Source organism: Balaenoptera physalus (genome assembly GCF_965194825.1).
Source record: "Balaenoptera physalus genome assembly, chromosome: 15".
NCBI lineage: Eukaryota > Metazoa > Chordata > Mammalia > Artiodactyla > Balaenopteridae > Balaenoptera > Balaenoptera physalus.
Window position 1 is genome coordinate 95,997,255 of NC_138894.1, and position 70,939 is coordinate 96,068,193.

General features: G+C 49.1%; 2 protein-coding genes and 1 long non-coding RNA gene across 8 annotated transcripts; 1 reads left to right on the top strand and 2 right to left on the bottom strand.

Moving 5' to 3' along the window:
• Positions 1–1,401: 1,401 nt before the first annotated feature.
• On the bottom strand, positions 1,402–34,631 carry COLEC11 (collectin subfamily member 11). Of its 6 annotated transcripts, none has more exons than XM_082427071.1 (7): positions 32,381–34,631; positions 28,068–28,210; positions 21,127–21,198; positions 7,054–7,125; positions 4,534–4,587; positions 2,435–2,530; positions 1,402–2,277 (listed from the first exon to the last, which is right to left on the bottom strand). In XM_082427071.1, the coding sequence occupies exons 2-7, from the start codon at positions 28,183–28,185 to the stop codon at positions 1,886–1,888; spliced, it is 804 nt and encodes a 267-aa protein (XP_082283197.1). In that variant the 5' UTR covers positions 28,186–28,210; positions 32,381–34,631; the 3' UTR covers positions 1,402–1,885. The 6 variants fall into 6 exon arrangements, with proteins under 6 accessions (XP_082283197.1, XP_082283195.1, XP_082283198.1 ...); XM_082427069.1 differs by lacking the exon at positions 32,381–34,631 and adding an exon at positions 30,301–30,926; XM_082427072.1 differs by lacking the exon at positions 32,381–34,631 and adding an exon at positions 28,713–29,154.
• Positions 34,632–41,104: 6,473 nt separating this feature from the next.
• RPS7 (ribosomal protein S7) lies at positions 41,105–47,076 on the bottom strand. Its single transcript, XM_082427076.1, has 7 exons — positions 46,922–47,076; positions 46,643–46,726; positions 46,480–46,551; positions 46,146–46,289; positions 45,304–45,368; positions 42,055–42,205; positions 41,105–41,216 (listed from the first exon to the last, which is right to left on the bottom strand). The coding sequence occupies exons 2-7, from the start codon at positions 46,715–46,717 to the stop codon at positions 41,139–41,141; spliced, it is 585 nt and encodes a 194-aa protein (XP_082283202.1). The 5' UTR covers positions 46,718–46,726; positions 46,922–47,076; the 3' UTR covers positions 41,105–41,138.
• Positions 47,077–61,323: 14,247 nt separating this feature from the next.
• On the top strand, positions 61,324–65,504 carry LOC309644400. The gene is made up of 3 exons (XR_014254405.1): positions 61,324–61,876; positions 62,821–63,027; positions 63,099–65,504. It is a non-coding gene; the product is annotated as an uncharacterized lncRNA (long non-coding RNA).
• The last annotated feature ends 5,435 nt before the right edge of the window (positions 65,505–70,939 follow it).

The window sequence follows — 70,939 nt, forward strand, 5'->3', positions numbered from 1 at the left end:
CCTGGGGAGGAAGCCGGCACCTTTACGGCGCTGGGCTCTCACCGCGCCTGCCTGCCGGTCACCCCAGCAGCTCTAGGCAGACCCTCCCCTTCCTCCAAAGTAGTCGATACACAAACATCCTGCAGGCACGGTCAGCCAGGGCCCCGCTCCCAAGACACGCAGACACACGAGAAGCCCTGGAGAGCTGTTTCCCCAGAGCCCCCCTTCTGGCTCCCAGCCCCAGCTGTTTGCCTTTGTGTGTGCGTGTCTGCCTGTTTTCTTTGAAAAATGAAGATGTTTATTATTTTTTACTGGGGATTCTGATGTACAAAAGGAACAACCATGGGACTGGCAGGCAGCTTCTGGAATGGCCCCCAGCGGTCCCGTCTCCAGGAGTCCCCTCCCCAAGTGCAGGCTGGACCTGGGGACAGGCTTCTGAGACCAGAACGCACAGTGATGACGGGGGTCACTTTCCAGGATGGGCGCACGCTCCCGCCACAGAACTAATCCTATTCTACATTATATTTGAAGCCACACTAATCCCCACTCTTATCATTACTCGCTGAGGTAACCAAACAGAACGACTTAATGCAGGACTCTACTTCCTATTCTATACACTAATCGGATCCCTCCCATTACTAGTAGCACTAACATATTTGCAGAGCACAACAGGATCCTTAAACTTCCTACTATTACAATACTGAGCTCAACCACTGCCCGCTTCCTGATCCAACACCCTCATATGACTAGCCTGTAAAATGGCCTTTTCAGTAAAAATACCCCTCTATGGACTACACCTTTGACTACCCAAGGCACACGTAGAAGCCCCTGTCGCAGGCTCCGTAGTCCTTGCAGCCGTACTACTAACACTCGGGGGCTACGGCATGCTACGGATCACATCCATGCTCAAACCCTTGACGGAACACATAGCATACCCCTTCCTCATACTCTCCCTATGAGGAATAATCATAACTAGCTCTGTCTGTCTACGTCAAACAGACCTAAAATCACTTACTACGTACTCCTCAGTCAGCCACATACACTGCTCTGAGGCGGCCAGCGGTCCTTGGGGAGGTGCCCAGGGCAGAGGTGCCCGGCAAGGAACCCAGGCCTCGATCCAGCCACCCGTGTGGCGCTGAATCCCACCAGCAACCTCACGGTCGAGCATGGTTGGTGAGACAGAGCCCCGCCGAGCTCTGGGTGAAGTCCCGCCCCACAGGACCTGCGGGGACACTGATGCTTTGTGGCGAGTCACTGTTTGGGGGTGACCGTGACACAGGAATAGATAACGAATACCGCTATTTGGCCGTGGGTGCAGCCGAACGCCAGGGAGCAGGGGTGGGGTTGGAGCGGGGAGCAGGCTGTGCCGCATGGAGAAAGGAGACATTGAGAGACATTGAGAGAACAGGAAGACACCACACATTCAGTTGTCAAATTCGGAGCGTTTACTTTTCTTTTTCCTGAAATCTGGGTTTGCAGCAAAGCAAAATTGTTTCTACTTTTACAGAAGCATTAATCTAAGCTAAGAGGATTCTTTTCCATGTAGAAATTAAAAGGAAGGTAGTCATCTAAGACCTCACTACCACTGTTTGTACTTAACTGTTGTAACATTTAAAGATCTCGTTTCATACTTTGCACAAAGCCAAGAGCAATTCTGAGTAATAATTACATAACGAACATTTTGTCTACACTACAAATAATAAAACTTTAGTTCTTCAGAAATAATACCCAGAAACACTTTTTTTTTCTCTTTTTCGCCTAAGCATGCACCATTCTCTAAGATCCAGAAAAGGAGCCTTTACCGGGGCCCCCGCACTCCTGCTTGGGGACCACACGGCGGGCAGAGCCTCCCGCCCACGGTGGCAGCCGGCAGCCGCCCGCCGAGCCCGGAGCAGCGGGGCCCCCGCTACACGTGCTCCTTGTCGAACTCACAGAGGAAGGGCATGGTGAGGTGGCAGGCCACGTCGTTCCAGCCCCCGGAGGCCTCCAGTTCCACGCAGTCCTCCTCGTCGTAGGCGTTGTTGGGCTCTCCGCTGCGCCACTTGCTGAAGGTCTGCATGGGCGAGCGGTCCGCGTAGACGAAGGCGCCCTCCCGCTCCAGGTCGTTGATGCCGATGAAGACGCGGGCCAGGCCGGCCTGCGCCACGTAGGCGGCCAGCAGCCCGTTGGCGGCCTCGTCCTTGGGCATGCCCAGCGTGCCGCCCCGGCCCTGGCAGGCCAGCTGTGCGTCCACGTACCGCTTCTCCTCCTTCACCAACAGGTAGATCTTCTGCTCCGTCTCGCGCACGCCGGCGACGGCTGCGGGGACGGGGCTGGAGGGTGAGCGCTCGCGGGTCCCCGGCAAGCCCGGGGCGCCAGCCCAGCACGCGTGCCCGGGGAGCAGACCCAGGGCCGCTCTGCCTCCGGGCGGGGGTCGGGGGGACACGGGAGCAGGGATGCCCCGAGAAGCACGTACCGTGTTTGATGAACTTCAGCTCTGCTGTGATCTGGGCGACCTGGTTGTCCGTCTCCCCGACGGCCTTCCTCAGCTGGCCGCACTCACACGGGATGCCTGCGGAGACCGCGCCCGGCGTGTGATGGGACTGACCCAGAGGCAGGCTCAGAGAAGGAGGGGACACCCCCTCCCCAACATGCTAAGGGATTCAACAGACACGAAGGCCTTGGAGGAGACCGCGCCCGGCACGTGATGGGACTGACCCAGAGGCGGGCTCAGAGAAGGAGGGGGTACCTCCTCCCCAGAATGCTAGGTGATTCAACAGACACGAAGGCCTCTGAGCTGCAATGGAGACTTCAGACTTGATCCTAAAGGGCAAGGAGCAGCGGAAGGGTTTTCACAGAGGCGCCAAGGTCGGATTCACGTTTCACAAGCTCGCTCTGGTCGCCGTAGGAGGAAATCAGTGGCGGGATGGCGGCGAGACGGGGGGGCGAGAGCAGGGGGCTAGGACAGTCGCCTCGGGGAGACTGCGGGCAGTGACGGCTCGGGAGGAGAGACGACAAGACGTTTGAGGCCGGTGGTGGGGCTGGATCCGTGGGGTGATGCTCAGTCACCCGGCGTGGCCACCCTGCCTCAGCTTAGGTGCTTCCTCCTGGGCCCTCGGGGGGCCCTGACCTTCCTGCCGCGAAGAGCCGCGCGTGCGCAGGAACCTTCTCAGAGTGCCACGCGGCCGTCACAGCGTTTGGGGGGCCCGTCGCCCATGGTGGCGCTGCTGGCTTCGGCTTCTGCACCGGACCAGGAGGGGCCGCCGGCTTCCGCGCACGCTCTGCTCTGACTGTGAGCACAGGCGCAGGACCTCTCGCCTCTTCCGGAGAAACTCCATCGTGCGAAGCTCTCCGCCTGCCTTTCCAGTCTGGACACACTCTTTGGTGTTGGCCCGTCTTCCAAACTCTCAGCCCCCTCTGCCACTTAGAACCCAAACACTCCCCAACACGCGGGCACCTGGAACGATGCTGGTGTGATTGGATTTTTTTTTTTTAATGGAACTTTTTCTGAGATACACGTTGTCTTTGAGTTCGCTGAGGTTTGAGGCACTGATGTTTGCTGGAGAGATGGAACCGGCATCAACCTGACAGGTCCCCTCAGCTCGCAGGAAGGGCCTACCCAAGGGGCTCAGACACTGTATCTTCCCCCTCAATCTAGTATCTGTGAAGTGTCTCCTGTGGTCACACGTGGTGGGGACGAGGACCAGAAGGTCCAGACCCACTAGGATGGCGTTTCAGTAACGGGGCTGAGAGGCCACAAGAGCCTGAGTGATGGTGGCGGGAACAGGACACAGACAGACATGGGGGACAGTCCGGCGGGGGATGGGGGACACTGCACACAGACAGCCTGAACCTGGCGGGGACAGGGGTTGGGTGACATTGGGGTGGAGGTGCGTGCTGGGCAGGTGGGCGGGGGGCAGGTGCAGCCAAACCCGGGGGAGCAGGGGTGGGATTGGAGCGGGGAGCAGGCTGTGCCACATGGAGAAAGAAGAAAGGGCAGCAGGCAGAGCTCCTCTGAGAAGAGAGGAAGAAGCGGGGCAACAGGGCGGCAGGCAGGGAGGACGGGGGCTGCCCGCGGCCCGGTCTCCTGGCACCAGGGAGGGACAGCCAGCAGGGAAGTTGGTTAAGTCCACTGAGCTAGGCCGGGGTCCACTGTGACAGGAGGGTCGTGGGGAGTCAGCTGCAAGGACACCCAGAATGAGGAACGTGAACCAGAAAGTACGGGCGCGCTTCTCAGAGAAGCTGGTGGTCAGGAGAAGGGGGTCCTGATGCTCCCAGAGACGCAGTAGGAAAGGAGGAAAGTGCGCTTTAGGACGCGTGTATCTAAGCCGGATCGTGATGAGGTATGATAATACACAGTGGGCGCGCAGACCACAGCCCTGAATGGGAATGAAGACATTCAGGTAGCAGGAAAGCAAATATTGAAATAGTCCACAGGAGGGTGTGATACACGAGGAAGGCGTGTCAGTTACACGCGCTTTTTCCAGCCTCTTAAGTTTTATGTCATGATTTATACTTTTTAAAAGTGCAATTTTAATACATTTCTAAAAAATCCTTCGACCCTTTATGCCATACCTGGTTCTCCATTAGGGCCAGGGGGTCCTATGTCACCAGAATCTCCTTTTTCACCTGGAAAAGAGAAGCAAGACCAAAGTCACAAAGCAGGGGTGGGGGCGTGCCCCCTGAGTTCAAAACGTCCAGGTAACAATGTTCTTTCCTCCATGTGCAGTGCCCTGCGGTTTCTCCCAGACCCTCCTTCTGCGGTGAACTGTAGGCAGGAATGGTCTGAGGACGACTGACTCTTCAGGCTCTGTTTTTGTGACGTGGAACATCCACATGTCACGGGACTTCAGAGATTACCAGATGAGCATCCTTTAAGTCAATTCTGGAAAACCCAGCCTGTTTCCTAGAACACTCTGTCATCTCGGAAATCCTTGACACCCAGCGCCAGGTCTCCCCACGTCCCACATCACAGCAAGAAAATTCAGGTAGAACAGGTAACGTCAGAGACGGATGGACCTTAGAGGTTACCTCATCCAAACAGAGTCAAGATGAGATCGGTCCTCCCTGTGCCTCTCTGAGAGGCAGCAAGGTGTCCCAGGGGCACAGCCACCAGGACACCTGGGCGCCCGCCTTCCGTGGACAGGACAGACGGCTCAGCCACTCTGCCCCTCCGTTTCTTCCAACTTATGAAACAAAGGGATAGGAGAAAATCGTGGCAACAAAGCTTTCTAGCTGCTCTAAAATCAGACAATGGATATTTATTTTAAAATCACAGGAAGATTCCTAAAGCACTAACTTTCTTCCCCCTGAGAGAACTTAAGCTTCTCAGCTGACCTGGGACAGTGAAGGGGCAGCGACTTCTACATCCTTGGAGAGTCATGTTCCGTTTGATGGGGATGGAGAGAGCTCGGCAGTCTCCATCCAAGTGATTCCTTTTTTCTCTTTTATCAACATCAGGGGCTTGAAAATGACTCGAGGATCATCTTGACAAGGGCCCAGGATGGCAGTCTCAGAGATGGAGCAGATCAGGCGAGCTAAGCCCAGTAAGGGCCTTCTTGGCAAGCTGCCCCCTGGTGAGACTCTGACATTCACCCAGAGCACGTGCTGTATGTTAAAAGCACACACATCCCTACTTGTAGCCAGTATCCACTGCATTCTTCACAGCAGCTAAAAGGTGGAAACAACCCCAGTGGCCATCAGCAGATGAAGGGATAAATAAAATGTGGTCCATCCATGCAACAGAATATTATCCCGCCTTATAAAGGAAGGAAATTCTGACACCTGCTACAACATAGATGAACCTTGGAAACATCATACCGAGTGAAATAAGACACAAAAGGACAAATACTGTATGGTTCCATTTATATGAAATATCTAAACAGGCAAGTTCGTAGCGATAGAAAGCAGATTAGAGGCTGCTAGGGGCTGCAGGGGTGTGGGGCGTTATTACCTCATGAGGACAGAGTCTCTCTCTGGGGGAATGAAAACATTTTGGAAATGTATAGCGGTGGTGGTTCTACAACATTGCAATCGTGCTTAGTGTCACTGAATTGTACACTGAAAATAGTTAAAGTGACAAATTTTATGCTACAAATATTTTACCACAATTTTTTTTTAAGCTTTTCAAAGCACCCGCATCCCTCTCTACATCATGCATATCGATCTGTGTGATCTGTAATGAATCCACGGGGCAGGTGTTTCCCATGGATTTGCCGGGAGGAGACACGCAGCTCGCCGAGCTGGCCCCACTCTTCGTCTCGGTCCTGGCTGAGGGACACTTCCCACCAGGGACGGGCTGGGCCAGGGGAGGTCCGTGCCATCGATCAGAACTGACCACCTGGACCCACTCACAGCTCAAAGCCCCAGGCAGGGGGATGGGGCACAGGACTGTGGGCTCCGTGCTGGGCAGAGCAGACCACAGCCAAACTCCCTCCCAGCCCCCAGCCCCCCAGCCTCTGTCTCCTGCTGCCAGCACCCATGACAGGACCCAGGGGAGCCCTTCACGGGGCTGGGGGGCCTTGCCTCCTTCACCCCGAGCCCTCTGGGGTCCAGCACGGGCGCAGGACAAGCCAGGGGCTCAGAAAACGCTTGCTGACTGAGTGCGGAATGGGGGGCGGGGGGCGCGGAAAAGCCGGGCGATGCTGAGCAACCCCTGAACTGCCCTGGGGACAGTCTCCCGAGCTGCCCACCCTCCAGGGTGGTGCAGGTCAAACGGGGTCGCGTGGGCACTGGCGCTGCCTCCACGCCGCTGTCACCCTCCTGCCCGCCGTGCTCGCGGGGAGCCACCCCCCAGCCTCAGAGGGTCTGAGTCACCCGAGCTGCAGGTGGACAGACAGCGTGTCGGGAGCCCGGTCCTTCCGCTGCTTGACTGGGGCTCCTGATTCTCCCCCAGGCAGCACGGGAACCCCGAGGGGCAGGGAGCGCCCCCCACCTGCTGGCACCCAGTCAAGTCCGATCGATCCCAGAACGCAAACGCTGGCACAGAGCTTATCGTGCATAAAGCGCACAAAATAAACACGACCACCAGCTGCTCTCTACGCGCCCGGGCGGTGAGCCTGCGAGGGGACGTGAGCGGAGGTGTGCCGGAAGTACCTTTAGAACCAATGGGACCAATCTTTCCATGGCGCCCCACGCCGCCTTTCTGTCCTTTGTCACCCACGTCTCCTGTGGAAAGCAATGAGATCACAGTTGGTCGAGGCACAGGTAATGAGTACACCTCCTGTGTATCACCCCACGTGAACACGTACGCACACACACACACACACAAGGAGACCGGACACGTTACAACTCTTGTTTAACCTCTCCAAGGTCGGGTATCTGACTGACCCCAGAAGGTTCTACATGTCACCTGCTGATGTATTTCCCAAAGGAAGACACACCTCCCCTAAAGTCACACACACTGCAGAACAGAGGAGGCCATGCGGTACATCCCCATGTCCTCAACTCAACCAAGTGCCTTAGACTGAGCACTTCCGGCCAGCAAGCAAGTCCTAGTTCTGTGATGTTCCCACAACTCAGGCCAGGTCGAGGTCAGAGGACAGAACACAGGCTGAGGGGTGAACCACAGCAGAAATGCAGACGCCCCACCCAAAGCCGGCTTACGTCTGCACAAGGGTGAAGTGTCTGGCACAGAGCACGTGCACATATGTTCTCTTATTTGGTTACAGGAGGGATTCATCGCGCAGATGGGGTTCACAGGGGCTAAGCGCTTGCCCGGGTCAAGTACCTGGTCCCGCCACGAGGCAACTCCTGCCCCGGACACCGTGTACGGTGCGTGACGCTGGGGACACAGGAGGGACAGGGCTCAGAGCCTGCGGGGGGACCGGGGAGACAAGCGGCCGGTGGTAACTCACACCGCTAGTACTGTAACAGGAGGTGCCCAGGGCGCTGAGGAGGCCTCTGGGAGCTGGGGAGAAGAGAGCCACCGGCCAGGACCGTGTCACCATGCCTCTGGTCACACGTGTACAAGGCCTGGACAGGGGCGAGACCGGCACCAGCTGGAGGCGGCCCAGGGAAGCGGTGTCGGGAGGGCAGGGAGAAATTCCCAGACTTGAGAAACGTCTGGAAGGCAGAAACGACCACGTCTGAATGACCAGCGTGAGGGAGGGTCAGGGTGAAGGGGACGGTGGTGCCCAAGCCTCTGGCCTGGTCGTTGGTGAGTAGGGGTGCCTGTCCCCGGAGGGCAGGAGGGAGAAGGGGCAAGAAGACGGCACCCTGAGGTCGAAATGCCCGGGACGAACGAGGAGAGGTGTCCGACAGGCCTGCGGGGACCGCGTCTGGGGTGGGGATGGAGCCCGGGGGCCCCGCATGCACAGACCTGCACCAGGGGGCCCAGCGAGAAGGCCCCCCGTGGGAAGAGCAGGCCGGGGACCCTGGAGCGCCACATTGAGGAAGGCGAGCCGCTGGGCTGAAGGGGGAGGCGAGAGAGGGAGGGAGGTGCCGACAAGTGTCAGAAGGAGCCCGGAGAAGCCGTAGGACGAGGACGGGGACGACCCGGAGGGTCTCAGAGGCTGGGGCGGGAGGTGAGGAAGCAGGACCCCGGGTGCAGACAGCTCCTGCAGGGCTGGGCGGGACGGGGAGCGCCGGGCTCGCTGGGGCAGCCGCGGTCGGGTACCGGCTCCGTCTGGGCTCCATCTGGGCTCCGTCATCCGGGCCAGCCCTGCCCTCCCCTCTAAGCCACCCTGACAGCCCGGCCCTGCTTCAATCTCCTGACTGGTCCTTCCAGGGTCGAGGAATATATAGCCTTTCTGTGTCACGTTATGACAGCATTTCAACCTGATTAATTCTCTAACAGGAAAACGGCAGAGCAGTGAGAGGGAAAAGATAACAGGAAAAAAACAGTTTTCAATCAGTCAGCCAGTCAGTCAATCAACTGCACTCACCCTATTGGTAATCCAGAAAAAGAAGTAGCGCTGAAATCATTGACAAGCACTGCCTTGCAGTGATACATGCCAAAATATTTACTAAATAAGTATTTATTTAGTAAATATTCCACTCTGAGGATATGGTGAGGGGCTTTACTTTATCGCTGGAGGAGGAACAGGATATCCAGCTCCTGGGCCAGACGGGACCACAGACGCCCCTGGGGCTCTAAGTGCACCCCCCCAGCGCAGCCATCCTGAGGCAGCTCCAGCCGTAGAAAAGTGTTCCTTCAGTGACTTGCAGGAACTCGAAAGCTGCCGCCTGCTCCGTGCACCCAGCAGTTCTGGTTTTGCAGCCAGAGAGATGCACCGTCCACAGACAGTCCTTCAAGCGTCTGAACCGTTTTCTCCCTGAAGTCTTCCCCTCAGCTTCCCCGCCCTGTCTTTTCTCCCCCACGGGCGCATCATGCCCCCAGGCAGGCCTGACCGCTGTCCCCGCCTGCTGTGGACCAACGTGCCCCCCAGATTCATAGGCTGAAGCCCTGACCCCCACATGATGCATCTCGAGGGGGTCAGGGTTAGAGGAGGTCATGGGGGCGGGATGCGTCCCCCGATGAGAGGATGAACAGCCTGGAATCCTCCCTCCCACCATCTGTGGACACGGCCAGAAGTCGGCCGTCTGCAGGCCAGGAAGAGGGTCCTCCCCAGACCCCAACCGTGCAGACAGCCTGCTCTGCGACCCCTGCCTCCAGAACCGTGAGAAATCAGTGCCAGGGGTTTAAGCCCCCGTGTCTGTGGTGTTTGGCTATGGCCCCCGAGCCACTTGTCCGGACCCTCGAGCCCATTAGTGTGGTCTGAGCCCAAAGGTGACCGCAGACTCTCTGCTCAGCCTTCTGCAAAGTGTCCCAGAGAAAAGCCCGCGTCCCTGGAACGCACGCTCGGCTACTGCTGTCGTTCCAGGGCCCCTGGCCGCCAGCCTCCTTCCGAACACCTTTCCTTCAAAAGGCCAGCGTTCCCGTCCCTAACTCCCCGTCGTGCCCCTCCTGAGGTCCTGGGGTCAACGTGAGCCCTGGGGAAGCTGGGCTGAGCAGGATAAGTGTCGAGACGACCTCCGTGTTCATGCTTTTCTTACTTTCACATCTCGCCAAATCACGGGGTGGTTTGGCTTGTTTTCACGCTGTCTCAGCAGGGTCTGCTAGGACACTTGCTGTGGCGTCCTTACGGGGACGTGCAGACCTGACAAACTGGATTAAGCTCGGGCTCCATCGGGCCGTCCCACGAAGACAGTGCCCAGAGCGGGAGGAGGTCTCGGAGACCCCCAACCGAACCCTATCTTCAGACAGGAAGGCAGAGACACAGAGTCCGAGGGATTTGCACCTACAGTAATGAGTTGGGTGGATGGTCCCCAGCATGTGGATCCCACTGAACTCCCACTGGAGTGGGGCAGGGTCGCCAGAGTCTGGAGAGCGGCCTCCTGCCCGGGGAACACGCCTCCTCGTTCAGAAGACCCAACACTGCAGAGGAGTCTGGTCCACGTTTTAATTTGGGGCAGATTGGGGCAGATTGGGTGTGAGTGCAAACCAATCACCTGAAGAGTCTGCTGTTTGCTAAGATTCCACCTAGAAAAGGTGAGAACAGAGTGTGGGCCTCCTACCAACCTTGGGGTCACTTCTCCCCGAGACCCCTCCCTGCAGAGGGGAACTCAAAACAACGCCTGCCCACCCCTCTGCTCCCACCCAGGCGGCTCCTGCCGCCCCAGGCGGACAGGCAGCGGGTAAGGAGGCTCAGAAGCACCCTGGGGGGAGACACCTGCGATCAAAAACTGGTAAAGTGCTGCCCCTCACCCCCCGACCCCGCACAAAATCTCTCCGCTTAGCAGACGATTAATTCATGATTCATGGCATCTGCCGAAGGACGCAGTCAGGGTCTAGCACACACCCTGCTGCGGTAAATACGTCATCACCTGAGGACGACTGGAGAGCCTCTGGCTTTCAGCCCATCTCTCAATTGCACAGCCGAACTTTACCACTAATCCAACGTTGCTGCTGACACGTGGCACCTGCCCCCAGCAGGTATTGAGCCCAGCTCCTGCCCTTGGAGGAGTGTGGGACGCGGCCCCTGCCATAGGGGGCTCCGAGAAACCAGGCACACGCATAGAAAATCAATCGGATGCCAGCAGCTCACGGGGCAGGGGGATGGGGGTAGGCAGCGAGCCCAAGCCCAAGGCGGGGAAACAAAGGCGCTGCAGGTCTGCAAACCTCAGGGTGGGAGTCCCCCGGGGGCTCGTCACCACGGACGGACGGCTGGTCCCGCCCCAGGGGGGATTCCACAGGTCCGGGTGGGGCATCCCCGTCGAGCTCCCAAGTGCTGCGGGTGCCGCTGCTTCCAGAACTGGGCTTGGAGACCCCTGCGGTTTGCGATGTGAGAAGGCTGGAGCTGCAGGAGGTCACCCGTGCAGGCCAAGGCTGGGGGTCAGGCAGCCCCAGGTCTGTGGCCCAGCTCTACCTTCGAGGCTGAACCTCTCTGCGCCTCAGTTTTCTCTCTGCAAAGTGGTGTCCTGTAATAACAGCTTGTCTGAGACTCCGGGCCCGCAGCGCCGTGTGCACAAGGCTTAGAGCTCGGGCCCTGGGGCCCAGCCGATCCGCCCCCCGTCATTCGGCTGTGCTATCTCTGTGCATTTCTGACCTACATAATGGGGCTAATAAAAGCCATAACAGAGCCATCTCACTGGGCGTGAGGGAAACGCGAGCACGTCGGGAAGGGCATCTGGCACGTAGCAGGCGGACGTAACTGTTGGCCACTAAAACCGTCATTTGGAGGCAGACCCTCCGAGCTGGGAAGCTGCTTCCTCAGGAGCGATCCATGTCCCCCATGACCCCCTGGATCTGCACAAGCATGCAGAGCCTCAGGCCCCACCAGCTCAAGCACCAAAATCTGCATTTTAACACATCCCTGGGTGATTCCAGGGGCCCCAAAGCTGGAGCAGGACTGGACCAGACCCCGCGGGCAGCCCTCTTTGGAGGTTGGTTGAGATTCCATGGTAACCCACTGCTTGCTGCTGCCAGGAGCAAACTAGTGTTAGCAATAAAGGTGCTTGCAATCTGGGGCAGTTCTCGTTTTTCCAACTTTCAGAGATAAATTAGAATACTTCCAGGTACACTGTGTGCCAGGAAGGTGTGTCCAAATGTACTGACGGATTTCAACCTCACAGTGTTATTGCCATTACCACCTCGTATGGGCTGAATTGTGTGTCCTCCAAAATTCCTATGTTGAAGCCCTAACCCCCAATGTGACCATATTTGGAGATGGCCTTTCAAGAGGTAATTAAGGTTACATGGGGTCAGAAAGGTGAGGGCCTAATCCGATAGGAGTGGTGTCCCTGTAAGAAGAGGAAGACACACCCAGAGAGCCACACACAGAGGAAAGGCCTCGTGAGGACACAGGGAGAAGGCGGCCATCTGCGCCCCATGGGGCGAGGCCTCAGGGAAACCAGCCCTGCAGACACCATGGTCTCTGACTTCCAGCCTCCAGGGCTGAGAGAATAAACATCTGCCATGTTTGTTACAGCAGCCCCAGCTGACTGGTACACTTTCCCTCTGCCCCAGAAGAGAAACTGGAATCAGAGGGGTGGTGCCACCCACCACCAGTCATGCAGCTAGTACGACTGGTGTCCAGTGACCCAGGGCACAGCCTGCAATCGGGCAGCCCAGGCCCGGGTCCCAGCCCTCCGCCCGCGCAGCCCTGGGTGAGTCCCAGTCCTCGGGGCCTCGGGTTCCGCACCTGCAAAGTGGCACTACCCCTCAGGTCGCTGAGCATGGGACATCGGCCCAGGTCTCCTGGCCACATCCAGGGCCCCGAGCCCTCACCTCGGCTGTGGGGCAGCGGCCTGGTCTCCACACACCCAGCCACAAGCCAAGGCTGCACTTCCAGGGCCGGGCCTGAGGGCATGCTGCAGGCTCGTGGGAGACAAACGACCCTCCCCGGGGCCCAGAAGGTGGGAAATAGGAAACCAGAGAGAGCAGAGCCGACACCCAGCCTCCCGTGGTGCCGGCTCACCTGTGAGGAGCCGCTCAGGGGCCAGGCCTGCCCTGTCCCTGCTCAGCCCTGCACCCTCGGGGCCCATGGCCCGGGCCCTCGGACCAGAGGAGACCTGGTTCGCAACGCCCCCTGATGACCTCACAAGAGGGCCTCTGTGCAGAAGGCTAGGCGCTGGGGGCAGCTGCACCTGATGCAGACGGCCACCCCCGCCAGCACGGCCAGCGCCCCGCTGTGCACGGCTCCCAGCCGTCAGTCCTGCCCAAGATGGGGGTCAGAGTAACAACAGCCACCACCTGTGGGTGCCTGCTGGTGCTGGGCAACGCATGCACACACACACGTGTACACACACATATACACACGTACATATATACACACACATATACATGCATGCACGTATACGCACATTCACATACATATACACACATATACATGCATGCACGTATACATGCATTCACATACATATACACATGCACATATACACATTCACATACATATACACACACATATACACACACGCACATATACACACATTCACACACATATACACACATATACACACGTACATATATACACACGCATATACATGCATGCACGTATACATGCATTCACATACATATACACATGCACATATACACGCATTCACATACATATACACACATATACACACATGCACATATACACACATTCACATACATATACATGCACACATACATGCATTCACACATACATGCATTCACATACATATACACATACACACATATACACACGTTCACATACATATATACACATACATACGCATATGCACACATATACATATGTGCGCCCATACATATGCACACATGCATTCCAAATATGCACATACATATGCATACATACATACACATGCATGTGCATATACATACATATATACATGCACACATATCCACATTCACACATACATGCACACATACTCACAAACAGCATGTTCAAACATACAAACACACACCAAGCAAACCTTTCATCCTCACAGCACTCGGGCTGAAAGCTGGAAGCAGGAGCCTACAGCAGGCCCCTGCACCGTGACCCTGTACACAAGGTCAAGGGTGTGGGCTGCCGTTCCTAATAGGAATATTCTACCTCTGGGGTGTGTTGGAGAAGAAGAAAAAGCAAGAACCATTGAGTTCCCCGAGATGCCCACACACTCTCTACTTGAGGGCAGCCCAAGGTCGTCTGCGATGCTGACTTGCTTTAACTCGCAGACACTCCTTGGAAAGCAGCAGGAAAGCAGTGTGGTTGCCAGCCTAGAGGAGACTGGATCTGAACAAGAGCCCTGCTGGCTTCATCCCGCCTCCTCTTGCTTCTCCAAATGACAAGAAGCTTTTTGCAAAAACCAAACAAATCTCCCCACCCTGGTGGTGTGGGATGATTGGAAACACACCAGACACACTCAGATCTGGTCCCTTTAAGTCTCCAGAGCTGGCGGTGGCGGCTCCCCAGGGAGCTGTGGCCGCGGTGCCAGCCCTTCCCATCCCGTCCCGCTTGTGAGAAGTGTGCTAGCGCACATGTGTCCTCGGGACATGCACGAGGGACGGGGGCAGCGCGCAGCGGGCTGCTAATTCTTATTAATTTTAATGAAGATCTCACAGCGTCCTCTGAAGAGGAGACAAGGCAGAAAGAGCACTTGGCATCCAGCTTCCTCAGCGACTTTTAACGGAGATAATGTGCACATTACAGAGCCCAGAAAGCCCGTCGCTGACGTTGGGTCGCCCTCCCCCATCGCAGGCCAGGTGGGTCCCCAGCTTCTGCGCCCAGGGCCCCGGCGGCCTCTTAGCTGCGTGTCTGGGGACTAGGAGCCTTGAAAGCTGGGACGACACGCCGTTAGCAGGTCGTGTCAGCAAAGCCAGCTCCGTGCTGTGTGCACACAGCGTGCACTCTGGCAGTGTGGGGACAGCTCTCATTTCAATAAAGGACAACGGACAGCGACAGACAGCGGGGGCTCTGCCGGCCCTTGGGCTCGTCTTTGTTATTCCAGAAAAGGCAGCCGTCAGCTTTCTGGCGCTTTCTCCTACAGCTGTTTTGGGCTCTCAGCAGGGGCGCTGCTCAGTGTGTGACCAGAGGCCACCCCCCAAAACAAGGCAAATCAGCGGAAGAGGAAGCACCCCTGCAGCAGCCCCATGTCGACGCGGCTTGCATTCCGTGGAAGCTGACGTGAGAAGGGCGCCCGGTGGAGGGCGTCCAGATCTTCGCGATCAACCTGCAATCCCACCCCACGCGGCGCCCGGTGATCGGCAGCCCCGGCGCCGGCCAACGGACTTGCCCCGTCTCAGGCCGCCCCCCCAACCAAAGCTGAAGCTGCATTTTAACTCCAGGCCCCGCTGGTCCCCATGGTTTGAGAAGCATCCTCAGAGCAGAGCTGTCTGCTCAGTAGGCAGCAGGGAATGAACCCAGCTTGGCGTGTGCAGAGGCCTCGGCCCGCAGACTTCTCTAGAACCTGGGGAGGAGCAGGTTAAGCCCACCTGAGGCCTCAGCCGCAGACAGGCCACCCACAGACTTCAGAGACATCCCAACACATTGAATGTCAAGATGTTTTACAAACAATTGATTGAGCGCCTTCCAAGGGCCAGGTCCTTGATGGGATGTGAACACCCCGGTCTGGAGCGAGGTGGTAAGTGAAGGAAAGGGTCCCGCGGGGGAAACAGAAATGTGCAAAAACCCAGGGAGATGGGACACCAGAGAGGAATTCTGGACTATCGCAGGGAATTACTCACGCTTTTTCATAAACTAGCAAGAAAGTTAGTCTTCTAACACTTTCATAAAGAATGTTACTGGTAGAAATAACCAACACCAAATAAAACTGACACTGGCTAAAACTACACAGGGAAAAATTGTCATTAACTAAAAATTGATGGGAGAGTCCTCTCTATACAATTTAGAGCTGAAATTTTCAACCAGGTGCAAATAATGACACTCTCAGAAGAGCTCAGGATGGCAGAGGCGAGAGTTGGGAAGATGTGAGGTAGGTAAAAAATAAAACGTTAAAACTGTTCAAGGAGGACTTCCCTGGGGGCGCAGTGGTTAAGAATCCGCCTGCCAATGCAGGGGACACGGGTTCGAGCCCTGGTCCGGGAAGATGCCACATGCCGTGGAGCAACTAAGCCTGTGCGCCATAACTACTGGGCCTGCGCTCTAGAGCCGGTGAGCCACAACTACTGAGCCCGTGCACCACAACTACTGAGCCTGCGCTCTAGAGCCCATGAGCCACAACTAGTGAGCCCATGTGCTGCAACTATGGAAGCCCACACGCCTAGAACCCGTGCTCCACAAAAAGAGAAGCCACCACAATGAGAAGCCTGTGCACCACAACGAAGAGTAGCCCCTGCTCGGCGCAACTAGAGAGAAGTCCACGCACAGCAGCAAAGACCCAATGCAGCCAATAAATAAATAAATAAATAAAATTGATTCTTAAAAAAAGGAACTGTTCAAGGAGTCCATGAAAATTCACAGGGGAAAAATAATTCTGGTGAAAATAATTTCTAAACAATGAAAATCAAGTGTGAATGATGTAAGTGCACTCCATAAACACAACTGAGGATTTAAGTTGGCTTAACGTAGTGCCTGGGGAAATATCAACACAGCCTCGAGTGGAAATAACCGTTTCTGAAAGGTCCCAGGTGACTCTGAAGGGGCCCTCGTGAAAGGGCCGCTGTCTGGGATGAGCGAGGCCCCCCTCGGGTTCAATGCCGGTGGGCGTGGGGCTGGAACAGCTCGGAAGTGGGAACAAGGCAGCTGCCCGAGGGCCCACCGTGCACCAGGCTTGCTGCTCCCAAGTTCCCAGCTTTCATCCTTTAATAAGCAATAGGGACTGATAGCGACCACGTTATTATTTTGCCTTCACGGGCTGGAAGCGCGGGTGTGAAGCCAGCACAGCTGGTAAGCAGCATGGCTGGGGTCTGCCCCACCCACACCCTGCCCTTCCCACCCCGGAGCCCTCATCCCAGGAACCCCTTTCAGAAGCCTCTGGACAGGTACCCAGGTCCAGCCCACTGCCGTTCTTCGTAGAAGCCAAGCTGAGGCAGAAACCAGGCGAGTCTCCCCAGCCCCCCGCCCTGCAGCGGTCACTGCTCTCCGTGGGGGACCGGGCCCCCGGGCAGTAGCTGCAATCTGCTAAGAGCAGGGCACTGCTGGGAACGCCTCCACGAAAGCAGGATGCAGGAGGATGGGAAGGGGGCCGGGAGAATCCCGCATCCCGGCGGGAGAGCGGTTCCAGTGAGGAGCCTTGGGGCGTCCTGGAGGTGAGGTCATCTCCCAGCACACCTGGGGCCGCGAGCACGGCCCGCCTCGAGCTTCGCCACACTGCACCTGCGCTAGCGCTTCTGAGGTTGGCCACAGCTCTCAGTTTCCGGGCTCCGACGAGCCCAGGTGCAGCCATGCTGACCCCATGAGTGTGTGGGAGATCGCCAGAGCTCACAAACCCTCACCTGGGCCTCCAGGTGAGCCTACATCGCCAACAGGCCAGAGCCACGGCCACAGCAACCTTTCAAAATACCTGTTAACATCAAAAGTATAGTTCATGCACATTGTTGGGAACGCCAAAGATAGAGACAGGAGAAGATGTAAAGAAGAATTTAAAGAAGGAAATTTAAAGGTCCATAATCCTATAACTCAGAAATGGCTAATACTAATATTTTGATTGATTTCTTTTCCATCCTTTTTCTTCGTCTTTTTGTAAATATCTTAGTGAATCACATGTCTGTTCTTGTATCCTATTTTATTCTCTTATATTCTATCATGCCATGGCCAGTCCTCTTTTTAAAGGTCATCCAAAACCGGATATTTCCTAGATTTCTACGGAACTATCCCACTGTTAAATAATCCAAATATATCCCACTTGGGCTGACTTGTTCTCTGTACTCTACAAAGTAGCAAAGACCCCGGACCAAACCTGCTCATTTTGTCAGTGGCGAAGCCAGACCCCTGGCAAGGCCGGTGATCACTGCCCCATCGCCTCCTGGCCTGGCAGGTTCCTTGTCAGGCAGGTCAGTGGGACGGTAAAGGGCCGGCCCAGGCTCCCCTCTCCTGCCCTAATCACACACAGGACTCTGCTCTCGGACATACCGCTCCCAGTGGAGTTTTAAGTTACCCATGGATAGGAGACATTCATCAAAATGATTTCATAGCATGAGAAATACTTACACTAAAATTTGGCATTAAATTTAAGAAATAGGTTCAAACTTATATTCACAAAATAATTACAACAAAGCAAGAAAAGTCACCCGGAAAAAGGAAATATACCAAAATAAGTGGTTATCTCTGGATGATTTTATTATGCCTGATTTTTCTCACCACTTTTATATATATATATATATATATATATATAAATTTTCTATCATGAGCACACCTTACTGTTACATGTTAGAAAAACTTGAAACAAGACAGATTCTCGATCCAGCCCAAATTCCCCTCCACACTGCCCCGCAGCTTTCTGCCTCAATTTACCCTCCAGGGCCCACACATCTGTTCTCCCCCTGTGACTCTGGGGCTCCAGGCGGCCTCCCCGAGACCTCAGCACGTAACAGCACTCAACTCGGTGGTTAACGACAGGAAAACGCAATGAATTAGGCTGTTGCCTTCCCAGCAACGTTCATCCTCGTCAGGAGATTCACATGCTACAATAACAGCGTTTATAGTCTCTGCGTGCTTGTCCTGCCTTTTCAAGAGTGAGAATAAGAGAGAATAATGATGATGACAGAGCGATGAGAGAGCTACATGTTGGTGACACTAGTGACAGATGAGAGAGCAGCCAAGGGTCCACATTGGCATGAAATTAGGCATTTCCTGCTGCATGTGCGTTGAGCTCAAACATCGTTACTTTGAAAAAACATCAATGCAAAAACCCCGCGCTTCCACTGCAGGGGGCGTGGGTTCAATCCCTGGTCAGAGAACTAAGATTCCACATGCTGCACAGCTCAGCCAAAAAAAAAAATCAGTGAAATGGCGTCATGAAAATGAATTTGTGACCATCCAGAATAGGGGGATATTCACTTCCTAACTGTGAGATGTGACATTGTCCTCACAAGACAATAGAGGGGGACTTCCCTGGTGGCGCAGTGGTTAAGAATCCACCTGCCAACGCAGGGGACACGGGTTCGATCCCTGGTCTGGGAAGATCCCATATGCCGTGGAGCAACTAAGCCCGTGCGCCACAACTGCTGAGCCCACACGCCACAACTACTGAAGCCCACGCGCCTAGAGCCCCTGCTCCGTAACAAGAGAAGCCACTGCAATGAGAAGCCCACGCACGGCAACGAAGACCCAACGCAGCCGAAAATTAAATAAAAATTAAAAAAAAAAAGAAGAAGAAGAACCCAAGAAGGGTTTTTAAAAAGACAGGAAAATACAATCCTCAAAAAGGAAAAAGAAGAAAAGAAATACCAATGACTTTTAAACACCTGAAAAATAAGCTGACTTCATTTATGATAAGAGAGGCTAAGTTAAAGCCACACTGATGTGGCCTTCCACGGCTACCAGACTGGCAGCTTTCTGAGGCAGGGAGGGTGAAGGGGTCGGCCGTCTTGAGCTTCAATAAACAGAGGGTAAATGGATTCGATCATTTTGGAAGGCCATATCCACCAACATTTCAAATGCACGTGCATTTTGATCAACAATTACTCTGTCCGGAATTTATCTTCAGGCTGTACTCATGCACATTAAAAATGACATTTACAAGATTACTCACTCACTGCAGCAAGGTCCTAGGGAACTGTAAATCTGCAGTAATAGGAGACCAGTTAGATAAAGAATGGACACAATGTCTCCAGGCGAGAGCAAGCAAAACCTGCATGTCCTCCTGTAGAATGAATGATCTCCAAGTACACGGAGAAGTGAAAAGAACAAAATGCAGAACATTACATACATTTTGCAATTGTTTGTACAGAAGCAGGAAAGAATAGAGTTCACTCGGCCATTACAAAGTATCTCTGTGAAGATAAAGAAACCTAACAGTGGTTGTCAGTGGGGAGGGCTGCTGGTGGGGAGGGGAAGGAGACTAGTCACTGTGAATAATTTCTGTATGTTTTGAACTTTGAACCAGGAGCACAGTTCTTTTATTTTTTAATTAATTTGTTATGAGTAAAGGGAAAGTAAGAAATGAAAATCAGCACCTGGGCTTGATGGAGGGATGGTGGGGACAGAAGTACTCTGGATCTTGACTGTGACCAGAGTTTCACAGGCATTTGCAGCTGCCAGCCTCACTGATGGTACATTCTCAAAGGAGAACGTACGTAAATCACACCTCAGAAAACGGAAAAACTGGGACTTCCCTGGTGGTCCAGTGGTTAAGACTCAGTGCTCCCAATGCAGGGGGCATGGGTTCGATCCCTGGTCTGGGAACTAAGATCCCATATGCCTCACAGAGCGGCCAAAATAAATTAATTAATTAAATCAAAAATAAAAACCAACATTAAAAGAAAATAAAAATTTAAAAATGAAAAAACAGTGCATGGACTTAAAAACATAGCAACCTTTATCTGTGTTGTTACAAGAACCACCTAACTCCGATGCTGTGAGGCTGGGTGGGGATGGGCTGGATAATCTCAGCGCCTGTTCTCATAGAATAATGTGCAGGCGTTGACAAAGCACTTCCAAACACAGCTTTTAAGGATTTCACAAACTTTAAAGCAGCAAAAGTAAGTATATCCTAATGATGACATTTACTGACATCACCATGTACCATGTAGCTACTTTTTTAGGTAGGATCTATTTTCTGTAAGCCTCAGCACAACCCCAGGAGGCAGGCTGAACGACACTATTTTTTTTCCTAATGAGGAAACAGATTCAAGGTGACTAGGGTCGGTTAGCCAAAAATGGGAGGCCACGGTGTAACTCCCCGTGCCCCACCCAAATCTGTGCTCTCTCTCCTTTGCACACCTGCATGACTGTTTCCATCACTGTTCACACACCTCCATCACTGTTTGCACACCCTCATAATTGCACTTATATGTGTAACGATCACAAATGACCCCCATTTTGCACTTGAGGCCAAGCAAGCGCTGAATTTCCATACACACAACCATCCCGTTAGGCACACCTCCCAGGAGGCACTTTGTTTCTCAGTGCCGGGCAGGCCAGAACCAGGGAGCCGTTTAAAGAGCCCTCTCTGTGCCCTGCTGCAGTCCTGAGACCTACACAGGTGTCGGGTTCCTCTCGAACGCCCCCCACCTCCCCACCAAGAGCTCTCGCAGGAGCCGGTGCCCCAGCTGTGCCCTTGGGGCCCAGGGGCAGCAGGTACCTTTCTCTCCCGTAGGGCCGACTCTTCCAGGCCGTCCTGGTGCACCTTTGTCCCCCTTCTCTCCAGCATCCCCTGTGGAAGAAGTCACATGCCTTTAGGACCTTGCTCTGAGCGCCGGGCTCCAGTATCTGTACAGAGGGACGACCAGAGAAAGCTGCTCGTCTGTGCCGCCAGCCAGGCCCCTTTGGCCTCCCTCTTCCCACCCCAACCCCGGGGGGTTTCACCCCTTCCTCCCAACCTGCTCCCACCCTTGGCTCGAGGTCTCCCTCCCCAAGTCTCTTCTCAGGATTCTGCTTCCTTGCCTCCTCGCTCCCTCCGGGAATGCGTCTGTCCCTCTCTCCCTCCATCCCTCTGGGCTGCCTCCCAGTCCGCCCTCTGGTGCACAGGGCTCCCCAGGACCCACCATGGCTGCTCTGCTGCCCCTTACCGCCCGTGCTGGCCTCTCTCGTCCCTCGTCTGGCCAGTACTCTCGGGAAGAATAAACCTGGGCACACGAGTCGGCGTCCCCTTGTCCCTTCAGTGTGAGCGCCCCCCAGAGGGCACACTGCTGCTCAGGGGGACAGGGTCCTCCCGCTCGGGGACACCTGTGACCAGCTGAGCACATCACCCGGTTCAGGCTCGCTGGCAGGTGCGTCCTGCTCTCAGCCGAAGCTCCACACTCCCCCAGCCTTTCGCACAGATCCTGACCATGTTTTGGCACATTTTGCTTTATTTCCTGTTTTGTTCAGAACCGAAACGGGGAAACGGGCTGTTTGTGGAGTCTCCCTGGTACCCCACCCTTAGCACGTCCCAAGTCGACCTGATGGTTTTCCCCAGAAGTGAGTCTCTTCTGTGGACTTTCCTGCTTCTGCTATTGAGACACTGCGTCTCCCAGACTCCAAGCTCCAAGCCCCACGGTCATCTCTGGTTTTCCGTCTCCCTCATCGGATAAGTGCAAGCATCCGCCCAGCTCTGCGAAGTCCAACCGGCCGCCCCCTCCCGATCCCCACGGGGGCTCCACGCTCAGCCACGTCTCGGCAGTTCTGGAGGCGAGTGGACCACCAGCCCGGCCTCACGCGGCTCGGGGCAGGAGACAGGTCGTAAACAACCGCAGAGACACCCTGTCGGAGCAGGACAGGGTACGGTGGGAGCAGAGGACAGAGTTCCGATGGGACATCAAGGCCCCTCCCGGTCCCCCCCTGCTGCCCCCCACTCCAATCCACCCCAGAACCATCCTCCTAAAACACAGAGTCCGTTATGATACTTCCCTTCTCAAAGGAGATTCAAAACCACCAACAGCCTAATGTACTTATAAATAATGTCCCGTTTTTAAGCTCCTCCCCACAGGCCTGCACCTGGAGCCCAGGGGTCTGGTTACACTGCTGCCTCTGCCTAGTCGGCCGTGACCATCAACCCACCTGTGCGGGATTCACCTGCTCACCTGACTGTCCCGGAAGCTGCTCCTCATCCCCTCACTGGATCTCTTTTCTCCCGTGATAAGGACCGTGCTCTGAACCACAGGCATCGTCTCGTGGCCTCATCTAGCTCCCTGAGGTATCTGCCTCCCACGAGTGGGTGTGGGTGCTGACATGCACCTGCCTAGCTGTGCACAAAGCAGGCCAACATCCAAGCGAACTTCCGTTCTCCGTAAATTCTCTACACGTGCCTTCATTCGGTAAGAGGCTTCCCTGAGATTACAGGTTCCCCGGTGAAATCCCCCAAACTGACAATCTGGCCTTAAGGGGAGGGGGCATTCCATTTAAACGTAAGGAAACAAAGAGACAAGCAAAGCAAGTGCCATTACAACCTGGAACGCAGGGCTGGCATGTTACTGCCACCCCCTGTCACAGCTGTGACAGCTCCATGAACCACTGCTGAAGGGCGGCTGACACACTTGGCACACACGGGCCCCTGAATCTCTGGGTAGTTCTCGGGTTTTTTCTTATCTTTTAAAAAGAAAGGAAATCATTACAGTAGTAATATTTGGAGAAGAACTGAGAGTCTAGCAAGAAATACCGACTAACAGACTGATCTCACCATCAAGAATCAGCAGACATTGGAGGGGCACCAACATCGTGAAAAAAGAAATAACAATCCAGGAAACAGGACTCAACGGGGCAGCCAGAATCTGACTGTGAAAGACACTGAATATCCTCATAAAGACAAGAGAGAACAGGCACCTATGAACAAGAGCAAGCGGCAATGAAAGAGGACCAACTAGGGAATCTCGTGCATGAAATACATTTTTGAAAGAAGTTACTCTATAGGCAGGCTGAGTAACAGAATGGCCAATGATAAAAGCTAATTCATGAGACAAATAATTAGGATGAAGAACTTGTCTACAAGGCAACACTGAGAGAGAAGGAGATGGAAAGTTTTCTTTCGGTTTTGAAGTTATCAAGTTGAGCGTTGAAGAAAAAAACCCACAAATCCCAATATCCATCATACAGGAATTCCAGAAAAGGAGAATAGACATTTGAAGCCTTAATAGCCGTGAAGATTTAATAGCTATGATTTCCCGGCACTAAGGAAAATCACCAAAGAGCACAATGCAAGTGCCCACAGAGTGCCAGCAGGGAAAAAACTAGGGAAAATAACTCAGATGTGTCAGAGTGACACGCAGAACATCAAGAATAAAGAGAAAATTCTATAAGCGCCACGAGGAAAAGGAATTTCTAAAGACTGCACGCACGTGAATGAGAATTAGATTGACATAGAATTGTCATTAGCAACACAGGGTACGAGAATAAAATGAAGCAATAACTTCAACAAAAGGGCTGTAATTTAGACTGAGATCAGAAGAGGCCTCTCTGATGAAGTGGCTTTTAACGGAGACCTGCTGAACCAGGAAGATGCAGCCAGGCAGAGATTGAGGAGACAAAGGGACACCTGCACAGGTGAGGTGGGATGAGCCGGGAGGGCCGGGCGCAGACAGCGCTCAGACCTCGCACGGACGGCCCACCGGACGCCCCCGCCAGGCTTTAGGGAGGAAACTACCGTGGCCCCATGCCTGCGTCAGGGGAGGACCGTGAGAATCATGTTTCCAGGGTCCAGGCCAGAGGCGAGAATTATCAGTGCCCACGTCCCATTGCCCCCAGCGGACGGAGGGTCCACATCGTGCCCGCCTGCGTCTCCTGGAGCAGCCGGGAGAGCCCTGCACCGCACAGGGGCTCTGTCAATAATCATGGAAAATTAACACCAAGCAAACCCACCAGCTTCTTCTATAGATTAAGATAAACTCCTAGGGTTCACACACGGCCATTCGCTTAGTTCCATAATTTAACATCCCCCACCCCCGGCCTGCCCCATGAGGCAGGGATCACATCCACTTTACGATGAAGAGCCAGGCCAGAGACAGGCGACAAGCCAGCTCTCCAGCTCCGGGCAGCAAAACCCTAATCAGAGAACAAGCAGGCCACGTCCCCTGCTGGACCCTCCTCTGGAAGAGAAAGCAGTCAGGACAGGAAAGAGGCAGGGAGACCAGAGCTGAGGAGGGAACAGGCCCAGAGCAGCATTTCAGAAGCGTGAAATCCCCAAGTGTGTGTGTTAGTCACACTATTGGCTTTATCAACCTTCTCTCAATTAATTTGATAAAACCTATAACGATGCCCTTTAAAAATCTCTGAGCAGCAGCCTTGCTAGTACACACCAATGTTTTCCTACCCACAACCCATTTTTCCAGCCATAAAGGAAAGACTGCTCTTTCATCAAAATGAGTTGTTACTCTCTCCAAATACAAAGACAATGTGTTACTTTTAGGTCTGTGATAGCAGATGACTTTCTTCTCAAGGAGAAGGCTGCCTGGAGTCATGCTGAGAAGGATTCTGAAGCCCAGTGTGGATTCGGAGGAGGAAGCACCAGGAGGGGCCGGAAGCAGCCCGGGCGCCGTGTCCCCACAGACCGCCTGCCACCTCCAGGCTCCGTCTCTAAGGAAACGGGCACTGACTCCTCCCTCGCAGGCTGAGCCTGGCCTGGTGGGGTCTGTAACCCTGACGTGTCTGATGAACAAATGGAGACCGCTCACCTGCCTCTTTCATCTTAAGGGCGGGGCCTGTATTGTGTTTACCTCCACTGATCAAGGCAGGCCCTGGCATGTGTGCTGTAATCAGACCTTTCACAGGCTGCCCTGGCGCTCGGGCGCACCCGGGCGAGTGTGGCCTGCGAAGCCCGCATCCCCTGCCTGGCTCCCTGTGTGGCCAGCGCGCTTAGTGGTTGGCAAGGCACTCGGAGGAGGCAGGAGGCAGCACGCCCGCCCCTGTGCCCTGAGGCTGGGGTGACGCTGGAGCTCCACCCATCGAGCGCTGGAAAGTCCTAAGTCCCCCGAGGCCCTGACCGAGCGGACACGGAAGAGCCTGGGACGGAGGAGCCCCCCTGTTTCTGCACTGTGCCCGGCTCCCTCTGCCCCCGGGGGCATCCTGCTCTCTGTGCCCTGTGAGCAGCACAGAATGTCCTCAAGGTCGGAGCTTGACCTGAAGAGGAGCTGAGCGGGACCAGGCGCCGGGCAGAGGGCGGCCGGCCCGCCGCTGCCCCACGCTGCACGAGACGCGGATCCAGGGAAGGACTCTGCCGTGATGCCAACCTCCACTTTGCAGGGGACGCACATCTACGTGGACCTGAACTTTCGCTGCTTAGAAGCCCCAAACTTGCTTTGCTGCCGTAGATTTCTCTCCTCCACTCTTGCCCTGCTGCCCAACGTGAAAATCAGAACAGTGAAACCCCTCCTCTGTTTCGGGTCAGCACCCTCTCGTCACAAAGAAGGAACTCTCGCTGACCCACGCTTCTGCGTCAGAACAAGGAACGCACAGAGGGTAACTAGGTGAGGTGGGTGTGGTCATCAACGTGACTGCAACCAGTTCACAAGGTACCTGCCTATTCGAGCATCCCGATGTACACCGTGAATAGACAGAGCTTCTATTTGTCAGTTACACCCCCAACAAAGCTGGAAATTTAAAAAAGAACAAGATATCCAGTTTCTAGGGGCTTTCATAAATATACTGAGTTTCTCCACTAAAATCGCTGCTTTGGTGTTGACAGACTAGCGCGAAACCGGACGTGTGAAACGACGCTGCCACTGAAATGCTGGATCCAGAACACGCACTGTGGGTAGCACGTGGTCTGCGTGTTGCCCACGGCCCCGAACATCCCACACAGCTTCAGCACCACTTGGGAGCCTGTCTGACCACCTGCCAGAAGATGAGCCTTGGAGAGCAGGGCCCCCGCGGACTCCCTGGCAGACCCCTCCGCTGAAGGGCCCACATCGTGTCTGCTCACTGCAGACACTCCGTCTGCGTACGGGGGAGGAGCAGGAGGGTGACAGCAGGTCGGCTCTCTGGGGACCATGCCTCCACCTGGCAATACAGTGGCTCATCACCGACCACAGCATGGTGTCGGGTGGTGAGAAATCACTGCTTAGAGGAAGTGAGGTGTCCCTGGAGCGGGCCGCCCTCGGAGAAGGAAGCACTGCAGGGGACCCGCCGAGCACACGGGTCGGAACGCCCTTAATCTGGATGCAGCAGAAATGGTCACCAACGCAGATTTCAGAAAGCGTCTGTCTCAGAGTACCCTCAAGATGTGCTTGAAAACCCAGAGACATCTGAATCTTGATAGTGTCCCGGTTTTATACTTAAATTGTGAATGTGGCTAAACAGTAGACTATCTGGACCGAGCTTTCCCAGACACCCACAACTCCGTGCTCAGAGAGAAGCACTGCTGCTAGCGTGCCAGTGTATCTCCGTCTAGATTTTTTCCTATTTCTGTGTATTTGTATATTTTTAATGGGATTAGGAAGAGACTGTTTAAAGTTGCTGACTCTGGGACTTCCCTGGCGGTCCAGTGGTTAAGATTCCACACTCCCAATGCAGGGGGCCCGGGTTCAATCCCTGGTCAGGGAACTAAGATCCCACAAGCTGCGGTGAAGCCAAAAAAGTAACAATGATAAATAAATAAATAAATAAATAAAAATTACTGACTGTTTCTATAACAATAAATATATGTTTAAACCATTCTTTAGGGCCTCCTCCTGGTGTATGTTTCCCAGGTTATCGGAGATTCGCTCCAGAGTCAGGAGCTGTGCGCTTCAGAGGCCCCAAGTAATTTTAGGAGCAGAAAACAAACGGCCGTGTACCTTCATTACTAAGAGCACACGCGGCCCTAGAGGGGCAGGAGGGGCAGAGTGGAATCTGGGGATGCGGGACCCTGCCCGCTGCTCTCGGGAGCACGAGGCCCAAGGGGCAAGCTCGCCCCACGTGGTGGAGGCACCCTGTCCCCGTCTTGAAATTCTTTCTTTTAAACAAGAGACCCCACATTTTCATCTGCGTTGGGCCCCTCGAATTACGGAGCTGGTCCTGCTTGGGAGCCGCAAGGTTTGGGATCTCCTGCCCGTGCTTGGTAGAACCCGGTGACTTTCTGAGTGAAGATCCTCCCCCTGTGCTGGTGCCCACCCATCCCTGGTCTGCAGAGGCAGCTCCCCCTGGAGGTGAATTACAGACAAAGCGCAGGAGAAGTATTTTTGATTTTTCAAAGAAGGAATAAAGAGCTCTCAGGAACCGTAACAGGAGCCCAGGCTTCAGAGCTACGCAACCCACTTAGACAAATGGCTAAGTTTCCCTGAGCCTGGACGGGCCTTATCTGCACCATGAGAGCATCTCACCCTGAGGGGCGCCAGAGGTGACGTGTGCAGTGCCTGGGACACACCTCGGACGCCTCACAGGGGCCCTGCAGAGAGGACCGAGCTGCACACAAACGTCTGGTTTCAGAATTACAGAATCCCTTGCCTGAACACAGTGTGGACGCCACGTACAGTCTGACCCTGGGCTTTACAGAAGGGGAGACCAGGGCCATCGACGGGGCAGATTTGCCCGCGGCCGGGCCCCGAGCCGGCCCAGGGACGCGGGATGAGAGGCGCGTCAGCCGCCGCTGCCCGGGAGGCCCTGACCTCCGGGAGGCCCGGCGGCGGAAGTTACCTTTGAGGCCGGGGACGAGAATCTGCACGGAGCAGGTGTCGTCCACCGTCTGCTGAGCGCCCCCAGCCCGGAGCACCGACAGGAAGGCCAGGCCGATCAGAGCCAGAGCCCGCTTCATGGTGAGCCCCGCGGCACGCTGACTCCTGAAGGGAGGGAGAAGCAGTAAACAGTGACGGGGGTTCCGGGAACCGGGACAGCGAGTGACAGTGTGCAGGCCGCGCCGGCCACCACACCCGCCCCGCTCGGGGGCCGCGGTGGCAGCTGTCCTGGAGCGGCTCTCAGTGCTTTGGTACCTCTTTCTCTCCCTGTCGCTCTGTCTGTCTGTCTCCCTCTCTGTCTCTGTCTGTCTCTCTCTCACTCGGGTGCCGACTTAAACCTCCACCGCGACATCCCCTTTGCCCAGCAGTGACAACAGTCGCCACTCCGGATGTGTTACTCCAGATTCGTCTTCTGATTCCTTATAACTGACACTTGATGCACACAGAGGCGTGTTTACTGTTACGTGAAAACTCTGACACTCAGCCATAAAACAAACATTGGTGAGTGTCCACTTCACACGTCCGGCCCCCTGACCTGAGTCCCTGGTGCCCATCCCGCCCCCATCCCTCCCCTCGGAGGAGCCACTCTCCTCACCCGCGAGCCCACCTTCTCCTGATGTTTCCAGAACAGCCTCAGTGCACAGCCGTGGACAGATTCTTAGACAACGCGGTGTCTAGTGTGCCGGGGTCTGAGTTTTACGAGATACTGGGTCACACTGTGTGTCGTCTTACCTACTTTACTCAACATCACACTTCAGGATTCATCAACGTTATGCTGCCACACACATCTGTAGCTTACTGATTATCTCCTTACGTCAATGAGGAAGCCCCCGTCACCAAAGGGTGTGGGACAGGGACAGAGGTTGGAAGGACACAGCTGGTCCCCCGTGTCCCTGTGCCGGTCCCCCCGCCATGGGCCAGTGAGAAAGCACGCAGACGTTGAGGTCTGCCCCACGGGACCTTGGTGTCCGGATGCCACAGTGCTGGGGGGCAGCTGTGTCTGACTGCACCCGGACCAGTGCCCTGGCTAGACCGCATCTCCCGTCAGCTTGTCCCCTCCCCTCACCCGGACCAGTGCCCTGGCTAGACCGCATCTCCAGTCAGCTTGTCCCCTCCCCTTACAGCGAGGCAACCCCCTGGGGTCACCGTGAGAAAGAACCGGCAGCGGTGCACGCAGCTCAGCACCGGGCCGGCCCCACTGGACAGCAGCTTTTGACATCCTGGTCACCACCCCCTGGGAGGGAGCCCCACAGCCAGCCCCGGCTTCCAGACAAATGAAGGGCTGAAAGCAGAGCTCCTGAGCGAGAGCGTCCTGTGCCCCCCGTGAAGAGCCTGTGCTTTAGCCAGATCTTCCACGAAGGGGACAGAGATGACAGTCATCTGTGCCGTCCTGCAGTGAGGCCCCGGCTCCTCACGTGCGGTCACAGGCCTGACCCTGTAGGGACAAGGCAGGGGGAGGACCGCTCACCAGATCGGGAACATGGCGCTCAAGTAACGCTGCACAGGGACGGGCACATCATTCCCGCCTCACAGGCCAGGAGGCCAGAGGCAGAGACCTCAGTGACAGCCGGGAAGTGGTGACGACGGGCTGGCACCTGGGACTTCCTAACGCTGTCCTGTCAGCACCACTCCTCTCTCTCCCCAGCTTCCCCGAATCGAAGTAAGGGCCCATCCTCCCCCCTCGGTCACAGCAGTAGCGGGCTTTTATTTTATTTAATTTTCTAATATTCATGTTTGGTGGAGAGAAAAGGAGCTAACGTTTACTGCGCACCAAACGTGGACACACATGCCTTATTTAGCCCCCGGACCACCTGGTGACGCATATGGTCCCTGGTTTTAAAGACAACAAATAGGAGGCAGTGAGAGGCTGAAGGGCCCTTCGCGCGTGGCCGCCTGTCACCCCTGCCCGCTCCCTGCGCTCACACAGGTGTTGGAACCACGGGGAAGGGCGACGAGGACGTGCCCACAGCCCGGGCCCCGGCTGAGTTGGCTCTCTCCGTCTCCTTTGCCAGCTGAGCCTTGATCCCCGAGCGAGCTGCCCGTCCTGGACGTCGGCCGCCGTGAGCACCTGCAGCCGTAACTGGAAGAGCTTGCAGCACTCAGGCCTGGGGTTTGCAGGCGCTAAGCTGAGCAAGTGAACGGAAGGGTGGGCGAACGAATGAATGACCGCGCCGAGGTTCCCAGCTGCAACTCACACAGAATGTGATGCTCTTCTCCTGATGAAGGTTCTCCATGTTCCCATGGTGTGAATCATGCCCAAGGTCCACACGGTGTTCCCAGGGCCAGCTCCTCGGACACGCGACCTGTGCGGACCCACGTAGAGGGCCGCGTAATGGGATTGTGGCCTGGAATTGCTAATGGTTTTTGAACAAAGCAGCACCGCCAAGCTTGCAGCCAGCCCGGATGATCACATTGTGTTCTTAACCATAATGAGCGTAGCTGCTTTAGCAGCAAGTCGTTTGCTTCTTTCAAGGAGGTGCTTCTTGAAGGCGATGATAATAGAATGTTACATGTCAACTACCTGGCAATTTTTAAAAAGCCACGATAAACACTTGCTCCCCTGACTTTTGTGCTCAGGCCAATGGATACTTGCCTCTTGGTATGTGTGGGAGGCCAGCTGTGTTTAGATTGTTTTAAATGTCTCGGGAACTGACATGGGAATTTCCTCTCGAGCTAGAGACAACTGGGTCAGAAGACGGCCACCTTGTTCAGCAAGACTCACTGCTCTCACACTGCAGAAGCCTCAGGAGCGGCCTCGAGAAATTCAGATGCCACCTCCCAAGAAAGGGGAGCGAGGGGCAGAGGGCCCGGAGTGCAGGGAAGCCGCGGCCGCCACCCACTGGCCCACTGGCCCAAGGCCCACTCACGTGTCTGGGCCCACCAAGGGTCCTGCCAGCAGGAATCAGGGCGGGCGGGCCCTGGGTGGGAGCCTCTTTCCCAGACTTCGGGCTCTTTCCTGCCCTCTTAGAAGAGGAATTTTGTTTTATAAACGGGGAGGCTGCAGCTCCTCCTGGGTCTCTTCAAGAAAAACATCCTTATCTCCCAGCCGGGGCCCGCCCCTCAGTGAAGGAGGCCAGCTTGGCTGAGAAGAAAGGAAATTCAATTTGGAATTCTTGGTAGAAACACGATAAAAGAATGAAATAGACAGGGAAAAAAGTGCAGCTTAATAGGCCAAACGTGCAATTATACATTTCCATTAAATGTCTACAGCAGGGCCCGTCGTCTTCTGGGCACCGTGAATGCCTGCAGAGAAGCACGTCCCCAGAAGCGTCGCAGGTCTCACTGGCAGGCAGACACCCCACCCCCATCCCTCCAGTGACACTGGGCCTTCCCAGCGACTATGGCACTGACAGAGTTTCACCCCAAGGGCACACATTTTTCCTATCTTTTTACTAAGACCATGAAGCAAGAAGAGGCCTTTTCCCTATTACCTCCCCCTAGCCTTATGCAAATCATGTCTGTTCTTTTATTTGGCATATAGATTTTTCAAATTCGTAAATAGAACTGAACAGCTGTGAACGTTTGGGGCGCCGCTCTGCTTGCTACCCGGGCAACGTGCTTCCCACCAAACCGAAAATCCAGTTATGCACACTCAGTGGCTTCCAAACTTTACCTCCTAACTTCAGAACCACTGCCTAACTTCCGCCGGACAGCCAGGGTCCAGGCAGGAGGGCCCCTGGGACGCTGTGGAATCCAATTTTGGAGGCAGGATGACCCCACCCCGTACAGGGTGACCCTACGTGCCCTTGAAAGTTGCCTTCTCCAGCCCCGCCTTTCGCCCCACATCTGGGACTCCCACCACTGAGCCCAAAACAGAGAGGCTGGTCACTGAGCAGAGGGGAGCTGGTCACCCCGTCGCCCCCGCTGGGGGGTCCACCAGGCCCCAGGGGCCTGAGCTGGTTGCTCAGGAAGGTGTGTGTGCCAGGGGCTGGGACGGGGGTTCTGCGACCGCTAGTACCCCGGCCGGGATGCAGGAAAATCTGCGTCACCCCTTTGAATCTATGGAAACCTGATAATCTCCTAGTAACTGGTAGCTCTGGTGCTCGGCGCTCGGCTCCAGGAAGTTTCCACCGTGAGCTTCCGAATCAATCAAGCCTCAGAATTTTGGCCTGACCCCTGCGACACGCCCGCTCTGAGAGCAAATCCCTCGGCCCTGCACCCAGTTCCCACCTGTGCCCCGCCGGGCGCCTCGCCTTCCCGCCTGAGCATCTCCCGCAGGTTCCCCACCCCCGTCCCGCTCCCAAGACTGCAGAGTGGCCAGCGGAGCGTCCCTACCTGAGGCGTGCGCCAGGCCAGGCTGCTGTTTACGGGCCGCGGTCCCACACGTCGGGCAAGCGGCCTGGCTGTCAGACTGCCCGGCAAAGCAGGCTGGGGCTGCGGTATTATCTGCAAACAGCTTCCTGTTTGAAATGCATCAGGCGGAGAAGGGAGTGTGGGAACTTGGAAACACATGAGATGTCGGGGTCTCGGGGCCCCTCCTGGAGACGCCCCCCCCAACTCTTCACTCCAAACTCCCCAGTCAGTCCCTTTTTATCCACCTTTTCTGTTCCTCTCTTTCATTTTTTGAAAAAATAAGCATGTGTATTGTGGAAATTTAGGAAAGTAGAAAGAAGAGCAACAATTATCACCTGGTATCACACAGACAGGACTAAATACAGGCTGACATATTACAGTTTTTCCATATGCGTTTCACTCCAAAAGCTTAAAGTACTCGTCTGCTGCTTGTCGAGACCTAACCGGTGGTGAGGCCCCAAACTCCCTCCGCTCACTGGAGTTTCATTTAAGGCAACACATGCCAAATCCACGTCTTTGGAGGGGGCTGGGCAGATCCAGCTTCCGTGTGGCCTGACTTATACAAGAAAGGGCAGATGGGGGTCCTTTAAGAAACAGACACATATCAAATTATGATCATAAAAAGTGAGGTCCAAAAGTGAGTATTTATTAAGACTGACAAGAGAAGTCATAACAAATTACAAACGTAGGAACTGACAGATTCCACACACACCACAAAATCCATGAAAAAGAATGGATCCTTTATTAAAACCACCTGATAGCATAAGAAGATTTGACAACTTAGATGAAAACAGACCACTTCCTGGAAAACACAAACTACCACAGTGGACCCAATGTGAAACAGAGAATTTAACAGCCCTATAGCAATTAAGGGGATTGCATTTGTAATTTTAAAACTCCCTAAAAGGAAACCTTCAGGCCAGATGGTTTCACAGGAGGATTCTACCAAACGTTTAAAGAAAAATTAACACCAATTCTACACACTTCTTCCAGAAAGTAGAAGAGGAGGGAACACTTACCAATTCATTTTATGAAGTTAGTGTTACCCTGATACCGAAACCAAAGACAGTACCAAAGAAGAAAACTACAGATCAATAACCCGCAAGGATATAGATGCAAAAATCTTTAGCAAAATATCAGCAAACAGAATTGAGCAATATATAAAAGGACTTGCAAACTATTTATAAACAAGTGGGGTATTTTGGGGATGCAAGCCTGGGTCAATATTCAAAAATCAACCAGTCATTAAGAATGCAGTGTTTGAAGAATTTTAATGACCTGGAGAAATATTCACGATGGAATGATAAAGAATTAAACAGAACAAGGAGGATTTAAAAAAAAAAAAAATCAACCAGAGTAATCCACCATACTAACAAGCCAACAGGGGAAAATCACATGATCATATCAATCGCGGCAGAAAAAGCATTTGGCAAAATCCAACACCCTTTCATGATAAAAACTCTCAGAAAAATAAGAATAGACAGGGAACTTCCTCACCTTGACAAAGAGCATCCATTTTTTTGGATAAAAGATATATTTTTTTACTGAAATATATTTGACATACAATGTGCAAGTCCAAGGTATATAACGTGCTGATTTGATACACCTGTACCTGATAATATGGCTGCCTACAATTGTAAAATTAGTTAGCACTCCATTACACCATATAGTTGTCATTGCTTTTTTTGTGGTGGGAATAATTAAGATCTAGTCTCTCAGGAATTTTGATGATTTAAGTAAAATATTGTTATCTATATTCACTATACTGTGCATCAGATCTCCAGGACTTATTTATCTATTAGTTGCACATTTGTACCCTGAAACATCTCTCCTATTCCCCAACCCCAACCCCTGGCAACCAACACTCCACTCTGTTTCTACGAGTTTGGCTTCCTCTGACCCACATGTAAGTTATATCATACAATATTTGTCTTTCTCTGTTTGGATTATCTCACTTAGCGTAATCACCTCAAGTGCCAACCACGCCATCACAAATGGAAGGACATTCCTCCTTCTCAAGGCTGAATAATATTCGATTGTGTGTGCATATATATATATCTCACACTTTTATCATTCATCCTTTGACAGGCACTTAGGTTTCTGTACCTTGGCTATTGTGAATAATGCTGCAATAAACCTGGGAGGGCAGACATCCCTTGGATAATGTTTTCATTACCTTTGCATAAATACCCAGAAGTGGAATTGCACAACCATATGGTAATTCCATTTTTACTTTTTTTTTTTTTTTAAAGAATTTCACTTTTATTTATTTATTTATTTATTTTGGCTGTGTTGGGTCTTCGTTTCTGTGCAAGGGCTTTCTCTAGTTGGGGCAAGTGGGGGCCACTCTTCATTGCGGTGCGCAGGCCTCTCACTGTCGCGGCCTCTCCTGTTGCAGAGCACGGGCTCCAGACGCGCAGGCTCAGTAGTTGTGGCTCACGGGCCTAGTTGCTCCGCGGCATGTGGGATCTTCCCAGACCAGGGCTCGAACCCGTGTCCCCTGCATTGGCAGGCAGATTCTCAACCACTGAGCCACCAGGGAAGCCCCCATTTTTACTTTTTTGAGGAGCCTCCATGCTGTTTTCCATAGTGGCTCGCAGTTTTGATGTGCATTTCCCTGATGATTAGCGATGTTGCACATCGCTTCATGTGTCTGTCGGCCATTTGGATGTCCTTTGGAAAAATGTCTTTCTATTTCGTCAGAGAGCATCTATTTTTAAAAACCAATACTAACATCATGCTCAGGTGAAGGCTGAGCGTCCCCTCCTGAGATCAGGAAAATCAGGACAGCAACCTTACTTCTTATTTAGCATCACGCTGGAAGTTCCAGCCCATGCAGAAGGCATGGAAAGGAAACAAAAGCCACATGGATCAGAAAGGGAAAAGTACAACAGTCCCTTGTTGCAGATGACATGATTGTCTGCCAAGAAAATCCCAAGGAGTCTACAAAAAAGTTCTAGAACTATTAAGTGAGTTCAGCAAGGTCTCAGAATACAAGATAAACATACAAAGATCAGTTGTGTTTCTATAAGCTAGCAGTGAACATATGGACACTGAAATTAAAAGCAATATAATTTACAATTGCTCAATAAAATGAAATTTGTAGGTATAAATCTAACAAAACATGTACAGGACCTATATGCTGAAACACAACATGCTGGTGAGAAAATCAGACGATCTAAACAAACGGAGAGACATGTCGTATTCATGACCAGAGGCTCTGTCCACACAGGAAGGATGTCATTTCCCCCAAAACTGATTTACAAGCTTAACACAATTCTTATTGAATCTCAGCAAGAGTTTTTACAGATACAGACAATACTATTCTAAAATGTATATGAAAGACAAAGGAACCAGAATAGCTAAACTGATTTTGAAAAAGAAGAATAAAGTAAGAGGAATTATACAATGCAACAGAACAGAGAACCCACACAAATGTACCCAACTGATTTTGTTAAGTTTTTTAAAATAAAATGCACATAACATAAAATTTATCCGCTTGATCGTTTTAACTGTAGAGTTCAGTGGTATTAAATACATTCATAATGTCATGCAACCATCACTACCATCCAGCTCCATATTTCTTTCCACCTTGTGAAACTGAACCTCTGTCCCCATTAAACATAACTCCCCATTGTCCCCCCACCTCAGCCCCTGGCCACCACCATTCGACTTTTCGTTTCTATGAACTGACTATTCTAAGCATCTCGTGTAAGTGGAATCAGAGTATTTGTGTAAGTGGCTTATTTCACTTAACCTAATGTCCTCAAGGTTCATCCACGTGACAGCAGTTGTCAGAATCCCCTTCCTTTTATTTTGTTTTGTTTTGTTTTAATTTTATCTATTTTTGGCTGCATTGGGTCCTCATTGCTGTGTGTGGGCTTTCTCCAGTTGGCGGCGAGCGGGGGCTACTCTTTGTTGCGGTGCGTGGGCTTCTCATTGCGGTGGCTTCTCTTGTTGCAGGGCACGGGCTCTAGGCGCGTGGGCTTCAGTAGTTGTGGCACGCGGGCTTAGTCGCTCCGTGACTTGTGGGATCTTCCCAGACCAGGGATCGAACCCGTGTGCCCTGCATTGGCAGGTGGATTCTTAACCACTGCACCACCAGGGTAGTCCAATTTTTCTTTTTTTTTAAATATTTATTTATTTACTTTGGCTGCACCGGGTCTTAGTTGCAGCACACAGGATCTTTAGTTGCGGCACGCATGCAGGATCTAGTTCCCCGACCAGGGATCGCACCCAGGCCCCCTACACTGGGAGCATGAACTCCTACCCACTGGACCACCAGGAAAGTCCCTCCCCTGCTTTTTAAGGCTGAGTAATGTCCCACTGTATGTATAGACCACGTTTTGCTTATCCATTTATCCACTGGTGGACACTTGGGTTGCTTTCACATTTTAGCTACTGTGAATAATGCTATGAACATGGGTGTACAAATATCTCTTCCAGACCTTGCTTTTAATTCTTTTGGTTATACCCAGAAGTGAAGTCGCTGGATCATATGGTAGTTCTATTTTTACTTTTTTGAGGAACTTCCATACTGTTTTCCAAAGTGGCTGCACCATTTTACATTCCCACCAACAAGGGTTCCAATTTCTCCACATCCTCACCAGCATTTGCTATTTTCTGTTTTTTGTTTTGTTTTGTTGTGATAGCAGCCATCCCAAAAGGTGTGTGGTCGTTTTCTTTGTAGTTTTGACTTTCATTTCCCTCCTGACCAGTGCATCTTTTCATGTGCTAATTGGCCTACACCCCAATTGATTTTTTTTTTTGGCGGAGGGGGCGGGGCGCCCACTCAGCGTGGCTTGCGGGATCTTAGTTCCCCGACCAGGGACTGAACCTGGGCCACGCAGTGAAAGCACCGGGTCCGAACCACTGGACGGCCAGGGAATTCCCTAGACCCAGCTGATTTTTGACAAAGGAGCGAAAGCAACTCGGTGGGAGGAGGATGGTCTTTTTAATAAATGGTACTGAAGCAGCTCAACACCCAGAGGCAACAGGTGAACCTTATACAAATATTAACTCAAAAGAGATCACGAACTTAAGCGTAAAATTATAAAACTTTTAGATAAAACATAGGAGAAAAATCTTCAGGACCTAGGGATAAGCAAATAGCTCTTAGACATAAAACACCAAAAGTACAATATCCGGAAGCAAAAATTGATAAATTGTACTTCATCAAAATGAAAACCCTATTAATATGCAAAAACAAGCTACAGGAGGGGAAAAGATATTCACAAACTATATATCTACCAAAGGTCTTTTATCTAGAATATATAAAGTACTCTCAAAACTCAACAGTAAAATAACAAACAATCCAGTTAGAAAATGGGCCAAAACATGAAAAGCTATTTCAACCAAGAGTCTGTGGGGATGGCAAAGAAGCACATGAAAAGATGTTCAACATCAGGCCACCAGGGAAACGGCCCTCACACCCACAGTGAGATACACCGCACACCTGTCACAATGGCTGCAACTGAAAGTAGTGAGGAGCCCAAATGCTGCTGAGGATGACAAGCTGGTGGGGATGTAATGGTGCAGCCGCTCTGGGAACAGTTTGGCACTTTCTTAAAACACTGAACATGCAACTACCCTACAACCCGGCGACTGCACTCCTGGGCGTTTACCCCAGGAGCCGAGACTTACCTTCACATGAAAACCTGAACATCCACGGCGGTTTATAGCAGCTGAATCCCTAACAGCCCCAGACTGAGAACAACTCAGATGTCCTTCAATGGGCGGCTGCTTAAAGAAACTCTGGTCCTCAATACCAGGGAGCGCCGCTCGGCGGTAAAGGAACCAACTACAGACACAGCACCAACTGGGAGGGTCTCCAGAGAATTCTGAATGAAAAGAGCCAGTCCTACAAAGGTTCTGCACTGCCTGCTTCTGTTTATAGAACGGTATTGAAATGATGAAACTACAAAATGAACGGACCAGTGGTGGCCAGGGGCTGAGGAGGTGGGCGTGGTGTAAGAGAGGGACAGAGGGACGTCCGTGACCCGCGATGTGGGCCCTGCTCCCGCAAGACCTGTTACCACTGGGGAAACAGGGTACACGGAGTCCTCTGGTTTACTTCTTACAGCTGCATGTGAAGCTACAATTGTCTCAAAATTAAAACTTCCACTTAAAAAAAGCTGCCTGACACTCCCTTTCGTTTCTTTTGTTCTATATAATTAGGCTGCATATTCTGTCCTTGCCTCCTGCCATGACAATGCTTTTCTATTGAAAGAACAGACGATAACTCAGTATTTTCCCTAGCACGGTTATTTGAATTTATTATTGGTAGCTTTTAAAACGTTTATTTCAACTTCCTAAGCCATTATTGGTATGTCATGTACTTCTTTAGGTTGGTAGTGAAATTTGGAAGAAACTCATTTCTTTCATATGAGGTGTTTGCTCTCGGGCATTTTCAGTTTGTTTTGTGCAGAGAATAATCTGAGTTTTTGAACTGACCACACCATTGTCCAGGCTGTAACTGATGAGCTCTTTGTACATGGAAATCACTGCAAGCCACTCAACCAACTTAAATCCAAAATAATGCAACCCTAGCCCAGCTTCAGCCTTGCCCCAACTCCCCGCCAGGGGACACCTGGCAATGTTCTGAGGACATTCTTAGTGGTCACGCCGTGGAGGGGGCGAGGGGCACTGGCTTCCAGGACGCTGCTAAACATCCTACAACGCACAGGAGTTTCCACCACAGAGAATCACTGAGCCCCAAGTGCCAAGAGTGCAGAGGTGAGAACCCCTCAGCCAGATCCCAAAGGTGCCCACGGCCACTGGGACACCCCCGACAGGAGGACTGGGAAGGCGGTTGCGCCTGCACACCCGTCACTGAGACGCAGTCGCTGGGCTGTGTTTGATGCACGTGGGGCGAAGGCTCAGCTCCCGGGGGCCTGGCTAGGATCAGCATCACTACTAACTTAGTCCTCACAACCAGCCCCCGGGCAAGGCATCATCACTCCACTTTACAGCTCAGGAGACAGGGCAGAGAATTAGAGCGCTGGCCCACGATCACACAGGCAGGGGACATGCCGACCGGACCTCAGGGACAGCAGATAGCGCCCAGCCGTCCCAAGGCCACCCTCCCTCCTCCCAGCCCCCTTTCTTGTCTCACAGCTGACAGACGGGGGATACTTACCTTCTGCTTCTGAGTCCTGAAATGTTGAGCACTTTTTATAAAAAGTGCCAATAACCTGAGAATTACTCTCAGTTACAAAAATAAGTGATAATTTTATACTAACTTGCCTATTTCCAGTAGATTGCAAATTAGAACCATTTTTAGATCATAAATCATGTTTACAACTGCTTTGCAAACAAGTACCAAAAAGCCATCAGAATCACTAGGTGCTTCTCCTCTGGGGCCTTCCCTGTCTTCCTCTTCCCTTTTTCCTCCTTCCCCTTGGCTTTTTCTGGAACGCGCTAAAGTCACGGCCACCAGGAACAGGCTTTTCCCGCAGGAACTCTGACCTCCAAAGAGACGGGCCACTTCCAGGGGATAGGGACAAGAATCTGGCTCATCTCCCAGTTATTATTTACATTTCTCAGACATAACTGAGAAATCTGGACACGAGAGCCAGATCAAACCCATGTGTCTCTGGCTGGGAATGTTCCCTGGAGGTCACAGCACCGTGCAGCCGTATCTCTTTGACACTTTGTCCGCGAGAACGTTAACCGTGGCCTGCTTCCGCCTGAAGGCTTCACTTCTCCAGAGCCCACGACGGCCCAGAGTAACACCAGGCCCCCTGCCCCAAGCGTGAGAACCCACCCACCCGTCCGCCGAGCCTGCTCGCTGGTGGACAGAGCGGACGTGGTCCAGAAGCCCGGCCAGCACAGCCGAGGACCCAAATCTGGAGCGCACGGCGCCCCGCCATGACGAGAGGCAGGTTCTGGCTTTCCCCCTCGGAGATACAACAACATATCACGACGTCCGATGATGTTACATCGCCAGAGATCATCAGGGAACGCGGTACTGGAGGGCACTCAGAACCGGCCGGAGGACTTCCGAAAACCCCGACGGTGGGCGTCCCCGGAGCCTCAGGTTCAGGAGGCGGGTGGGCCCAGGTGTCTTCATTCCAACAAGCCGCGAGCTGCTGGCTGCCGCTGGCGCAGGGACCCCACTCCCAGGGCCCAGTGAGTGAGCGCAGCTGTTGATGGTGAGCTGACCTGCCTCCTGCCCCCGCTTATTGCCCGGCCCCGGCTCCTGCCCACTAGGCCGCACATCCTGCTCCAGCACACAGCTTGAGACTCCAAGTCAACAAATATCCCCTGGCTGAAGGGAGAGGCCTGCAGGGTGTGGGGAGGGCAGGTTGGGGAGGAGCAGCAAGGGCGGCCTCACGTGAAGGCGGCAAATCAGGCAGGGGACTTCGGGGATGGGGCGGCCCTTGGCCTTTCATGGTCCCCAAGACAAGCCGTGCAACTTAAAAACTGGCTCTAATATATAAGACAGATAACCAACAAGGACCTACTGTATAGCACACGGAATTACACTCAATATTTTATAATAACCTAAGGGAAAAGAACCTGAAAAAACAACATGTATGTGTATAACTGCATCACTGTGCTGTACACCTGAAACCAACGCACGGACGCAAAGTACAGGCACCCTCTCTGTTCAAAATCTTCCAGCCTGCGTACGAAGCTACGGGATAGTGCACACAGCCGTGCACCCACGGCTCTCACGTTTGGAAAAACAGACCCAAAACAGAATATTGTGAATAATATTTTATTTCGTCACTTTTGTTTACAACTGAAACTCTGGGAACTCAAAATTAACGTCTTTGCCCGTGAGCTTCTTATAGACACCAGAAAACGTTTCAACCTACGAGAAAAGAAATAACTCATCACAAAACGTTTTAATACACATTCGTCTTAAAGCCTAAAGACCCTGTGAAGTTGTGCCCTGTATGGTTTTTCTCCTCAGCAACCAGGCAGAGAAGGAATATACCGGACATGCCTCTATAGTCCCAACCTGGGGGCAAGCTCCTCTCCAGTGTCGTGGGACAGGCCTCCACAGCACTGCACCCGAGGGCTGGCTCCTCTAGGCCACTCGGCAGACCCTGGGGGACCCCAGAGGTTAATGCTCTACCAGGAATGAAGCAAAGTGACAGTTCTCCCCCGATTCTAACACGACCACCACCCCGCCCATAAACACAGCTTTACTAAAAGTCACACCATGGAATTACTTTACTTCAATTTCTCCTAATAACTTAAAAGGTAGAGAATTCGATCTTTTAAAACATCCCCCAGGGCTTCCCTGGTGGTGCAGTGGTTGAGAATCCGCCTGCCAATGCAGGGGACAGGGGTTCGAGCCTGGTCCGGGAAGATCCCACATGCCGCGGAGCAGCTAAGCCCGCGAGCCACAACTACTGAGCCCACATGCCTAAAGCCCGTGAGCCACAAGAGAAGCCACCGCAATGAGAAGCCTGCGCATCACAACAAAGAGTAGCCCCCGGTCACCACAACTAGAGAAAGGCCGTGTACAGCAACAAAGACCCAACGCAGCCAAAAAAAAAACCCAATTTAAAACCTGACATATAATCCAAGAGGAAGTGGGCCCTCAGTTCACAAAGACTGGTTCTGGTGCCACATGGGGACGGGTTAGGCTGCGTTCTACCCTTATCCGTTCTGGATCTTTCCATAATAAACAGGCCTATTACCTTGTGTTCCACGTTGTTCTGCTGTGCTTTGTCCAAATGAACCTTTATGAGTCGGCTGCCATCCAGCTTCACGCGGATCCTCTTGCCCACAATCTCACTTGGGAAAACCAAGTCCTCCAGGATGGCGTCGTGCACGGCTGTCAGAGTGCGGCTTGAAGCATAGAACACAGGGACGAAAGTGAGAAATCTAGCAAGGTCTGCTCTCCTGGGAGCCCCAAGGGCACCTCTTGAAGTCAAAAACATAAAGGGCAAACTCCAGGTTCCTGAAACCAAATTAACACTAGCTTTCAAAGTAATCTAATCTACTTTCATTCAATGTATCACACCAAGAGCCATCACCAAACTAGAATAGGTTAACAAACACCCTATTTTTTTTGGCTACACGGCGCGACTTGGGGGATTTTAGTTCCCTGACCAGGAATTGAAGCCAGGCCTAACCACTAGGCTGACAGGGAATTCCCGACACCCTATTATTTTATTTCAAAAGCTTAGCGTATTTTAAACGTGATACCTTGGTAAACTACACATACACCAGCTATTATGAGTGATTTTCTCCAGGGAATGGAGATTAATGATCACTTTTATTTTTATACATTATCTTTAGGTTTATTGTCACTCGTATGATTTCTCGACTAAATCACTGCAATAACGTCTTTCCTTTCTCCAAAACTATCCCCTCCGTTGCTGTCAAAATAATTACTGATGTCATTACACACTTCACCTACTAAAGACCCTTTGAGGGCTCCACTTGCCCTCCAAAATGCACCAAACCCCCCTTGTTCCCTGCGATGGAATGAGGTGACATCCCATCCCAAAAGACACTGCTCTATTACCAGCTCTAGGATGTGGCCCCTCCTATGAGGCTCCCCAGTTTTCAACCCATCCCATCACACAAACTGCCAAGGGAACCTTGCTCCTCTCCTGAGTATCATTCCAAGTTCACAACCCATCTGGCTGCCTGACGAGAAGGTTCAATTAATTCCAAACTTTTAGAGTATCAGCTTTGTACCACAGGATATCAGGAATGAGCGAATGAAAAGACGGTTCTCATTCTCAATGTTTATGTAGCTACCCTGTATTATGGAATGTGTCTAGGTCTTGTTCACCCCTCAGTGGATCAGACACTATGTTCTACTCATTCCTATTTCCTGTCTGGCAGCTCCCACGCACACAGAAGGGGCTCCTAAATAACTGCAAAGGCCTCACTGCCCCATGGTGGAGCCACTTTCCATGCCTTTATCACCTCTCCAGAAGCAAATGAGACAGATGGCCCAATCGATCAATGGCTGCTAACCACCGACTAAGCACTTCTTACTCTTACAGGACTAGGAAGGCACACATATGGAAACTTGCTAATTACTCCCTTCAAAACATAAATTAGGACGGAATCAAAGCTAGCCTCAGACTCAAATTCCAACCCAGTCTAAAGACTTTTTAAGGGGGAGCAGTGGCAACGCAAGTTTAATAATCACAAAGCATAGGAACTAATCTGCTTCAGAAGAAAAATAACTGAAACCCTGCTACAGATCAGAAGCCAAAGAAAACATAAATCTCAGCACTTAATCTGTTGTAGGAGAGAGATAACGACTGAGAAGGAAAATGAATGTGAAGGCAAGAAACCAGATTGGAAAGGGGTGGATTCACTCTGGCCTCCCAACTAGACCTCAGTGTAAGAGAACGAAGATTCCAACGTTTAGACCAGGTCACTAGGAACGGGGTGAAGTCATTACCTGAGAAAATGTGGAAACAGGTTTGGGATGAGGGATATTTAAGGCTGTAGATTTGGGAGTCAGTGCCTTAGCCGGGTGCAAAGCAAAGGATCTGTCTTTATACTCAAGTACTAACTGGGGTTGTCAGAACTGAGATTCTAAAACCACTTTTTAAGTATCATGATTAACAAACTAAACGTTCTTGATTATCCCCTGTATTTGATCTCTTGCAAACTATCCAGAATAAAAAAAAAAAAAAAGCTAAATTCTTATGCTACTCCAGCTACTCCAACTGCCCTTAAAACAAGCTCAGGGGGCTTCCCTGGTGGCGCAGTGGTTGAGAATCCGCCTGCCAATGCAGGGGACACGGGTTCGAGCCCTGGTCTGGGGAAGATCCCACATGCCGCGGAGCAATTAAGCCCGTAAGCCACAATTACTGAAGCCCGTGTGCCTAGAGCCCGTGCTCTGCAACGAGAAGCCACCGCAATGAGTAGCCCCTGCCTGATGCAACTAGAGAAAGCCTGTGCGCAGCAACAAAGACCCAACGCAGCCAAGAATAAATAAATAAAATAAATAAATTTATATTAAAAAAAAAAAACAACAAGCTCAAGGTACTGACCAACACTCGAGTTCCAGAAAACCTGGAACCGGCCTTTCCAGCCTCACCACTTCTCCCTCTCCTCCCTCCACCACAGCATGGTACAGGAGACCCATCACTGCCTATTTTGTAGGAATTTTAGAAACAAGACTGAGTTTAAATTCCAGCGTCACTAACACTAGCTGTGATGAGCAAAGGATGGGTGAGTCTCGTCATCCCTGAAGTAGGGCTGCTAATCCTACAAATTACGTACTTCACAAGGTTGGCCTCTCTGGCAGTTAGAGGGATGCTTGAGTATTTTTTTTTCTCAAACTGGTCCAAAGGCAGGATCTGCAGCGATCCAATAATCCAAGTCTACGAAACCAGAGACTTCAACAAAATACCAGAAGGCCCAGATCAAAGAGCCAACTTCCAATATCTAAGTTTATGTCAGATAACCTGCAATTCAATCAAGTTTACAAAGCATTGTCCATCAGCATCTACAACTGCATTGACACCTTTAACCTGTGACGTGAGCAACAAAAAAATCTAATCTTTCAGCCTTAATCCACAGCAAAAGTAAAAAATGAGGAGGACAGGCCGCAGCCCACCTGCACATCTGGTGTGCTTTACCCCACGGCACTCAACTCAAGATTCCTCCCCACTGTTCCGACCCTTTGCCCAAAGAACCGGAGGAAAGAATCTCATCTTCTGTGGTAACAGTAACCTATTATACCACCTATGTGAATATGCGTAATTCTTACCTCCAGAGTTACTTTTAAAAAATTTCGCATGTAATTATAGAAAAAACTAAGTCACTTGACGAAAATCCCCACGTGAATGTATTTCCTATGTTATCAATGTTTAAATGTAGAAGCCTACTGCAACCCTGACTATGAACAACACACGCCAGTCAAGAACCGTTGACAAGAGTGGTACGCTTTTCATGCCGATAAAACTTACCTCCTGGGACGTTTCTGCTTATTTTTTGTGCGGCTTTTTCGAGTTGGCTTAGGCAGTATTCTCCTCTGTAAGGTAAAAATTATCACACAACAACAACAAAAAAGACCGTAAGTAAGCTGGCAGAAAACTAAGCACTGTCAACCTGCTTTAAAAACCAAAGGACTCAGTGGCTGAATAAATTCAAAGCTCCAGAAAGCCAAACAACCCAGACCCAACAAGTTACTGAGAAATCCTCTTAAGTACTCCCCGACTTCTCAGTAATTCTTTCAGAATCCATGGCTTACATTAAAATGGAACTGGCAAAAACCGGTTACTCCATAATACGACGGATCTCCCAAAGATCACACCCCTTTTCACGTTCCATCTGGCCCACTACCCACTACCGGTACTAAGCCAGGAAACCACTCCGTAATTCCTCATCAGCCGAGCACTTAATTTCTATAGACTTCTGTTTGCAGAAAGGCCAGATCTAACTTTAAAAACAAAGCAAAACAAAAACCTCTCGACCGTGCTCCACTTTCCCTACATACCATTTCTCTGCACCTCTTTTCCTGCCCAAACCTACGTCTGCCGCACCAGGCAGGGAAATCTCGCCGAGTCTCAGACAGGCAAGTCCATCAGGCTGAAAACGCAGGCTCACTGCAAGCGCACGTGTCACCGCGGCCACCCGTGCGCACCCCCGGCGCTGCACACACACAGGCGCCCTCGCGGTAACAGCAGCCGTGCGCCGCCGCCCTCCAGCCCAGCGCGAGCACCCTAACCTCCGGGAACAGCTTCTCCACACTCGCGGGGGACGCTTAACGGGACTCGCGAGACGGCGCGTTCAGCAGCCGCACAGCTACCTGCGCGATAAAGACAACGTGCTTCCCGCTGAACTTCTTCTCCAGCTCCCGCACGAGCCGGACCTGGATTTTCTGGAAAGACTTCAGTTGAGGAACGGGAACGAAGATTATGATAGCTTTCCGACCGCCACCAACTTCAATTTCCTGGGGAAGAGAGAGCAGAGAGGCGCGCGCTCTCTGAGGCCCCCAGGCGCCGGCCCTCCCGGTCTGGCCCAGCCGAAGCGGTAACGCGCCGCGCCGACCCCGTCACCGTCACACGCTCGACACCCGAGTCGCCGGGGCGTCCCGCCAACTGCACGTGCCCCGACGCCCCCCGGGAGGGACCCCACTGTACCTTGGCGGCCGTGATGTTCAGCTCCCGCAGCTGGGCCTTGAGGTCCGAGTTCATCTCCAGCTCCAGGAGGGCCTGCGGGAGAGGAGGCAAGAGCGCACCCTCAGCGCCCGGACCCCGGACCCCGGACCCCGGCGCGGCCTCTGCGCTCCGCCCGCCCCCTCACCTGGGAGATGCCCGACTCGAACTCGTCCGGCTTCTCGCCATTGGGCTTCACGATTTTCGCGCTGGAACTGAACATGGCCGGCACCTGGAAGCACAGAGCGCTCAAGCCGGGCGGCCCGCGACCCCGCCCGCGCGGCCCGGCCCCGGTCCCAGCCCCAGCTCTCCCCGCACACGCCATCGGGGCCCGCGGGCCGGGTAATCGGCCGCATCCCCACCCGGGGACCCCAGAGGTGTGCCCCTCAAAGCCGTCGGACCACCACGGCGGCGGCGGACAACATACCTTGACCAAGCGGCCGCCGCTCGCTGCCGCCGCCGACTCCGGTAGGCTTAGAAAGAGGCCTAGATCTCGCGAGACTTCGTTAAATCCCGGCGGCCGAGGGGAAGAGGCGGGAATACCGCGAGTCACCAAACCGGAAGAACCACTGAGAAACGGTGGAAGCCTAGAGAGTCCCAGGAAGAGGCTCCGGAGGACCAGTGCGTTGGCTACGCTTTTCCCCCGCGAGAGCCTCCTCTTCTGGGCGGTTCGCGGGAGTTTTTCTGCGTTCTCTGGAGGTTCGAGGCGGTAGCCGGGTGGCCGGGCCGGAGTCTGGGCGGGAGACCCGGGCCCGAGAAGAGCAACCTGGGCTACCCCTGAGGTTAAGAATCCACCTGCCAATGCATGGGACATGGGTTCGAGCCCTGGTCAGGGAAGAGCCCACATGCCGCGGAGCAACTAAGTCCGTGCTCCACAACTACTGAGCCTGCGCTCTAGAGCCCGCGAGCCACAACTACTGAAGCCTGCGTGCCTAGAGCCCGTGCTCTACACAAGAGAAGCCACAACAATGAGAAGCCCGCACACCACAACTAGACAAAGCCCACACGCAGCAACAAAGACCCAACGCTGCCAAAAATAAATAAATAAAACAAATACATTAAAAAACAAAAAACACGAGAAAGCTAAAGTCCCTGCTGAAGCAATGGGAAGGAGTCACAGACTTGGATGCCAGTTCTGCGTGTAGAGAACCCAAAGGATGACATTTGTGAAAGCTCTTTGGAAACGAAGTGCTTTACGAATAAATGTGATTTTCAGGCCACACGTGGCTCTCGTATTGACCGCTTGGTGCGGCCGACAATTCTGAGACATCTGCGAATGGTGGTGGTGGGGCGGCCTGAAGCTGGAGGAGAACCACCCCAAGGGGTGAAGACCTAGGGGCCAGATGCAGGATGCGCGATTCCAGGAGGAGGGCCAGAGCGGGGGAAAGATGATTGGGAAGAGTCGGGGCTCCAGCTGGAGAAACGGATGTGGTCAAGGTGTGGTGAGAGATGGCGAATTGCTTTAGAATGGGCCAAGAAGTCAACAGAAGAATGTTTTGTTGGAAAAGTGCCTACCGTGTGTGTAAAGCACTCCCTGCCCTAGACAGGAGCCAAAAATACAATTCACAAATAATTGTTCATGCGAGTGTTCCGTGCTAATACTGCCCTAGGTGCTAGTTATAAGGGAAACCCACTGGATCCTTGCCCTCGCGAGATTGCAGTTTAGTGAAGATGGCATCCCATAAATTGTATGGCTAAATATATAATGATGAATTGTAATAACACATAATGGTAAAATGAGTAAAGGTGGCCAGGAGGATTCATGCTTTAAGAAGTCAGGGAATTCTTTGGAAGAGATGAAATTAACCTGCAATGTGGAAGAGTAGTCACCGGGGAGAAGGGCATTTCCGACGCAGGGAACTACTTGTGCCACATTATCTGGCAAAGGGGAGATAACTTAGTCTACTTGAGCTTCAGTTTCCTCACTTGTCAAATTTAACAGCAATTACCTACATGGGCCAGGCGCTGTGGAAAATGCTGAAAACAATGCACTAGGTGATCTCTAAGATTTCCAGCAACTTTAAATAAGCTAAGATGGTGTTCATCTCAGATTTTTAAAGCTATATATGCTTCTCTAATAATGTTTCAAAAAAAAAAGGCAACTAACTATCTCACTGGAAAATTAAGAGTCAGCTTGGGACTTATTCAAGAGAGAAAGTATAGCTGCATCTGCAGTCTTATCTGGGCAGCCATTCTGAACCCCCTTGATGAACCATTTCCATCTCAATGCTCTACATGCCTTTTCAATCCGGCTTCAGTGTCAGCCACTCCACCAAAGCAGCACTCCAAAAGTGCCTTCAGTAAAGTACTTTCTGGTTTCCAGTACTTTGATGAGAGGAGTGGTGAGAGAGGACATCCTTGCCTTGTTCCCCATCCCTCGGGGAAAGCATTCTGTCTTTCATCAGTAAGTATATGATGTTCACCTTAGGTTTCCATAGATGTTCTTTATCTTTATTTATTGAGGAAGTTCCCTCCTATCCCTATTTTCTAAGAGTTTTTATCATAAATGGGATTATGCATTTTATGCATTGATTAATCACGTGAGTTTCTCTTTTTAGCCTGTTAATATTGTAGACTACATTAATTGATATTCAAATATTGAACCTACCTTGAATGTCTGGAATAAACCCCAGTTGGAAATAGGATATAATTCTTTGTCATATTACTGGGTTCCATTTACTAACATTTCTTATGAGGATTTTTTATGTCTATGTTCACAAGGGACATTGGTCTGTAGTTTTCTTTTTTGTACTGTTTTTGTCAGGTTTTGGTATTAGGTTAATACGAGCATCATAAAATCAGTTGGGAAGCGCTCCCTCGTCTTTTATTTTCAGAAAAAAATTGTGTAGAATTGGTGTTAATTCTTCAAGCATTTGTTTGAATTCTGCCATGAAATCATCAGCGCCTGGAGATTTCTTTTTCCAGGGTTTTTACTATTATGAATTCAATTTCCTTAATAGTTACAAGGTTATTCGAATTATCTCTTTCATATTGGATGAGATTTGGCAGTTTGTGCTTTTAGAGGAATTGGTCCATTTCATTTAAATTGTTGAATTTATGCAAGTAGAATTGTTCATAATATCCCCTTACTATCCTTTTAATGTTCATAACAGTAAAAGATACCTTTTTAAGTAGGTTTCACAGGGAACCTTCAAGTCAATACATTATTTCCAGTTCCTGTAAGAATGAAAGTACTACCTGGAAACAGAGCATGTACCCCCAGGGTTAGTTTAGCAGAAGAGCAGGGACATGATAAATGAGGTATAAGAGAACATTTGGGCAGTGAGTGGGAGAGTGGAGTCTGTTAGGGAGGACAGCAAAGCACCCCTTCTTTAGGAAGATTTGACCTTCCAGAGGTCAGAGGAAGGTCACTCCATACCTAGAAAGGAGAGGTTTTCAACAACAGGAGAAAAGAAATATAGAAAAAGTATAGATTGGAGGCACTGGAGTCAAATTTTACTTAGGCCTCTGCCTAACTGAAATACAGTTCTAAGTTGTTTATTCAGGAGAGGTGCCGTTATGAACACAGAGTCCTTGCCATACTGGAATACAGCAACACCTTCGTTAGCTAATTGAGCATAAATAGCCCACATCTACCTTACAGTTGGTTATTAAATTGGCATCACTGTCAATATATCAACTCTAACAAGTACCTCAATCCATTGTCTTGTAAGCCCTTTGCAAATGGAAATAACCAAAGGGCGACCAAGGGAGAGGTCATCCCCGCTTGCTACATCAGTATTAGATGTAATTGTACTGCATTGTTCATCCAGGCATGAAGTTAACTCCATGTCCACTCTGAAAGGCACAGCATGTGCAGAGGCTTAATGACAGCCATTTTCCTGCACACTCAGGGCCCTGCTCAATTGCTGGCATCAGTCACAGAAGCAACATAATGATGCCTTTCTTCCCTCCTAGCCTCAGGCTGCATTAGTTTTCCTGCAGGGGAAAGCCTTGGCTGTGGGAGGAATAGGCACATTACAACTAAGACATGCCTGCTGACGGGGAAGGTCAGGAAAGCCTTAAAGTGGTGCAAGTAGGTGAAGCATGCAATGAAAAATGGCTGTATTAGGAAATCCAGCTGCAAACCCAAATGTTAAAAAGGTATTTTGTCCTTTCTCCCTACCCCCAAGAATGCTACTGAGTGAGCATCTGGACAAGGGCATGAGGGAGAATTGAGGGGCCCCAGGACACCAACCCAGGCTGACCTGGACGCTGTGAGCAGAGGTCGAGGTGGCCTCTGTCCAGTGGCCTGTGTACAGCTGATGAGGAATAGAGTCAAGTGCCCATATTTCAGGTTGTTCCTCCTTTTTCCAAGGGAACAGATGCAGCATCTTCGTCACTTCAAGCATTTCTTTTAGTATTTCAAGAAACAATTGTGTAACAAAACTTTCTTAAAAACTAACAACTTCTTGTAAATCCAATTAACATATATTAAAGAACCTAAAGCTTTCTTTAGATATACCAATACTAAAACTAGGTTTCACCTAAAAATCATTAGTCTAAATCTATTACTCAGATATATATTTCAAATAACTGCCAATGGGCTGTCACTCTAAACAGACCAAACTATCCCTTACATATGGTTATGAGAGAAGGACCAAGTATGTACTCTTTCTCCCTTGACTGAAAGTTATTTGTACAATGTGTCTAACTCTCATAGACATTTCTATACAAAATTCTAGATCTTCCCAGACTGAAAACTACTTACCAACCTGAAGACCAGTTGATTGATTTATCTAACAGATTTAGGACAGAGGCTGCCTAGATTCTTATTCATAACCTTCATGGCATGTGCTGAACTTTTAAAACTTGGAACCTGAGAGAATGTTGCATGTGTACGTTTAATAGATGTTTTTAATGTAAAAAACAAACACATGGAGGCTAAACAATACGTTACTAAATAACCAAGAGATCACTGAAGAAATCAAAGAGGAAATCAAAAAATACCTAGAGACAAATGACAATGAAAACACGACGATCCAAAACCTATGGGATGCAGCAAAAGCAGTTCTAAGAGGGAAGTTTATAGCTATACAAGCCTACCTCAAGAAACAAGAAAAATCTCAAACAATCTAACTTTACACCTAAAGGAACGAGAGAAAGAAGAACAAACAAAACCCAAAGTTAGTAGAAGGAAAGAAATCATAAAGATCAGAGCAGAAATAAGTGAAATAGAAACAAAGAAAACAATAACAAAGATCAATAAAACTAAAAGCTTGTTCTTTGAGGAGATAAACAAAATAGATAAAACTTTAGCCAGACTCATCAAAAAAAGAGGGAGAGGACTCAAATCAATAAAATTAGAAACGAAAAAGGAGAAGTTACAATGGACACAGCAGAAATGCAAAGCATCGTAAGAGACTACTACAAGCAACTCTATGCCAATAAAATGGACAACCTGGAAGAAATCGACAAATTCTTAGAAAGGTATAACCTTCCAAAACTGAAACAGGAAGAAATAGAAAACATGAACAGACCAATCACAAGTAATGAAATTGAAACTGTGATTAAAAATCTTCCAACAAACAAAACTCCAGGACCAGATGGCTTCACAGGTGAATTCTGTCAAACATTTAGAGAAGAGCTAACACCCATCCTTCTCAAACTCTTCCAAAAAATTGCAGAGGAAGGAACACTCCCAAACTCATTCTACCAGGCCACCATCACCCTGATACCAAAACCAGACAAAGATGCTACAAAAAAAGAAAATTACAGACCAATATCACTGATGAATATAGATGCAAAAATCCTCAACAAAATACTAGCAAACAGAATCCAACAACACATTAAAAGGATCATACACCATGATCAAGTGGGATTTATCTCAGGGATGCAAGGATTCTTCAATATACACAAGTCAATCAATGTGCTACACCATATTAACAAATTGAAGAATAAGACAAAATTCAACACCCATTTTGATAAAAACTCTCCAGAAAGTGGGCATAGAGGGAACCTACCTCAACATAATAAAGGCCATACATGACAAACCCACAGCAAACATCATTCTCAATGGTGAAAAACTGAAAGCATTTCCTCTAAGATCAGGAACAAGACAAGGATGTCCACTCTCACCACTATTATTCAACATAGTTTTGGAAGTCCTGGCCATGGCAATCAGAGAAGAAAAAGAAATAAAAGCAATACAAATTGGAAAAGAAGAAGTAAAACTGTCACTGTTTGCTGATGACATGATATTATACATAGATAATCCTAAAGATGCCACCAGAAAACTACTAGAGCTAATCAATGAATTTGGTAAAGTTGCAGGATACAAAATTAATGCACAGAAATCTCTTGCATTCCTATACACTAACAATGAAAGATCAGAAAGAGAAATTAAGGCAACAATCCCATTCACCATTGCAACAAAAAGAATAAAATACCTAGAAATAAACCTACGTAAGGAGGTAAAAGACCTGTACTCAGAAAACTATAAAACACTGATGAAAGAAATCAAAGATGACACAAACAGATGGAGAGATATACCATGTTCTTGGATTGGAAGAATCAATATTGTGAAAATGACTATTCTACCCAAAGCAATCTACCGATTCAATGCAATTCCTATCAAATTACCAATAGCATTTTTTACAGAACTAGAACAAAAAAATCTTAAAATTTGTATGGAAACACAAAAGACCCTGAATAGCCAAAGCAGTCTTGAGGGGGGAAAAACGGAGCTGGAGGAATCTGACTCCCTGACTTTAGACTATACTACAAAACTACGTAATCAAGACAATATGGTACTGGCACAAAAACAGAAATAAAGATAAATGGAACAGGATAGAAAGCCCAGAGATAAACCCACACACCTATGGTCAACTAATCTATGACAAAGGAAGCAGAGATATACAATGGAGAAAAGACAGTCTCCTCAATAAGTGGTGCTGGGAGAACTGAAGAGCTACATGTAAAAGAATGAAATTAGAACCCTCCCTAACACCATACACAAAAATAAACTCCAAATTGATTAAAGACCTAAATGTAAGACCAGATACTATAAAACTCTTAGAGGAAAACATAGGAAGAACATTATTTGACATAAACCACAGCAAGATCTTTTTTGACCCACCTCCTAGAGTAATGGAAATAAAAACAAAAATAAACAAATGGGACCTAATGAAACTTAAAAGCTTTTGCACAGCAAAGGAAACTATAAACAAGATGAAAAGACAACCCTCAGAATGGGAAAAAAATATTTGCAAATGAATCAACGGACAAAGGATTAATCTCCAAAATATATAAACAGCTCATTCAGCTCAATATTGAAAACACAAACAACCGAATCCAAAAATGGGCAGAAGACCTAAATAGACATTTCTCCAAAGAAGACATACAGGTGGCCAAGAGGCACATGAAAAGCTGCTCAACATAACTAATTATTAGAGAAATGCAAATCAAAACTACAATGAGGTATCACCTCACACTGGTTAGAATGGGCATCATCAGTAAATCTACAAACAACAAATGCTGGAGAGGATGTGGAGAAAAGGGAACCCTCTTGTACTGTTAGTGGGAATGTAAATTGATACAGCCACTATGGAGGACAGTAAGGAGGTTCCTTAAAAAACTAAAAATAGGGCTTCCCTGGTGGTGCAGTGGTTGAGAATCCACCTGCCAATGCAGGGGACATGGGTTCGAGCCTTGGTCTAGGAAGATCCCACATGCCACGGAGCAACTAAGCCCATGTGCCACATGAGCCTGCACTCTAGAGCCTGTGAGCCACAACCACTGAGCCCATGCACCACAACTACTGAGCCCATGCCCCACAACTACTGAAGCCTGCACTTCTAGAGCCCGTGTTCCACAACAAGAGAAGCCACCACAATTAGGAGCCCGCGCATCACAACAAAGACCCAATGCAGCCAAAAATAAATAAAAAAATAAATTTATTTAAAAAAAAAAACTAAAAATAAAATTACCATATGACCCAGCAATCCCACAACTAGGCATATACCCAGAGAAAACCATAATTCAAAAAGATGCATGGACCCCAATGTTCATTGCAGCACTATTTACAATAGCCAGGTCATGGAAGCAACATAAGTGTCCATCAAGAGACGAATGAACAAAGAAGATGTGGTACATATATATAATGGAATATTACTCAGCCATAAAAAGGAATGAAATTGGGTCATTTGTAGAGACATGGATGGACCTAGAGACTGTCATACCTTGTGGAGTAAGTCAGAAAGAGAAAACAAATATTGTATATTAACGCATATATGTGGAATCTAGAAAAATGGTACAGATGAGTCGGTTTGCAAGGCAGAAATAGAGACACAGATGTAGAGAACAAACGTACGGACACCAAGGGGGGAAAACCATGGTGGTGGGGGGGATGAATTGGGAGATTGGGATTGACATATATACACTAATATGTATAAAATAGAGAACTTATAAGAACCTGCTGTATAAAAAAAAAATTCAAAAAAAAAAAATAGGTGCTTTTAGTCTCACAGTCACAACTTATTCTACTGATATTTATGTTAGAAAATACCTGCTGGGCTTCCCTGGTGGCGCAGTGGTTAAGAATCCGCCTACCAATGCAGGGGAAATGGGTTCGAGCCCTGGTCTGGGGAGATCCCACATGTCGCGGAGCAACTAAACCCGTGTGCCACAACTGCTGAAGCCCGTGTGCCTAGAGCCAGTGCTCCACAGCAAGAGAAGCCACGGCAATGAGAAGCCCGTGCACCACAACGAAGAGTAGCCCCTGCTCTCCGCAACTAGAGAAAGCCCAAGCGCAGCAACAAAGACCCAACACAACCAAAAATAAATAAATTTTTAAAAAAAGAAAGAAAATACCTGCTAACTGGTTTTTATGCATTTGCTAGTTTCTTTATTCTTTAACTGTACAGTAAGTCAGTCAGTAATACGGTGATTGAGTAACAAGCCTCAAGAGAAATATGATCTTATTCTCTGGCTTTTAAGGTACTTTGTTAACCTTTTTCTGGTGTATCATCATGGACTCCTGACTTGTATTCACTTTATAACAACCAACCTCAGCCACTATTCTCCTTCAATGTTCAAGTTGTCTTACTCAGTTTGGGCCAGAAGGAGCCCCTTTTAAATCAGTTCCCGTGTCCTGTGATTGCCATTAATCTCTAAGCATCTTCTCACCTTCTGGCATAAGGAGGTGTTCCAAGCTCATTTTGTACTATTCTGTCTCAGACGTGGGATTAGCCTTTTCTCCAAAGAGCCTTGATTCCTTTTATTAAAAAGTGATATTGGAGGCTGGAATTTCAGTACTAGGGTGCATCATGGAGGTCCTCTTACACCACTTCAGTAGGCAGGGCTAGAAAAGATGCATTTTTACAATAGTTTTTTCATATAAAGCCATGAGTTCATATTGATATTTCCAGTCCAGTTCTAACAGAACAGTTCCTTTTAATATCCTTGATTATATAATTGTATCTCCTTTTACAATAAACATCTTAAACATGAAAGCACAATTTACCTAAACATGTAAATGCAATTACTTACTTGCTTTATCTGGCAGTATGAGAGAACAAATTCAAAATAACAATTCAGGGCTTCCCTGGTGGTGCAGTGGTTAAGAATCCGCCTGCCAATGCAGGGGACATGGGTTCGAGCCCTTGTCCGGGAAGATCCCACATGCTGTGTGCGCCACAACTACTGAGCCTGCGCTCTAGAGCCCACGAACCACAACTACTGAGCCCACGTACTACAACTACTGAAGCCCGCACGCCTAGAGCCCGCGCTCCGCAACAAGAGAAACCACCACAATGAGAAGCCCGTGTACCACGATGAAGAGTAGCCCCCGCTCGCCACAACTAGAGAAAGCCTGCGCACAGAACGAAGACCCAACACAGCCAAAAATAAATAAAATAAATCTAAAAAAAATAACAATTCAATATTAATATAAATCATACAATTGTTACTGAACCAAACTTGGGTCCGGTCAGCTGCGTGCAGCAGAGCCAATTTACTGACCCCTGGTTGTGGTGAAGGAAAGTACAGCATTTATTGCAGACACCAAGCAAGGAGAATGGGTGGCTCATGAGTGAAAGAACCAAACTCCCCGATGGATTTCAGGGAAAGGTTTTTAAAGACAGGGTGAGGGAGAGGGTTAAGGGGTGTGTAATCGACTCATGCATGTCCTTTTGATTGGTCGGCGGTGAGGTAACAGGGTGGCATTTTAGGAGTCAACATCATCAACTTTCTGGTTCCATTCAATCTTGGGGCTGCATGCCGGCAGTCAGCACGCATGCCGGTGGTCAGCATACAGTCAACTTCCTCCACCTGGTTGGGGTTTTAGTATCCGTAAAACAACTTAAGAATGTGCGTCAGACTTATCTTTACCTTTGAAACAGAACTGGGAGTTCTTGTGACTGATATATTTTTTAAGTTATGGATGTTCTCCTGCCTGACTGTCCTATCTTTGTTTCTGCATTCTTTACTTCCCCAAATATTAACTGCGAGGGCCTGTTCTTTGTTCCACATGTAGGAGCCTAGGAGGTCACAGTGTATTTCCATAGCCTCTTTTCCCAATTAATAATAAGCGAGGACACAAACAGGTCTGTCATTGGGAAGGCCTCTACTGGGCCTGCTCGGTTTCACTTCCCCCTTTTCTTTGACTCTTTTCCATCCTGAAGGGAGCAGGGGATGGGACAAGAAAGAGAATAAAGTTTTAAATGAAGAGGTTAATCATAAACTCAGCAGGGGAACTCAGTTTTGGGGGAACTCAATTTCACAATTGCTTAATAAAACTCAAAAATTTTCTAGTAGGATTTGCAGTTTGTTTGCTTTGTTCCACATTATGTCTCATTCTGGTGTGTATTGAAATTTCTCTGATAGAGAGTTTGGGTCAATCATTTGAGATTGTTTTCACTTTGAGGATCTTTTTAAAAGATATTTATTTATTTATTTGTTTGTTTATGTATTTTGGCTGTGCCAGGTCTTAGTTGTGGCATGCGGGATCTTCATAATGGCATGCAGGGTTTTTAGTTGTGGCATGTGGACTCTTAGTTGCAGCATGCATGTGGGATCTAGTTCCCCGACCAGGGATCGAACCCAGGCCCCCTGCATTGGGAGTGCAGAGTCTTACCCGCTGGACCACCAGGGAAGTCCCCACTTTGGGAATCTTGACATCCTAACAACTAATAGTTCTAAGGTCATAGAACAGGGTAGTTTTCAGCTAGACAGAAGACACAAGAGTTTATTTTACCTCCAGTTAATGGAAAGAACTTCAACAACTCAGTCTCCAAAATTCTTTAAATATGTTCATTTAGCTATCATCTAACATCTATCATTTTGTCAGTATACCAATGGCTAAATGCATGTACAATGGTGAGGAATGGGATATTTTTTTTTTTTTGGCCGCGCCACACAGCATGTGGCATATTATTTCCCTGACCAGGGATGGAACCTGTGCCTCCTGCCATGGAAGTGCAGAGTCTTAATCACTGGACTGCCAGGGAAGTCCCAGGAATGGGAATTTTAGAGTCTCTGGTAGAACTAGGTTGTGCTCCAAACCAGAACTTTATCTTTTTATCAAATCAATAATTGTTGAATTTCCTATCTTATTTTTCCTTTTCTGAAGCCAACTGTTGGGCCTCTCTAGCCAGTTTTTCTAAATTATCATTTGGGGAAATAGCACTTTGGACCATGACAGAGGTTTGGCTGCTCTTGCCCCTTTAAGGGCAGCATTCATTGCAGGAATACCAGCAAGGTGTTTTCCCCTAGCTTCCAGAGAGTCAAGTTTATATATACTACATATTCTTTATTCATTGATCTACCAGTGGACAATTAAGTTGCTTCTTTTACGGAACCAAACTTGGGTCTGGAGGCTGTCTTTTCCACATTGTGTATTCTTGCCTCATTTGTCATAGAGTCATTGACCATGTAAGTGTGGGTTTATTTCTGGGCTCTTTGTTCTGTTCCATTGATCTACGTGTCTGAATTTGTGCCCGTAGCATCCTATTTTGATTACTGTATCTTTGTATTATAGTTTGAAATCAGGGAGCATGATACCTCCAGTTTTGCTCTTCTTTCATAAGATTGTTTTGGCTATTCAGCGTCTTTGTATTTCCATACAAATTTTAGAATTGTTTCTTCTAGTTTTGTGGAAAATGCCAGTGGTATTTTGATAGGGATTGCAGTGAATCTGTAGATTGCCTTGGGTAGTATGGACAATTTAACAATATTAATTCTTTCAAGCCATGAGCACAGCATATCTTTCCATTTGTTTGTGTCATCTTCAATTTCTTTCATCAATGTCTTATAGTTTTCCAAGTACAGATATTTACTTTCTTAGATTTACTCCTAGGTATTTTATACTTTTTGATAAGATTGTAAAATGAGATTGTTTTCTTAATTTTACTTGATAATTTGTTGTTATTGTATAGAAACACAACAGATTTCTGTATATTAATATTGTATCCTGCAACTTTACTGAATTCACTAGTGAGTTCTAGTGGTTTTTTGGTGGTGTCTTTAGGATTTTCTATGTATAATATGATGTCATCTGCAAACAGTGACAGTTACTTCTTCCTTTCCAGTTTGAAATCCTTTTATTTCTTTTTCTTCTGTGATGGCTGTGGCTAGGACTTCCAATATTATGTTGGATAGAAGTGGTGAGAGTGGGCATCCTTGTCTTGTTCCTGATCTTAGAGGAAATGCTTTCAGCTTTTCACCCTTGAATATGATGTTAGCTGTGAGCTTATCATATATGGACTTTATTATGTTGAGGTATGTTCCCTCTCTACCCACTTTGTTGAGAATTTTTATCAAAAATGGATGCAGATTTTGTCAAAAGCTTTTCATGCATCTATTGAGATAATCACGTGATTTTTCTTCAATTCATTAATGTGGCCTATCATATTGATTAATTTGCAGATATTGAACCATCCTTGCATCCCTGGGATAAAACCCGCTTGATCATGATATATGATTGTTTTAATGTTTTGTTGAATTTGGTTTGCTAATATTTTGTAAGGACTTTTTAAAAATCAATGTTCGTCAGTGATACTGACCTGTAATTTTCTTTTTTTTGCAGTGTCTTTTTCTGGTTTTGTTATCAGAGTGAGGCTGGCCTTGTCGAATGAGTTTGGAAGCCTTCCTTCCTCTTCAATTTTTTTGAATGGTTTCAAGAAGATAGGTTTTTGGTTTTTTGGGTTTTTTTGTTGTTTTTAAATTTATTTATATTTACTTTTGGCTGTGTTGGGTCTTCGTTTCTGTGCGAGGGCTTTCTCCAGCTGTGGTGAGCGGGGGCCACTCCTCGTCGCGGTGCGCAGGCCTCTCACTGCCGCGGCCTCTCCCGTTGCGGAGCACAGGCTCCAGACGCGCAGGCTCAGTAGTTCTGGCTCACAGGCTTAGTTGCTCCACGGCATGTGGGGTCCTCCCAGACCAGGGCTCGAACCCGTGTCCCCTGCATTGGCAGGCAGATTCTTAACCACTGCACCACCAGGGAAGCCCAAGAAGATAGGTTTTAACTCGTTTAAATGTTTGATATAATTCATCTGTGAAGCCCTCTGGTCCTGGCCTTATGTTTGTTGGGAGTTTTTTGATTACTGATTCAACTTCATTACTAGTCATTGGTCTGTTCATATTTTCTATTTCTTCTGATTCGGTCTTTGGAGATTATATGTTTCTTGGATTTTATCAATTTCTTCTAGGTTGTCCATTTTATTGGCGTATAATTGTTCACAGTAACCTCATGATCCTTTGTATTTCTGTGGTGTTGGTTGTAACCTCTCCTCTTTCACTTCTGATTTTATTTTGGGAGGGGGCTCTCTTTTTTATTTCTTGATGAGTCTGTCCAAAGGTTTATCAATTTTATTTATATTTTCAAGAAACCACCTCTTAGTTTCATTAACCTTTTCTATTTTTTTTAGTCTCTATTTCATTTATGTCTGCTCTGATCTTTATGATTTCTTTCCTTCTACTAACTTTGGGTTTTGTTTATTCTTCCTTTTCTAGTTACTTTACATGTACGGTCTGGTTGTTCATTTGAGATTTTTCTAGTTTCCTGAGGTAGGCTTGTATCATTATAAACTTCCCTCTTAGAACTGCTTTTGCTGCATCCCATAGATTTTGGATTGTTGGGGTCACATTTTCATTTGTCCTCATTGATTTCTTCAGTGACAATTGGTTCTTAATAGCATATTGTGTAGCCTCTTTGTGTTTGTGTGTTTTTCCAGGTTTTTCCTTGTGCTTGATTTCTAGTTTCATACCATTTGGGTCAGAAAAGATACTTGATATGATTTCAGTTCTCTTAAATTTATTGAGACTAGTTTTGTGGCCTACACATGATCTATCCTGGAGAATGTTCCAAGTGCACTTGAAAAGAATGTGTATTCTGCTGCTTTTGGTTGAAATTCTACATATATATCTTCACCTGGTCTAATGTGTTGCTTATAGCCAGTGTTTCCCTATTGATTTTCTGTCTGGATAATTTGTTCATTTATGTAAGTGGGCTTAAAGTACCCTACTATTATTGTGTTACTGTTAATTTCTCCATTTATGTTTGTTAATATTTGCTTTATGTATTTAGGTGCTCCTATGTTGTGTGCATATGTATTTACATTTGTTATATTCCCATGTTGGATTGATCCATTTGTCATTATGTAATGTCCTTCTTTGACTCTTGTTACAGTCTTTGTTAAAGTCTATCTTGTCTGATTTGAAGTGTTGCTTCTCCTGCTTTCATTTTGTTTCCAGTTGCATGGAATACCTTTTTCCATCCCCTCACTTTCAGTCTGTATGTGTCTTTAGATCTGAAGTGAGTCTCTTGCAGACAGCATATAAATGAGTCTTGTTTTTTTTTTTTTTTAAACAAGGACATTTTAAATTTATTTATTTATTTATTTTTGGCTGTGTTGGGTCTTCATTTCTGTGCAAGGGCTTTCTCTAGTTGTGGTGAGCGGGGGCCACTCTTCATCACAGTGCGCGGGCCTCTCACTGTTGCGGCCTCTCTTGTTGCGGAGCACACGCTCCAGACGCACAGACTCAGTAGTTGTGGCTCACGGGCCTGGTTGCTCCACGGCATGTGGGATCCTCCCAGACCAGGGCTCGAACCTGTGTCCCCTGCATTGGCAGGCAGATTCTCAACCACTGCACCACCAGGGAAGCCCGAGTTTTGTTTTTGTATCCATTCAGCTACCCTATCTCTTTTGATTGGAGCATATAATCCATTTACATTTAAAGTAGTTATTAATATGTATGTACTTATTGCCATTTTATTGTTTTCTTGTTTTATAGTTATTTTTTGTTCTTTTTCTCTTCTTTTGCTCTCTTTGTGATCCAATAACTATCTTTAGTGTTATGTTTGGCTCCTTTTCTCTTTTCTTGCATATGTATCTATTGTAGATTTTTGGTTTTTTGTTACCAATAGATTTATGTATAGCCATATATAGTGAAGTCCCTTTAACATTTCTTGTGAAGCCAGCTTGGTGTTAAGCTAAACTCTTTCAGCTTTTTCTTGTCTATAAGACTCTTTATCTATTCTTCAAATCTTAATGATAACTTTGCCTGGTATTCTTGTTTTTGTTCCTTTCATCACTTTAAATATATCATGCCACTCCCTTCTTGCCTGCAAAGTTTCTGCTGAAGGGTCAGCTGATGGTCTTATGAGAATTCCCTTGTACATAACTAGTTGCTTTTCCCTTTCTGCTTTTAAGATTCTCTTTTTATCTTTATTTTTTGCCATTTGAATCACAATGTGTCTTGATGTGGTCCTCTTTGGGTTGATCCTGTTTGGAACTCTCTGTACTTCCTGGACCTGGATGTCTATTTCTTTTCCCAAGCTAGGGAAGTTTTCAGCTATTATCTCTTCAAATAAGCTCTCTGCCCCCTTTTCTGGCATCCCTGTAATGCAAATGTTATATGCTTGATGTTGTCCCCGAGGTCTCTTAAACTGTCCTCATTTTTTTAAAAATTCTTTTTTCTTTTTTATGTTCAGCTTGGTTGGTTTCCACTACTCTGTCTTCCAGTTTGCTGAGCCATTCCTCTGTATCATCTAATCTACTGTTGTTTCCTTCTAGCCTATTTCTTATTTTAGGTATTGTATTCTTCAGCTCTGTCTCATTCTCTTTCTTTAACTCTTTGTTAAACTTCTCACTGTGCTCATCCATTCTTCTCCCAAGCTCTTTGAGGATCTTTATGACCATTGCCTTGAACCGTCTATCAGGTAGACTGGTTATCTCCACTTCACTTAGTTTGTCTTCTGGGGTTTGATCTTGTTCCTTTGTTTGCATCATGTTCCTCTGTCACCTCATTTTGCCTAATTCTGTACTTTTATTTCCAGGTAGTAGGTAGGTCTGTTACATTTCCCAATCTTGGAAAAGTAGCCTTATGAAGGAGACGTCCTATAGGGACCCTTCCTATAGGACCCTCCCCTCTGTTCACTAGAGCTGTATGCTCGAGGGGTGCCTCCTCTGTGGGCTTTGTGGGCTCTTTTGTTGTAGCAGGGCTGACCATTGTCAGCACACTGGTAGGTAGGGCTACCCCCTGCCTCATAGCCCTGCCTCATGCAGAGGCTGCTGGTCTGCTGGTGGGTGGGGCCTGGTCCTGGCACAGCAGACTTTGGGGATTGGGGGTCCTCAGGCTGGTGCCATCCCACTGGTGGGTGGGGCTAGGTCCTGGGGTTCCTGCTTGTAGGGCTCAGAGGGTCCCAGGACTGATGCTGACCCGCTGGTGGGTGGGCAAGCCCCTGTTGCTAATAGGCTAGAGGAAGGACTCCAAAGTGGCTCTTGTCAGCACTAGTGTCCTTGTGGTAGAATGAGCGCCCCAAACTGGCTGCCACCAGCATCTTTGTCTGCAGGGGGAGTCTCGGTTGCCTCTTGCCTCTCTGGGAGGCTCTCCAAGATCAGCAGCAAGTGGCTTTGACCCAGACTCCTTTCAAACTACTGCCTCTGTTCTGGGACTTGTAGCATGTGAGATTTTGTGTGTGCCCTTTAAGAGTGGAGCCTCTGTTTTCCTATAGCCCTCTGGCTCTCCTGTACACAAGCCCTACTGGCCTTCAAAGCCAGATGTTCTGGGTCCCGGTGCAGGACCCCAGGCTGGGGAGGCTGATGCCACGCTTGGACCCCTCGGTCCTTGGAGAGAACCTCTGTGATTGGGATTATCCTCCTTTTTGTGGTTGTCTACCCAGGGGTGTGGGTCTTGACTGTACCACATCTCCGCCCCTCCTACCGGTCTCGCTCTGGCTCCTTCTTTATTTCTTTAATTGTGGAAAATCTTTGTGCTAGTCTTCAGGTCATTCTCGTTGACAGTTTCTCTGTAAATAGTTGTGATTTTGCTCTTCCTTTGGGAGGAGGTGAGCTCGGGCCCTTCCTGCCCCGCCATCTTGGCCGCACTGCTAGTTTCTCCCCTTCCTTTTCATGTAGAAAAAGGAAAGCAGGTGGGGGGGGCGGGATCTGATAACTGGGATGCCCATGGGCAGGTGGGTTCTCCAAACTTTTCTTCATGGCCTTGAAGACCATGTCATCTGGTTCTTCCCATAAAATTGGGTCAGGGTTGTTATTGTTCAGTAAAACATAGAGAAGTTTGTCCATAAGAGAGAAATTTGGAATCCAATTTCAGCTGTAACTAGCTGGCCCAAGAAAACCTCTCAGCTGGTTAACTTATGACACCATGAAGCCTGTCTGAATCTAAGTGTAGTCCTTGCTCTGATATCAGATGCCCTAAGTATCGAACCTGGGTTTGGGAAAACTGCCATTTTTCTTTGGCAGTCTTATATCCCTTTCTGGCAAGTAGATTCTATCTTCCTGTGAAGAGGCTTGAAAAGGAGAGCAAAGAAGCAAATCTACATATTGCAACAAAGTAGAACCTTTAGGGAACTTTATTTTATATCATCCAGATCAGCCTTAAGGATTTGTGAGAAATAAGGACTCTCAGTAAAACCCTGAGACATTACTGTCCAGGTGAATTGTTTTTCTTTCAAGTGAAGGGGAAAAGGTATTGGCCTGTTTCATTGACCGGAATACTAAAGAATGCACTTGAGAAATAAAATATTGCCTGCCATATCAGTAAACAAATGATGCCACAGTCATCAGCGACTGCAGCCACCTCCGAAGGTGAGCAGTGAGCCCTGAGGGAAGGAAACAAAGAATACCTGACATCTAACAGCCATCAGACTGCAGCCACTCCCGAAGGTGAAACTCAGCATGTGAAAACAGAGAATACTGGCCCCAGGTAGCTGAGGTAGCTGAGGTGCATATCAAAGGAATGATGTCAGTGAGCCCAGACTCTTGCATCTTCCCATGCATAGAAAAAGCGCTAAATTCCTTAACTTGAGATATCGTTTTCTTTTATTATCAGTAATCTTTTGTTCCTACAATGTGCCCTTTGTTGCAAAACTCCTGTATATCCTAACTCCCCCCTCACCTCCTTGGAGCAGTTCTGTCAGGGTTACTTGAGATGCTGCCTCCCGGGCTTGAAGTCCTCAGTATGTCCGCCAACTAAAACATAACTCTCAACTTTTAGGTTGTGCAATTTTTTAGTTGATACACTGCATAAATCAATTACAGTAAAGGATTTACTTCTGGTGGGAATGGATGTATGAGGGTTAGGAGCAACAGGATGTCGAAGGATAACAGTGTTGTTTATTGCCTGGAGGTTCTGGACAAACCTCCACCCTGGGCCTTAGGGAGTGTTCCAGGGAACAGTACAAGGGATAATGAAGTCTTGAGATTTGTAATGCGCTTTGGGCTTTATGCCTCGAAGGGCTTCTTTACTTAGAATATTGATCAATTCTGGGAAGAGTTTTTTGAGGGATCTGTTTTGATGACAGATTCGCTGTGAGTTTTGCCAACATCAGCTGGAGATTTTGCCCATAATGAGGTTGGTAGCTGATTCAATAGGACAAACGATCAGTGTTTTCAGGATCAGCTCTAGTATCATCAGAGAGGAACAAATAAAAGACGTCAAAGTGTCAATTAATTCTCCTGATTGTTTACTGTGATGACTACTGTCAAATTCTACAATTATTCCCACCTTTTGAGAGAAAGAAATTCTGGCATGATACTTCTTTAAGAAATCTCCACAGGGCTTCCCTGGTGGCGCAGTGGTTGAGAATCCGCCTGCCAATGCAGGGGACACGGGTTCGAGCCCTGGTCTGGGAAGATCCCACATGCCGCGGAGTAACTGGGCCCGTGAGCCACAAGTACTGAGCCTGCGCATCTGGAGCCTGTGCTCCGCAACAAGAGAGGCCGCGATAGTGAGAGGCCCGCGCACCGCGATGAAGAGTGGCCCCTGCTCGCCGCAACTAGAGAAAGCCCTCGCACAGAAACGAAGACCCAACACAGCCAAAAATAAACAAACAAATAAATAAATAAAGACTGATATTATCTGTTAAAAAAAAAAAAAAACATCAAGTCTAAAAAAAAAAAAAAAAAGAAATCTCCACAAAATAAATAGATAGGAGCGGAGGAACTAAGGTTGAAAGGGTATGTATTTCTCAAAGGGTCTAAACAAAAGGGAATAGATTCAGACACAGGAACCTGTTGAGGTTCATTAGAGATTCCACTATTTGAACTGTTTTAGTGCTCCGAGGCAGGGGCTGTTTAAGTAGTGAAGTTGAGCACTGAGCGTGTGGGTCCAGTGTCCTTTAGGACTAGAAATAATTCATCCCAAATCTGCAGAAATGTTTCTCCAAGCTGATTAAGAGGGAGGATTGGGAAGAGCCCCTGCAGTTCCTTGGAGCCCCCCATTGAGAACTGGGAGGATGTCAGAAAGACTGGAGGCACCTAAAATGCTTAAATTTGTAATAGTCTCCTTTCCAATGTCCTGGATCTTCGCAATAATAGCAGAAACTGGGAGTATTTGGTTTTGTTAAGGAGCCTTCATTTGCTGAAGTTGAAGATGAAGAATTTTGGGGTCCTGCTTGGACATGACTCACCTAGTGTGAGAGAGCTGGTCTGCAGAGGAACTAAATCTGGAGTGGACATGGTTCCCCATGTCATCCTGGTGCTTTTTACTAGAAGGGAAAAATCCCAGTTCAGCCCATTAATCAACATAGCGCTAAAAGCTACCCAAGATCTGAAGGAAAACCAGAATTAAAAAAAAAAAAAAATCTGAGGGGCTTCCCTGGTGGCACAGTGGTTAAGAATCCGCCCGCCAATGCAGGCGACACGGGTTTGAGCCCTGATTCAGGAAGATCCCACATGCCGCAGAGCAACTAAGCCAGTGCGCCACAACTACTGAGCCTGCGCTCTAGAGCCCGCGAGCCACAACTACTGAAGCCTGTGCGCCTAGAGCCCGTGCTCCACAACAAGAGAAGCCACCACAGTGAGAAGCCCGCACACCACAACAAAGAGTAGCCTCTGCTTGCCGCAACTAGAGAAAGCCCACGCGCAGCAACAAAGACCCAACGCAGCCAAAAATCAAATAAACAAATAAATAAATAAAACAATCTGAAGTTGATTGTAATACTCATGAGCAGATTTATCAGATTTTTGTGTGCAAGCCTGAGTTTTGTTCCATTAATAGGCTTTGGGAAAGCCCTAGGAACTGCTCAGTGAAGTTGCCTAGTGATTGCTCCAGCCTGACCATGTAAGTTAGTGGGCTGATACCTCAGCTGTAATTCTAGAGACCTGTCAGGATTTTCCCCATCAGTTGTCTTCATGCAATGCTGGGCTGGCCTTCACCGATGAGCTTATGAAGGAGCTGATGTAAGTCAGGAACCAGGTTGATAAATCTGAACGACTATATTAAATTCCTCAGCAGATCTGTGAGAACCTTCAGTTACTTTGGGAAATCTTTGACCGTGGCTCACCGTTCAGCCTTAGTCCAGGGAGTATATGAAATTAAGGGTTTAGACTTTGGCTCCTCAAAAGCCTTAATTTCAAAGGACGTTTTCTGACAAGTTCAGAGGAGAGGGGGTGGGGAGAGTTTCAGAGCAAAAGAAAAGTTCGAGGAGAGAACTAGTGTGAGGGAACTGAGGGTGTAGAGGAGGGTAGGTGGCACAGAAGGGAAGGAGGGAGGTGGAGGCAGGCAGTGTGGCCACGAGGAGGGCCGAGGGAGAGACACGAGATGGTGCCAGAGGGGAGCCTGAGGCCAAGAAGCCAAGAAGAGGAGCCTGAGGCTTCTGGGCCACTTTCTCTTCCTCGAATCACTGTTGCCTCAATTGATCATAAAATCTTATCTTGCAGAGAGACAATTTTAGACCCATGATAATGTTGGGAAGCCGCAAAATGCCAATTAAAATAAGCTTTCCACTCAGTTTTGGAAAACTTTGAGCTATTTTAGTCCAATTTGGTTGTGAGGAAATTAGGTTTGGGATTTCAAAAGTCTCCCATAAGGGCCATTGACATTCTAGACTGCCTTTGGTCAGATCGGTCCATTTAGTTAGAAACACACATGAGGGAGGCACGCGGTTTTTAAACATAAAACCAGTTGGAGCCCCTGTACAGGGGGTTCCTCAAAATACTCAGTTAGATAACTGGGATTCCATTTCCTAGAGGTTTTCCTCTCCAGTAAAGAACAATTTTCAAACAGCTTAAATGGTTTACAGCACAAACGGCTCAATTCAAACAGCTTGCAAGCCAGTCCCAGCCAGTCATAAGGAGACAGCGTGGTCCTGGAGGAGCCCAGCTGAGGTCTGTTTTTCAGCCCATCTTCAGGAGGCCGCCCTTCTGAAGGGACAGGCCAAAGGCTGAAAACCCAGCACTTCTTCCCCTGAAGCAGTCCCTTCCCAAAGGAATTGGGCCAACAGCATTTTCAGCCAGCTTTGGTTGAAACAGTCTGACCTCAAGATTAGACCGAAGTGCCAAATGAAAACTTATACAGAGCAAGGCCTTAACTGGAGAGATGAAACCTTTAAATAGATCCTGAATAAAGCCTGGAGAGCTTCAAACACAAACAGGCCGTGAGCTTGGATGCAGGAGAAAGATGTACCTTCAAACTCCAGGGTCAGCAAGAAAAGCAGTGAGCCCAATGGGGCAATGTGGGTACCACCCCCGTCTGCTCACCCGGAGGTGTTGGGAATCTTCTCCAGTCCCTGTAAGGGCAAGAAAATTGATGACCTGAAACAAATAGACTGCCAGGTATTTCTCCAGCAAAGATGGGTTTATCCAGGATCAGCAGAGAGGTGGTGCGCCACGCGGAAGCCCTGCATGGGGAGGGAAAGAGCACTTCTATGGAGAGGAAGGGGGAGGCGGGGGGGCTGTGGTGGGCAGTCTGTGGCTTTTCGTTGGCTAAGTCCTTGCCTGGAGAGAAGGGGAGTCCTTCTTCCTGTTGGGCTCTGCCATTGTTGCAGGGCATGCGAGCTCCCCGTTCTGGTCTCCCAACTCTATTTAATTCTGCCAATTAATTCTTTACACTGGGTAGTTCCGGTCCAGGACAGAATACTGCCAGGGCAGGGAGCACAGTTAAACAAGCAAGATCTGTTCTCCTTTAAAAAGTCACTTCTTTTTTTCTTTTTTAATTTATTTAATTAATTAATTTATTTATTTTTGGCTGCTTTGGGTCTTTGTTGCTGCACGCGGGCCTTCTCTAGTTGCGGCGAGCGGGGGCTACTCTTTGTTGCGGTGCATGGGCTCTAGGCACGCGGACTCAGTAGTTGTGGCGCATGCGTCATGTGGGATCTTCCCGGACCAGGGCTCGAACCCGTGTCCCCTGCATTGGCAGGCAGATTCTTAACCACTGTGCCACCAGGGAAGTCCCTAAAAAGTTATTTCTTTATTGTATAAAAGTCCCCATGAACAAGGATGCTGTGTTGGGAATGCTTTATCTCAGCTCTGTGAGGCAGAAAGCCTAGAGGTTGGTTGGGTGAGAAAGCCTGGACTTCAAAGTCATTCTTTCCCCTCCAAATCACACCTCCCAATGTTAATAATAATAAAGTGACAGAAGGAGAGTTACCAATGGGTCCTTGAAGGTAAAATGAATTTATGGACCTGCCTGTCTGATCAAGAATTAATGGATTGAATTTAACCAGAAGGCTTTTCTCTCCCCTCCACTTATTGCTGGCATGGTTTTTATTATTATTATCTATCAGCTAGCGTAAGAAGCATGTGAGTGAAATAAATGTGCAAGCCTGAAATGAATGTGAGAATCTTATGCATTTAATTGAATCAAGGTCACTGGCTTCTTCTGGAAAGTCTCAAGGTCACTCTTCCTATATAACAATATGTGACCTTTAGACGTCGGTGACCTATCAGTAGATAGAAGGTAATTGCTCACATATTACTCTTTATAGAAATATTTACACTTTTGACTTTTATCATAAACTGATAACTTGCTCATCTTCAATATATTTCATCAAAAGCAACATCATTCTTCCCATTAATCTTCATGAAACATGCGCAGGATGAAAAGCATTGGTGTGCCATTGAGGACATGCCGTATTTCGACCATGTCAGAGGAGCATGTGCAGTCAGTGGACGTGCACAGCCACCGTGCACAGCGGCATCATCTCCATTTTTTTTTTTAATCTGTGCTAAGTTGGCTAGTTTTAGTAGCCATTCTTCATCCTCTAAGCACTTAGCAGAATATGGCCTGCTGTGTTTGTGAAAGTACCCCTGCGGTTCACCATTCAGCTCGGACACCCTGTTGAGAATTCTTCATCTGCTAAGCCCTTGGATTTCTTTTTTCTTTTTTAATTTTTATTTTATTTATTTACTTATTTGGCTGTGTCGGGTCTTAGTTGAGGCATGCAGGATCTTCGTTTCGGCATGCGGGATCTTTTGTTGCGGCGCGTGGGCTCTTTGCAGTGTGCGGGCTCTCTAGCTGTGGCACGCGGGTTCAGTAGTTGTGGCATGAGGGCTTAGTTGCCCTGTGGCATGTGGGATCTTAGTTCCCCGACCAGGGATCAGAACCCGGATCCCCTGCATTGGAAGGCGGATTCTTAACCACTGGACCACCAGGGAAGTCCTGGTAATCATTAGTTTCTTAATTCACTCTTTTAAAACTAACTCTTTTAAAATTAACATTCAAAAAGATGAATAAATTTCAATTTTAATGATATTTATCAACTTTAGTAAAATTTTTAATGTACAAACTAAAATCTGCACTTTAACAAAAATACTTCACCTTGTAGTTCTCACTGCTCTCTTTCATTGTTTTAAATTTTAAACGTAAGTGCTGACGTAGAATGACAAGTGAAGTAATGGAAGTTCAAGTCCTACTTCTTTGTGTTTACAGTCATGGCTTATAATCATTTTTTTTACTTCCAATATACTGTTTAAATGCAGGAGGACACAGGGCCCCAGGGGTTGAACCGAACTATGCCTGAAGCAAGATCTATACTTCTGAACCACGTGAACTTATTATAGCTGAGTGCACTTGCGTTGGAACCAACTGTATAACTGGGAGGTCTTGGAATTAACATCCATGTAAAATATAATGTTTGTGAAACGTGTTGACCTAAAACAATAAAACAGCCAGTTATTTTACCAGCAAAACGGGTTTATTTGGGAACAGTAAAGAATTGCAATTCAAAACTTACAACCCGTGGGGAACTAGAGGCAAGCCCTAGGAA

What these genes read in the sequence shown, in the direction of transcription:
- COLEC11 (XM_082427069.1), bottom strand. Translation starts at nt 30,359, where the DNA reads ATGATTCACACCATGGGAACATGGAGAACCTTCATCAGGAGAAGAGCA. An exon ending in TCTCGTCCCCGGCCTCAAAG is followed by an intron (nt 21,199 to 28,067) that starts GTAACTTCCGCC and finishes CTTCTTCCACAG; the next exon opens with GGGATGCTGGAGAGAAGGGG. An exon ending in GCTGAAGTTCATCAAACACG is followed by an intron (nt 2,278 to 2,434) that starts GTACGTGCTTCT and finishes CCGTCCCCGCAG; the next exon opens with CCGTCGCCGGCGTGCGCGAG.
- RPS7 (XM_082427076.1), bottom strand. Translation starts at nt 46,717, where the DNA reads ATGTTCAGTTCCAGCGCGAAAATCGTGAAGCCCAATGGCGAGAAGCCG. An exon ending in TCGAGTCGGGCATCTCCCAG is followed by an intron (nt 46,552 to 46,642) that starts GTGAGGGGGCGG and finishes CCTCTCCCGCAG; the next exon opens with GCCCTCCTGGAGCTGGAGAT. An exon ending in AGAACAACGTGGAACACAAG is followed by an intron (nt 41,217 to 42,054) that starts GTAATAGGCCTG and finishes CTTTTCTCGTAG; the next exon opens with GTTGAAACGTTTTCTGGTGT.